Raw genomic sequence first — 63,590 nt, 5'->3', positions numbered from 1 at the left:
GAGGCTTTCCTGAGGCCTGGGGAGGGTGGAGAGTGGACCAGCAGGCCTACAGAAAGTCTGGAAGCTTCATTGAGGCCTGCGCTCCTGCGTGGGAAAACAGTATAAGGGGATTGTGCGCACATGTGTAGGGCAAGAAGGCATTGTATTATGGATTTGGGCACACGCACATGTCCACCTGAGCAAAAAAGGGTCCCCCATCACTGGTTTAGCATGTACAAATTTAGCTAACTCAATAAACTGATTAAACTATGGCTTAGCACAATATATATCCTGGGTACTTCCAAGTGGAAAATTTGTATCAAAAAGCATTCCATAATTATGTTTCTTTTTCCTGATTAGCAGATTTTGTTTTGAAAAAGAAAAAAATGACAACTGTTGTTGGTCTTTAGGACCCACCATGGAATTTAAAATACTGTACAGTAAAAGGAGTCCCTATCTGAACACACTGTATTCATCTCCCATCTAGAACTGGCAAGTTTTATTACATATAGTTCTAAAGATTTGAAATCAGGATCTTTTCTACTTTAATTAATATCTTTTCTACTCTAATTAAAAAGCAGAAATATGTCATAAATTGAATTGGAGCCTGAAATACTTAACATTCATTATTTTTCACTCCGAGGCGTTTTCCTCATTAAGTTTTTTTTCCCAACTGGAAAAACAAGATACCCAGCCTCCAACTCCTTCTTATGAAAAACATCTGAATTTCACTAACAAAACCAAATTTCAATTACTGTAATGGGAAGATTCTCATGAAGTGTAGCTTCTGTCATGACAATTTCTTTCTTTGGAGTATTTTTGAAAAAGTTTATAAACCATATTTTGTGGTGTGAATCTAGTTTAATATGATTTACTTAATAGACCATATTTAGTGCAATATGCAAAGGATACATATTTAATCATATAATCTAAAAACCTGATTTGTAGTCAGAACTCAATAATTTGGCCCAGGAATATCTTTTCTCCATTTTATCTTGGTTTTAGTAAATTAGTAAAGATGATAGGCTTCTTTTTAGCAGTTTTTAGCTTTTGCATTGTTATTTGGGAAGGAGAAACTTCTGACAAGAAAAGCAATTCACCAGGATAACTGCTTGCCTTCAGAAGAGATTTAAGACTTCTGAGGAAATGCAAGGAGAGCTTTTAAACCAGACAATCAACAAAGGAACCGTCTTTTCACGTGTGAGGAATGTTTTTGCGTGGCTGTTTTTGTACGAAACACAATAACGACATATTGCACTGCATGCTTTACCTGCGATTGGGTACGTTTAGCTTCTAAATAAATTTATAAATAAATAAATCTAGCTGGCTTGGCGAATGCCCACCCATGCTATGTGAAAAAACGGAAACATTCATCTTTTGAATCATTAACTACTGAAATATTTCCCGCTCTGAGCATATGGTGGACGAGTCATTGGATAACGACTGCGCCTCTATAGCCCGCTGGTTTCCGTGGGGAAAAGCCAGCGAGTCTTTGTAAAGAGAGGCTAGGCAGGCCCAGATTTTAAAAATTGTGCACTAGTCATTACTTCCGCTTCCGGTTATCACCGGAAGCTCTCGTAAGAGACGGTCGGGAAGATGTCTCCCACCGTGGCGGCAGCCGCGACAGGCCCTGGTTCAACAGTAGAGTTGTTTTTACAGAGGCTGGAGCAGGTGGCAGCCGATGGAGAAGCCGGACTTTGTAGCCTGGAAGCAGCAACAGCGCTTGGCCTGGAACACCAAGTCTTGGTCGGGGCCGTGAAGAGCCTCCAAGCGCTGGGAGAGGTAAGAAGACAGAGCTGCTGCGCCAGACCACGCCCCCCTGAGTGGCGCCACGCAGAGTGGATGAGGGGCCAAACCTCTTGCGGCAGAAAGGGGAGGGTCTATCCGTTGTCAGCCAATGGGCTACGCAAGCTAAAGCTATGCCGACCAATGTCATTGGTTCATAGATTGCATCCATGGGATTGTGCTGCCCAAGACTACTCCAAGAGTTGTAAGGGAGGGGGGACCATCAGATAGCTCCCCTCAGCTGATTCTGACAGCGTTTGCAAACCAGGCGCTGTACCACACAAACTCTTTGCTTTATGCTTTCACGCTTTTGTCGACTCTGGGGGATTGCCAGAACAAGTGCCTGCAATTTTCTTGGCAAAGATTTTATTTAGTGGTTTGCCAATTCTTTCTTCCATGGGCTTTGAATGAGTGACTGGCTCTGGTTTCCTCCAGTAAGACAGAACTAGAATTTGCAGTGTCCTAGTTTCTAGCTTGGTGCCTTAATTATTTTACCAAATTAGTCCACCACTTTGCAGTCTTAACATTTTATGTGAATCAAAGCCTTTGTGGTTATGGTCTGATGTGTCATGGAAACCCCCCAAAATGGCACAATTAAAATGACTGATATAATGCTGTCTTTTAATTCTTTGAATTGATTCTGTGGTGATCTTAGTGGGTGCAGATCTTTCTCTCTTAAGAGGAAGCATCTCATTGCATTATGCATTTGAATGAGCCTAGTGGGCAGTGTCAGACTTAAACTGGAGAACATGTAACCTCTGCAGTATCAGAATGAAATCAAGAATGAATTGTGGGTTTTGTGATTTTTTTTGCATGCCACCAGTTCTTTATAATGTCTTTGCTGTTTGAAAAGATCCTATGCAGCTGTTGATGTAGCATTGGATAATAAATCTGATAAGTGGTAATAACAGCTTTTATGGCATTAACACAGTCCTTATTGATTGAAGTGATAAAGCTATAGCATATGTCTTGAGTGAAGGAAGGGGCCTTGATATGACACACAGGATAAGGGAAGCTAGGATCCTCAGCCTGCCTTACATCTTGCTTTGCTCCTGGTCCTAGTCAAATATGAAAGGAATACTTTTAATTAAAGGTCAACAATCCATGTTTATTGGAGCAGTATTATGTCATGATGGGAGACAAAGTCAGTAAAATAAGGGGTCTCTTGTGGTTATAGAACATGGAATCATGGGGCCTGGAAGGTACCTCGGAAGTCTTCTAGTCAACCTTCTGCCATTCTGGTCAAATGGTTGTCCTGTCTATTTTTGAAAATCTCCAGTAATGGAGCACCCACAACTCCAGGAGGCAAAATTTCCACTAATTAATTGCTCGCAATGTCAGACAAATTCTCCTTACTTCCAGGTTGGGTCTCTAACAGGCTTCTTATGCTTTGGAGAATAAGTCAGTTGCCTCTTCATGTATGGTTATGTTCATAGTTCGTATTATGTCTAGGGAGATTTTCAGTCATCCTGGTCATAGAGCTGGGGTAGTGCAGTGGTTAGAGTTCAGCACTGCAGGCTAGTTGAAGTAGCCTGCAGTGCTGAACTCTAACCACTGCACTACCGTAACTAACTGCTAGTTGTAGTTCAGCAATTCAAATCTCCCTGTCGTCTCAAGGTTAACTCAGCCTCCCATCCTTCAGTGGTGGATAAAATGAGGACCCAGATTGTTGCGGGCAGTATGCTGATTCAGTAAACTGCTTAGAGAGGACTGTAAAAGCACTATGAAGCAGTATATAAGTCTAAATGCTAAATGATTGTTCCAAAGGTGCTTATTCGGGAGGCAACTGGACTTTATTGTTTTTCTTGGAGAAGCTTCTTAGATGGCAAGTGAAACACTTTTTTAAAAAAAGTTCAGTTGCCTTCTGAAAAAGCACCTTTGGAATAGTTCATATTATGATTGAACATGTACACAATGCTAACTAGATTGCTAGAATTTCATCAGATTCTAAATGAATCTGATTTATTTCAGATTCATTTAGAACAGTGTTTCCCAACCTTTCTTGAGCCGCGGCACATTATTCATGTTTTCAAAATTCTGGGGAACACTGAAGGGGGGGCGGGGGGGCTAAAGAAAAGTTTGGACAAAAAAAATATCTCTTCCTCCATTTCACTCTATTTCTCCCTCCCTCTTTCTTTCTCTCTCTTCCTTCCTTCCCTTCTTTCTCTCCATCCCTCTTTCTTCCTTCCTCTCTTTTTGGCTCTCTTTCTCTCTCCCTCCTTCCCTCCCTCTATGTCTTTCCCTCTCCCTCCTTACCCCCTTTCTTTCTCTCTCTCTCTTGCTTTCTTTCTCTCATTCTCTCTCCCCTCCTTTTTCTCTCTCTCTCTTTCTCTCTCGTTCACCACGCCAGCAACAGAGAGAAAAAGAAAGAGTGAGAGAGAGCTGGAGAGAGAGTGGAGTGCGCGGCAGCCATCAGCCTCCTCGCCCTCCCAGACGTCCCCAGCGCCCGGCCTCGCGCCGCCTCCCGTTAGCCCGGCCGAAAGCCACACAGTCCCGGACTCCTGGATCGTTCGCTTCTCCGGCCAGCGCGGCGCTTTCCTGGGCAGATGGCTTTGCTGACCGGAGAAGCGAGTGATCCGGGAGTCCAGGACTGTGTGGCTTTGCGCCATGAAGAGAAAACGGCAGCAGGGAAAAGTCGGCCGTTTTCTCTTCATGGTGCAAAGCCACACAGTCCCGGACTCCCGGATCGCTCGCTTCTCCGGCCAGCGCGGCGCTTTCCTGGGCAGATGGCTTTGCTGACCGGAGAAGCGAGCGATCCGGGAGTCCGGGACTGTGTGGCTTTGCGCCATGAAGAGAAAACGGCAGCAGGGAAAAGTCGGCCTTTTTCTCTTCATGGCGCAAAGCCACACGGTCCCGGACTCCAGGATTGCTCGCCCCAAGGCAGGAGGCGGCGGCGGAGGAGAGTGGGCGGATCGGGCAGGCAATGGGGCAGGGCGGAGAAGCCAGGGGCGCGTTTGGCCGGAGGCACCGTGGGGAGGCAGGGGCAGGGAGGTGCGGCAGTAGGTGCCTCCGGCCAAACGCGCCCCTGGCGTCTCCGCCCTGCCCCATTGCCCGCCCGATCCGCCCACTCTCCTCCGCCGCCTCTCGCCGCGGCACACCTGACGTTGTCTCGCAGCACACTAGTGTGCCGCGGCACACCGGTTGGGAAACGCTGATTTAGAAGAATGAAGGGAAGAAGAAATATAGTACAGGCAGCAGTGGGTTGCACTTACCTGCAAACCAATGCGCTGCACACGTATCCTCTTCATTCAGGCGTGCCTGTGCATGCATCCCACATGCGATTTTGCTTCTGTCACCTACCGCACTGGTAGGAACCCAGGTATAGTCCTCAAGTTATAACAGTTCATTTAGTGACCATTCAAAGTTACAACGGCACAGAAAAAAGTGACCTATGACTGTTTTTCAAACTTGCAGCATCGCCATGGTCATGTGATCAAAATTCAGATGCTTGGCAACTAAGTCGTGTTTATGTTTCTAATGTCCCAGGGTCATGTGATCACCTTTTGTGATAGTCTGACAAGCAAAGTCAGTGGGGAAGCCATACTATTAAGTTAACAACTGTAGTGATTAACATCTGTGGCAAGAAAGGTCATAAAATGCGGCGAAATTCACTTAACATCTGTCCCAATTAAGAACTTAAAATCTGATATACTATACCTTACCCACCAGCAGCTACTAAATCTGAGCTGCCAAAAAACCAAACAATACTAGATACCTGCAAAGTTTTTTTTAAAACCTCTTTCCTTCCATATAATACTCATTAGCAGCCTAGATTTGATAGTTCTAACCTCATCATAAATATTTCCAGTTCCACAATTACATTTGATTAAAACTGATCTTATTATGATTGAAGAGTGATTAGTTCAGAAAAGGAAATTGCAGTGGAAGATTATTCTAAGAATGCTGATAAGAAAACTTAATATTTTAACTTGGCCCTGGTATGTGCATTCAGATTGTCCTTAAATATTCCCACATGTAACTGTTGCCTAATTCTCACTGAGAGGACTTCAATTTACAGGTGGGAATTTCATATGGCAAAATGTGAAGAATTCATATAAATGATAGGAGTAAAACTAAGCAAGAATATTCTAAGTTCATGGATATGCTTTCTTATAAAAATGTTAGCCATTTGGTTTTGTGAAACTTTAGGTACAAATGTTATTTTTCTCACCCACAATCCAAGTAGGTACTGCAAGTCAGCAGAAGTGCCAAAGTACTTTGAAACTTTCTAAGAACTCGACAGACTTATGATTCTTTTATCAAACACAGCCCTCTTGGCTTTTTCCCTATTTTTTTCTTTTTTGCCAAGGAAGATGTTTTTGATGTTCTTTTTAGGTGATCGAGGCTGAGCAACGTACATCCAAAACGTGGGAGTTGACACCTGAGGGCCAAGAGATTATTCACGAAGGGAGCCACGAGGTCCGAGTATTTAATAGCATCCCCTCTGAGGGTCTGCTTCAGAGTGAACTCATGGTAAAAAAAAATCCTCATCTCTTTATACTTACTGTATTAAACTTTACTGAGAAAATATTTGTTTGATGCTATTTGCTGTGGATCCATACTTAGTATGGATCTAAATTTAAGTAACTTCTTTTTTGCTGATTTGATTGTATGTCTTCTGATCTGATGGGATAATGTTTTCCTTGTTTTACTCTAGAAGTTGCCAAGCGGAAAGGTGGGATTCAGTAAAGCAATGTCCAACAAATGGATCCGGCTAGACAAGAGCTCAGAAAATGGCCCTCGGATATTCCAGGCAGTGAGTAATCAAAATTTCTATTTGTCTGGGGTTCCCATTTTTGCAGCATTATATTTTTGCTCCCTCATCCTCCAAACTAGAACAAAAATAGTACATATTTAAGAACAAGCTAAAGTCAGAATTGCCTTTTTACTTTTGAATCCAAGAAAAACAGGATGATAGTGAGAACCTTGCATTTCTATCCAGTTTCTTTTCTCTCTTAGGTGGAATCTGTTCAGGACACTGTAAGGGAAAAGCTGCTTCAAGTTCAGAAGGGAGAAGCTAACTGTTTAGAAGAGAAAGATAAAAATGAACTGAAGAAACGAAAACTCTTAGCAGAAGTGTGAGTTTCAATGCTAATATCTATAATAATAATAATAATAATAATAATAGTAATAATAGTAATAATAGTAATAATTTATTAGATTTGTATGCCGCCCCTCTCCGAAGACTCAATATACCTTTTGTTATGTAAACTCTTCATACCAGTTTCTTAGATTACGTTTCCTAGGTAATTCTGTTTCAGGCTTTGGATAATATTGCAAAGCATTCAAGAAAAGAGATAGTCCCTCTGCAGTTACTTACTTCATTTAGATTCTCACTTTTTCCAACAAGGAGCATGGTCTGGGGGACTGGATGAAAAAATCTTTGACTGTCGGGATTTGAAAATGGATGAATGGATCTGTCTTTCTCATTAATTCCTACTACTTGTGTTGACAATTCATTCCTTCTGGAGTTTTCACCAACATTTTTTTTTTGTTTCACATATGTTTCTTATTGATTTGATTAATTTTAAAGGCAATATACTTTCATGCTCACTACAGAATCGTATGAATAGAATCACACATATGTTCATGTGTGATTTATTAATTTAAGGAATTGTAGTTTGCAAAGCTCTCATGAAATACTCTTTGCAATAGAACTTTGAATGATTCTGCCCTCTTCTCAAGAGATGATGCATCAAATTTGTGTTTCGTTTTAGAACCATAAAGACATATTGGATTAAAAAAGGAAGTGCTTTTAGCACGACTATTGCTAAACAAGAAACAGATCTTACACCGGAGATGATTGCCAAGTAAGTAACTCTGGTGTCTCTTATAGTATGGTCCTGGTTAAGCTTGAATCTGGGCCTACAAATTGTCATTTCTGTCTGGAATTTGCTTTTGATTTCTATATGTGGACCTTGGTTAAAAAAAATGTTTGCTTCACCCAACACAGTCTTACAGCTGACGGGATGCTAAAATGGATTCATAACTTCAAACCCTTCCTAGCAAAATTCTTACCTCTCTGTTTTCAATTGTGTTTATGTTGCCTTTATGTGAAGTTTTAAAAATGAGTGTGTTATTTTAATGAAGATACATTGTTAAAATGGAATCTCTACTCAAAGAAATCACATCCTCTTACTAAATTAATTATATTCCTCATGTTCTTCCTGTCCCCCTTCCCCCTCTCAATCCTCGCAGTGGTTCTTGGAGAGATTTAAAATTCAAGTCGTACAATTTCGAGGCACTGGGCATTATGCCTGAAAGCGGTCACCTCCATCCATTGCTGAAGGTCCGCACTCAGTTTCGGCAGATCTTCCTTGAAATGGGGTAAGTACCAAATAATATATGGGGAGGAGAAGAGTCATCTGAAACATACTCATCTTTAGGATTCAGTAATATTGTATACAAAATAATGGCTGCTAGGAAAATCTAATTAATTTATTTTTGTTAATTGGGTGAATATAATTTCCTCTGAGAAGTAACAGAATACTTTGGCTAGAGCAAGTTCCCTCTGGTGGCTATTGTGGCTACGTGTGATGTTTTTCCCTTGTGCTGATGTCAGAGTATAAGCTAGTCCTGGGCTGGGACCCATTCCCTTAATATTTTGTTTCCCTCTTCAGTTTCACAGAAATGCCCACCAACAATTTCATTGAGAGCTCCTTCTGGAACTTTGATGCCCTCTTTCAACCACAGCAGCATCCAGCCCGGGACCAGCATGACACTTTCTTTATGAAGGGTTGGTTCCATTGTTTGTCTAAAATATAACAACTTTTATCTCTTGTTATATCAGGGTGAAGAATATAAGTTTGGTCTCCTTTTAAGGTTGACTTGGAGCTGTAGATTCCTATGCAGTTGCTACAGAAATCTGATCAGGCACATGTATCTCGGGGTCACTTGGTTCTCAACTAAAATGTGTAGCTGCCATTTTAAATTGTTCTAAGTGTATTTTTACAAATTGAGCAATCAACATTGGAGAATTTTGGATGTTTTCTGCATGCTGTGGAAACGAATCAAACAGCTTCATTTGTGGAACCTGCCAACATAAGGAAGGAGTAAAAATAAAATTAGCTGTATAAGAAAGTAGCTAATGGCAATCCTACAGTGTAGTCTGCTATTAACACTGCAAGCCCGAAGTCAAGATAAACATCCATCAACTTCTCTTTGTCCCTTCCATTCCATAGAATTACCCTTTCTTTGGACAGTAGAAAAAGTCCATTGCTTTCATTTCCCTTCCCACCCCAGTACTCCTTTTTCAATAAATCCAGTATTCACATTTATCCCAGTTTAAATATTCAAAATCTAACTTTTTATCATTTGGTGGATGAGTATGCTCCCTATGACTTTGACTATGACTTTTTGAAAAGTTGTAATGCATATTTTCACATAATTCCAGATCTATTTTTTAATCCAAAAGGTTGGGTTCTATAGAAATTATTCTTTTTAAGATGCTTTCTGTAAATATTCTAGGATGTGGCAACCATTTTTCTGTGGGAAATAATAGTTGCAGTATAGTTTTTATGTTCTTGCCTTGACAGTGATGAAGGCAACAGCTATAAATACTTCTTGCTCTTTCTGACTGCATATGGAGCATTTGCATGTCTGGATACTTTTTTACAAGTTTAATTTATTTCAGAGCCTGCTGAAGCAAATAACTTTCCCATGGATTATTTGAAGAGAGTAAAGCGGGTGCATTCACAAGGAGGGTATGGTTCTCAAGGGTGAGTTCATTAACATGCTTTGTCCTGACATCGTGCAAACCAGGCAGTAGAAAAGAATGAATAATTGTTGTGGAGAGTTCAGTGCAACAGCTGGTATGGAAGGACTTTTTTCTTGTTACTGAGTCTAGAACATGAAGGGAGATAATTTGTTGTGAAAACTGTGTCATTAGAGAAAGAGGGGAGATTTGATGCTGATATATAAATTCAGTAATGGAATCCTAGCGGCTTTTGGAACTGGTTTTGTAAACGTGTTATTATATAGCAATACCATTTAGATTTACATATTGCCCCATAGTTCTTTACACAACTCTCTGGATGATTTACAATGCTGTCATTATTTGCATAATGTTTCCAATAATCTGGGTCCTTATTTTACTCCTTGGAAGGATGAGTCAACCTGGAGCCCCATCAGGATTGAATTCCAGGCTGTGGGCAGAGTTTCCCTGCAAGACTGTTTTTTAACTACTGTGCCACCAAGACATATAACTAGGGGAAAAAGTCCCACATGTCTAATAGAGAATTTTTAAACATTAGGTCTAGTAAATCGACTTGTTTTTTCTTGTTCTGCAGAGAAATCACATTTATGCTGATTCCTCAAGTCATGTAACTCATATGAATTGCTTCCTCCAATTCCTGCATTTTATGTTAATCTATTCCCTTCTTGCTTTCAGTTACAAATATGAATGGAAACTGGAAGAGGCTAGGAAGAATCTTCTTCGGACACACACCACAGCCGTCAGTGCCCGGATGCTCTATCAGCTGGCACAGCAGGTAAATACTAGGGGCTTTTCTTTTGCAGTTTGAAGAATACTTACATCTTTGTTACAAAATATTTGTGGGTTTAAAGCTGATTGAACTTGATAATCATAAAACTGAATATTTGAATCAAATGAAAATATCAAGCTATGATAATTGCTTCTACTACAGGAGAAGTTCACACCAACCAAATACTTCTCCATTGATCGTGTCTTCAGGAATGAGACACTGGATGCTACACATCTGGCAGAGTTCCACCAGATTGAGGGTGTGGTGGCTGATTATGGTTTGACACTAGGGGACCTTATGGGTGTCCTGAAAGAATTCTTCACCAAACTGGGTAAGAGATGGCAGAAGGTCAATGGGCAGCGGTTTAGGCAATGAGCTTTTTAGGTGTTGTTTTTCCTTTTCCCAGAAACCAGCTTCTTCTTTCTCTGTAACAGGAATCACACAACTGCGCTTCAAGCCTGCTTACAATCCTTACACAGAGCCCAGCATGGAGGTTTTCAGCTACCATCAAGGTGATTTAAAAAAAAAAAGATATATAAAACAAAAGAATTGTGTAGTTGAAAGTGTAGTTTTGTCTATGGCAGAACATGAATGCTCTCCCCTCTTCAAATTAAACTCTTTTCACAAACAACTTAGTTGATCTACAGTTTGGCAATAAAGATCAACCGTGCAAAGCACCGGTAATAATTAAAGCAAATATTTTGAGGAAATACCAGTGAGTCTGTTTTCAGCTTACTTTCTTACCTATAGAAAATGTTTGCTTTCACTTCAGTCAAGAAGGCATCAGTTGCCATACCTGTTGTCTTAAGAAAGAATTCCAACTGCTTTCATTTCAGCCATTCAGCCTTTACAACTCACATAATTGCAAAAAATTGAGAATGCACTATAATGGAGGACACATTTCCACTATGTTAATACACTTGGAAAGCAAACTTTGTTGTCATGTTTGTTGGGGTTCCTCTTTGAGGTTCTTGATAGTTAAAAGAAATATATCCCCATAAACAAAAGTTTTTAGAACACAATGATAATGTTTTCAGTCTTTCGGTTTAAATGGATAGCTCATTTAGACCTCATTTCCCCTGCCCCTTATGAAATATAACAAATACCATATTCTCTTTGGCGTATGGCTGTTCAGCTAATAAATAAATAAAAGTGCTTGAAAACCCTAATTCATTTCAAGCTATTTCAGAGGAAGGGGCAGAACGTATAAGAAGCTAAAGAAGGAAGCAAAAATCCTTAATTTTTCTGCACTGGTTAAAATCTCATTTTTTAAGGATTCTTGAATTTCTAAATCCTGAGAGCTTCATAATCGAACATCGTTTTGTTTGCTAGATACTTTGGCAGTCAAAGATACTACAGAACACTCCTAGAATTAGTATCCAAGCAATTTAGGCTTCAGAAGCATACCTTTTATACCATGCTTGTGTTCTATTATCATCATCATCATCATCATTATTATTATTGTCTTATTAACTTTGAAATACAAATACATCAGAAAATTTGGACCCAAACTTTTATTTTGCTTTCCAAAACTGATGTAATTAGTCAAGGCTTAAGAAATCTGTTCTTGATTTAATCTTGAAGAAAATTGAGCAAGAGATGGATATGGCTATCTTGTCCTGTTTTACACCATTTCAGACCATTGTTTGGAATTAGAGACTTTGGCCTGTCAACTATCCCTTCAACCACCAAGCTGACATTCCTTTCTGCCTCTCTTTGTCAAGGAGGGACCTGCATTTCTATATTGCCCAGGATCCCAACAGAAAGTGCTGAATGGATTGTTGTAACCAGGCTTGAGGTCTACTCAGTAACCTGAAATCCTTGGCTTCGTTTACCCCCATTCCCACTTTGTCAGCTTGACTATAAATATTTTCATTTTTTTCAGGATTGAAGAAATGGGTCGAAGTGGGAAATTCAGGAGTCTTCCGCCCAGAAATGCTGCTGCCTATGGGCCTGCCTGATGGGGTGTCTGTCATTGCCTGGGGTCTGTCTCTGGAACGGTGGGTGTCTTGGAGAATCACTTAAGCTGCTTTGTGCTGTCTGGGCCTGCCAGAAGCCTCTCAAGTCCAATATTTGTGAGAGAAACTATGAAGTACCTTCCCATAACCCATATGATCCCTTTCTAGGATAATTAGCAGATGAAACTAATCTATGGGAAGCTTCAATTTTCAATTTTCAATTTAGATTTATTTAAACAATACAAGAACAACTATTAAAGTCCATCTCAGTTAACAAAGACAAATTGTACATTAAGAGAACTAAAGAGTCATTCTGGAAAAAAAAGATAAGAACACAACTGCAGAGCCAGCCAAAGACAGCACTGACCTCAACCAACCCACACTAGCCCCCCAGCAGTTCACCTCCCAATGACCCTCACCTGATGTAACCTACCCATCACTAGACTCTCACTCATGACTCCCACTGACCCATCACAAGACCCTCACATGACATACCCACAACTGAAGCTCTGACAGAAAAACGCTGACATTGACACCCCCCTAAACTGTACTGAAAACGTTACCTAGTCTGGTAATGAAACATTCAGAAACCAAACCACAATCTCAGGGAACAAACCTTCACTCTCAAAGAACACAGTATATTGATACAATATATAAGCATTTGTCTAAATAAAATCCTATTTAAGAAATCATTATATTTGAACCAATTAAATATCTCCAGTATAGGAAGGATGATATCCAACCCTTGTAAAAATTTATCCACTTCCTTTGTACAGATATAATGTTTTAGATCAGACTAGATTAGATCAGTGCCTTGGTCTATAGGATTTCAGTCCAAAGGATGGTCCTTGTAGAGTACGATAGACCCCCAGTGGGTGGGGGGAGACAGATGGACATTATATTGTGAATTCCATTCTAATTGCCCATGTGTTACTTGCCCTTTACCTTGAGTTTCCATTGTGATTCAGTGCATTATTATTGTCTTTTGCAGGGAGGGGGAGTAGTTAGCAATTGCTTCAGATTGTCTGCTGTTTTGAAAGGGTGTCCACTTATAGTTAATTTTTTTCCAACAAATTCTTTGTGAGACTTTTCTCTGTTCTCTTCCAGACCCACCATGATCAAGTATGGCATCAATAACATCCGGGAATTAGTTGGTCACAAAGTCAATCTGCAGATGGTATATGACAGCCCACTTTGTCGCTTGGATGCCTAGGGCTTAGAAACCTGCTGCTCTCTTCAAATCTCCTTATTTATTGCCACTGCTCTTTGCCAGTGAGCAGATTGGACCTTTGTACTCCACGCTGCTTGCTACTGTAGGGAAAGTAATAAGACAGTAAGGAAGGCACCTAGTCTTCATTTAGCAACATCTTGGATCAAGATTGAATGGATTCTCCTAGTTGTAGTCCTATTTATGCGCACATTAAACATGTCTCAACATGAAATTGGAATGTGGTAATTCAAATGAATAAGGGCAGTTTCAGTTACCTGATTTCCTTGCAATGCAACTGGGCCATCATGCCATCAAGGTCTTTGGGATGATTTTTCTTTTTTCTTTTTAATCTCTCACTACCTTCTTTCATTGTTTCAGTAAAGTTCTGGTATTTTTTATTATTTATTTTTAACAGTTACAAGTAAAAGAAAGAATCCTAATGTGCAATGGGAATCTATGAACCAGCAGTGGAGATGGAAAAAAGCAGCAGCTGCTTGACTAAGGATTGGTGACCATTGATTATGAACTAAAATATCCCAATTAATGACCATAAGAAAAGTTTCAGAAGGGTAGTCTCTAGGCTGATGTTAAAAGGTGGAGTCACTACAACAAAGCAGTCCATAGCTTATTCACCTATTTAGCCTGCCTCTTTTTGCTACTTTCCCTTTCAGTTCTGGGAGCCTTGTTTGGCATAACCTTGTTCTGTAAGATTGTTTTGTCTTCATCTTTGTAGTCCCGGTGTCATATGCGGAGATGTTTCTAGGGTTATATGTACTTCCTCAGTCTGGGTTGGGGAACATGTGCAGGTGGGATTTCTGGTCAAAAGTGAAGGCTCTGGTTCATCCTTGTCTGGATCCTCCAGCTGTGGCCCCAACAGGCAGTCTAGAAAGAGAAATAGAAGAGAGCATATTGAGCATCCTCAGAGACCCTGTTTTATCCTAATCTTCATTGAGTAGTAGTAAAGATGACACGCTACAGGTAAATTCCTATAATAAAGGAAAGTTGGTAGATTAATCATAATAAGACAACTTTCTATGACAGCTTCAGACTTTTGTGACTGAAATATTTCTTGCAAATCTCTGTTCTACAGGTTCCATATTTTAGTCATTTCCCATGCTTGGATACAACATGTACATTCATGTAACTGAAAGTTCAGGGGTCACTTTCAATTAATTTTGAGTTAAATTCATAGCTCTTCAGTAGTAAAAAGTTTAATGGTTGTAGTTCATTGGTAGTTATGGGTTTTAGTGTTAATAGCGCTTAACGGAAGAATTCTAGTAGTTTCCTGCTACATTTTTCCAGGTCAGGAAAAAGGCCTGACTTTGGGGAAGGGTGGAATCAGGAATTCAAGCAAATATTGGAAATATTCTGCAAGAGAGGCAACTATCAAAAACCAATTTCCTTCAGTGTTGAAAGGAAAGCAAAATATGAACCAGTGGTTACTTTTTTCAAACAATCTAAAAACCTACAGACCTCAGAAATCCAAAGCCTGTGTGATATCTGTCATGATCACATTAAAATCAAACTCACTGTGAAAACTGTGTCTTCTAGATTTTAGTACTTATGACACTATTTGCAGTAACTATTATTATGGTTCATTACACATCAACTAGATGTTTACACTGGATTTGGTATTTTTATCCATGTATCAAGTCCTTCCCTAAGACGGGATAAGGTTTTTTTATAGTGTTATTTTTATGATTTAGGAATAAATCAGAGAGATGGTTTTCTTATATTCTGGGTCCCATAACTGAGTATGGGATTTGAAGCTAATCTCTTAAGAAATGACATGAACTTGTGTATATCTCATGCACCTCAACTTCTACAAGACGAGAAGAAACCACAATTCTTACATGTCAGTAGTATGAAGTGATAGGTATGCTGGAGATACCTTTTGCTCCACATCTGAAAATGTATTCCTTCGTTTTGGATCTCAGGTTTTGCAATGCAATATCTGGCTTTAAATATTGCTTATATGTTAAATGTATATTTTCCATAAAGGCATATTAAAATATATTTCTTTGAATTTGAAAGTACAAATTAATGCAAACACGGGATAGACAGATTTATAACCATTCAAAACCGACATACATTGAAGAACAGCATAGAATGAACACAATTCCAGAATTACACTAAATATAGTCCCTCACCTATCGCTGGTGTTACGTTCCAGACCTGGCCGCGATAGGTGAAATCCGCGATGGGGAATTTATCGACTGATAGTACTTATTTAAGTATTTATATTGTAATTGTTTGGTAAGTTTTCATTGTTTTAAGTGTTTATAAACCCTTCCACACAGTATTTATTTTAGATACAGTATTTAAATACAGTATTTACAATTTTAGATTTTTTTTTTTAAACCTGCCGATTGAGTTCGGCGGGCTGTTTAAATCTGCCGATCGACTTCCTCAGAAACCCGCGATGAAGTGAAGCCGCAGTAGGTGAAGCGCGGTATAGCGAGGGACTAGTGTATTTACAATCACTACTATAGCTGATTTAGGTGGTGTGAGCATCCATTTAGTTTTGCAGGATTTCTGAATACATATCTACTCCCTGTTCTGATATAATGAAAGGCCTATATTAGGAGAAAAGATGCTCATCCAGGATGTGTTGGGGGTTGGGTTATATAACAATTTATATGTTGAAACATAGTACGTAATCCACAGAATTCTTGGAGAACAAGTCTTAAGAGTGTCTTATAGAATATCTAAAGCATTCTCCAGTTCAGATATTAAATTCCAGTTGAGCATACTGAGAAAAAAATGGTTAGTCTTTGATCTTGTATATAGAGATGGTACAAGGGCAGAGAAAAGGCTATTGAGTACAGTATGCTCCTCACCATTTCAATTCTAAGAGTACATGTCTCTTTAGGCCTATAAATGTGTTCCTGAAATAATAGGTAACATTTACTGAAAGAAAACCAGTAGAGAATTAAGATTTATTATGATTCAGTGGTTGTCTGCTATGCCTGGCATGATATCGCCTTTTCCCATGATAAGCAATCAGTACATTACTCAAAAATAAGACCGATAGTCTTCAACTTACAGCCATTTGTTTGGAAGTTAAGGTGGTGCTGGACAAAGGAACGTATTACCAGTCTCCAAAGTTACAATTGTTGCAGAACTTCTGCAGTCATTTGATCAAAATTCGGGGTGCTTCACAGCCTACCAGCACTTATGAAATACCACAGGATAACTTCAGTTCCCTTGCCTACCTGTTTTCCCACCTCATCGGGTTCCCTGCATTCTAAGACCCCTGCCACCCTTGCCATCTTGCTCCAGCTGATAATCAAAGATGCCAGGTCCTTTATGAGGCAGTTGTTGGCTGCATAAGGCTTTCGTTCCCAAATCGTATGTGGCAGTTTCCTCACAACACCTGGGAAAGGTGGCCTTGCTGGGAGCAAGAAGACAGCAAAAGTCAGATGGGCTATGGAGCACAAAGTGGATCTGAAGTGTAGGGTGAGGCGGGGACCTGCAGTCAGACTGGGTTGGAATGGCTGCAGTTTTGCAGAATGCTGTGGCTCAGAAGCTTCTTGCAACCCCAGAGCTGTAGCACACCAAGAAGCCCCTTGGGTCCTCCTACTGGGGCAGCTAAAGCATCAGGCCTGCAGTTCAGCAGTTTTTTGCAGCCCCACCTCTATGGCATGCCAAGAAGCCCGAGTCATAGCATGGTAAGCAGCCCTAGAAACATGTCGTTCTGGGGGTGCTTGCTGCCCCAAATGGCAGACTTCCAGATAGCCAAAAGGGGAGTTGAAAAGGAAGCTATCTCTTGGAAGAATCTAGGGTCGGGCGGACCAAATCCAAATTAGCTTGGATTGGAAGAGGTCTTTGGCTATCAAAGAAACATAGAAACATAGAAGATTGACGGCAGAAAAAGACCTCATGGCCCATATAGTCTGCCCTTATACTATTTCCTGTATTTTATCTTAGGATGGATCTATGTTTATCCCAGGCATGTTTAAATTCATTTCCTGTGGATTTACCAACCACATCTGCTGGAAGTTTATTTCAAGCACCTACTACTCTTTCAGTAAAATGTTTTCTCACATTGCTTCTGATCTTTCCCCCAACTAACCTAAGATTGTGCCCCTTTGTTCTTGTGTTCACTTTCCTATTAAAAACACTGAACCTTATTTAACCCTTTAACATATTTAAATGTTTAGATCATGTCCATCCTTTCCCTTCTGTCCTCCAGACTATACAGATTGAGTTCATTAAGTCTTTCCTGATAAATTTTATGCTTAAGACCTTCCACCATTTTTCTAGCCTGTCTTTGGACCCGTTCAATTTTGTCAATATCTTTTTGTAGGTGAGGTCTCCACAACTATCAACTCTGGAATGTGGTTAACAACAGCAATGGGAATTGCTACGATCGCCATTGCTAAGTGATGTAATCGCATCCATGTTGCATCTCTTAGTAAACTCTGGTCCCAATTGTAGTTGTAAGTCAAGGATTACCTATAGTTAATATGGTTATAATTAATTTAGCTTTTTGCAATAGAACTTCCATTTAAAACCTGTAATGTACATCTTAAAAGTGGTTGTCTCAGCAGGACTCCCTTACCTGCTAGGTCGTGAGCCAGGTCCTTGATTAAATGACCAACAATAGCATAGGCCACACTCACTATCACCATGAAAGCCATGAACATATAAAGCACAGCCTTAGGCACAGGGATATAATCAAGAGGTGCAGGCTGGTAGTCAGTGTAAAGGGGCTCTGAGGAAGAGGAATACTTGGATAGAAGGGCCATGGTCTCTGTATGATCTGGGATGCTGATGTTTGGTAGCTGAATCTGTGAGGCAAGCTCCATACTCTAGCAACGTTGAGCCCGGCTGCTTGTGAACGGAGACTGCGCAGCCTTGGAGGATCTGAAACACAAGCAAGAAGGAATATGTTTTGCTTAGCATGGTTATTATTAGCTTGGAAAAAACATGGATTTGTCAAATCGTTTTCCTTTATCAGAAATTTGGGGCTGATGAGCTCATTTGGATTTCTAACCATGTATTAAGGATATTTTCATTAAAAAGTTGTTTTGGAATGCCATTATGATATCATCCCTAGTCCTTCTTTTTGTTAGACCATTCGTCATATGGTTTAGCCTCCAGATTCCTTATAATCTTTGTTGCTCTTCTCTGCACTTTTTCTAGGATCTCAATATATTTTTTGTATTATGGTGACCAGAAATGGATGCAGTATCCCAGTGCAAAATCCTGCTACAAGGCAAATTTATTGCTTCATGCTATATATCTCTACCCCAAATGCTCTATATGCCATCAATATTTAGCAAAGTATCTGGCATCATCTATATTTTTATGTCTTTAGATTCAAACAGGATCTATAGGCAGTCTTTTAAGTTACAAAAATAAATACTGTAGTAGTTATAGCTTGCTGCTTTTCTTCATATGACAATCTGTAAGAACTAATAAAGAATTAACACAACCATTCAGTGCTAATCAATCTCAAACTCACTAATTCTCTTGAATATTCTAATATTTGAGGTATATTTCTGTACCCTTTAATAGAGCAATTTCAAGTATGTGGCAGGAAAACTAAGTGGTGGAGTACCCACCAGTTATTTATCATGTTCACACCAAAAGGAAGATGCAAATTTAATAAAATCTCTTGTATTAATCTGGTTAGTCTTCAACGTCAGTTTTGTCAGTGATTTGCAAATGTGATGGTCATCTAAGGTGTTCTGTAAATTTATTTGAGATGATTTATGATTTGCTGAACAGTATTTGGCACACTTGAAAATTGGATTGAATTGATTTGGTTAACAATTAATGACAGCCATTATAAATATTTAAAGTGTTCTATGCACTCGTGTAATCTGAATTTCCTAATCTAGTGTTCTCCATATAAGTATTGCAATTATTAATAAGGTTGGCTCCCCAAAACTAATATGTTTAAATGAAATTTATTTCAATTTTGGGCTACCAAATGCCTGATTTTTGATTACCATAGAAAGCACAGCTCTTCTCCTACAGGAATATAACAATGAGACTTTATGGGATTACTCAGGGTTACCTACTGTCTGTCTTCCATCCCCAGTGAAATGCCTCCTGAACCTGAAGTTAAAGTGGAGAATAACATGGTTTCCTACAGCAATCTGTCTCAACCCACTTGGCCTCCTGAAATGAAGTACTTTAGCTCTTATACTCTGACAGCCAGAATAGCTGTTTTGATGAGAATTAAGGGAGTTTAAAGATCAGCACACAAGTTCTCAGGAATCTAGTCAAAGTTCCCATTTCAGAAAATTGTGTTACTTTTGCCTTTTCTGAGCAATTTACATCTATACATAAGATAATACCCCCCCCCCCTTATGCTTAATACAATCAATTATTTGCTTTCCTTAGGCATCTGCAAAAATTATATCCAAATCTTTTCACTCTGGTATAATTAACTGCCAAGCCCTATTGCACTTTTTAAAACAACAAGCATATTATATGCTTCCATTAACTTGTGTCCATCTCATTACATTTATCCTACCATTTGAATTTGTTATTTATATAACAGCCTACTGTTAATGAACAAGTAATTATCTTATACTCTAGTCAGTCTAACTGAGCCTGACCAGTTATTTATACACTTAATTCTCTAAAGTGTTATCACTTTTGGATCTTAATTCTCGCTTAGTTATCGCTTTTATCCATCTGCAAATATCCTGACATGGAAGCCATTTTCCTTAATCCCCAATATTTATGAATTCTATAAAATAATTTAATAATGAGGAAAATGCTCTGCTTATAACCTTTTATGATATTGAGACAGAGTTAATTTATTTGATTTTTTAAATGCCGCCCTTCTCCTTAGACTCAGGGGGGTTTACAACATGTTTGCAATAGCACTTTTTAGCAGAGCCAGCATATTGCCCCCACAATCCGCCAGTGATTGCGCCTGCCACTTCTGGTTAAGTTGAATTTTGTAGGCTTTGCCAAGAATTAAGGTCTATTCCAAAACAATTGTATTTTGCAGGTTGTTGCCATTGTCTAACAAGAATGTTTATTTCCCCTTAATATGGGGGCAAGGTGGTGGGTTTGATTCTATAGATTATGGAAAGCACCACAAAAATATTTGGTGAGTGATCTAATGCTAAAAAGTTTGTGTCCTTATGTTATCTATATATCTGCAGCTCTTGAAGTGATGTGTTTTGCTCCTTTTTTATTACAAATATTACATTGCTCTGTGTGATTCAGTGCTATTTATGAATTTTAAGCAGTATTTTATGGCTTTAAAAATGCTCACAAGGTGCCTATTTATTGAAAACACCCAGATTTTCATTTGCTGAAAAAATATTATCCTAGCTGTCTTAGTTAATGTCAGTAAGATCGCTGAGCAAAGAGCAAGAACTTTTTGGAATCACATTCATTTTCTCATAAGCCTCCAAGAATATCAAGATTTACAAATCTTAAAATAGCTGCCCTTTTCTCTGGTTGTTTCAGTCCTTACGCAGTTAGGGTTTAAACAGGCCAGCACAACTGTTGTTCCAGATCTGACCCCTCTAAATGAATAATCCTGAGTGATCAGCTTTGGTTTATCTCTCTCCGTACACGGGCAGAAAAAGCTTCGTTCAAAAGAGATCCAAGAAGCTCTTCGCAAACATTCACCCAGCCAGAGCAGCCAATGGGTTCCCCTGGTCCTGGGGGCCCGTTCCCGTCAACGAGCCGATGCAAAGCAGATCCTCTCCCAGTAAATAGTTGCGCGCAAATTGAAGGCAGGTCGGAAAAATCTGAACACCCCACCATAATTCTTACTTGATGCCCAGAGTGCTAGGTTTGAATTCACAGGATGGGCGGTTATGAAATGTCTCTCCCCACTCGCTCCCCTTCCCAAATCTCACCCGGGTGGCTGGATTTCCCCACCTGGAAGGCGCTCGAGAGGTCTTCCTCCAAGTTTTGCAGCTGCAGCTGTTAGAAAGCGGCAAAGCGCTTGTCGCCCGATAGAAGTCAGGCCAACGCAGCGCGAGAGATTCAGAAGCAATTGGCTTGGCTCTCCTTTCTCCATCTGAAAATCTGGCAGAAGACGCGCCGGGGAAACCTGGAGGAAAGGCTCCACCTACTTTGTGATGTCACCGAAGAGTTCCCTACTCGAAGGATCTAGTTTAGCTCTCGGAAACAACCCTTTAGTACAGCATTAGATGATAAATCATAGCCCTTGGCTCGCTCGAGCTGTTAAACTAAAAGAGAAGGACGGTCCGATGGATGTCAGCAGCCCCCCCCCCGCCAAAAAAAACCATTCTGAGGATTTCCCCAAACTTCGTCTCCAAGAAGCGCCTGGATCTTCATATGTTGGATCTGCCGCACACTATAAAATTCCTTATCTTTTTGGAAACTTAGTAGTTTCTGCTACCACCACCTGTCTTTCTTTTCTTTTCTTTTTTCATTTATTTTGTCAAGTATGAAATAAACGCACCGGAGACTGACTCTGGAACTCAAGACGTTTATTCTGCAGAGTATCGGCTAGTTACTAATCAGTAATGCTCAAAGCAAACGGGCGCGAAAGTCTGAGGAAAGCGCGGATGTCTGTAACTATTTACTGTATAGTATTTATTACTGAAGGAGTAGTAGATGCTTGGAACAAACTTCCAGCAGACGTGGTTGGTAAATCCACAGTAACTGAATCTAAACATGTCTAGGATAAACATATATCCATCTTAAGATAAAATACAAAAAATAGTATAAGGGTAGACTAGATGGATCATGAGGTCTTTTTCTGTCTGCCGTCAGTCTTCTATGTTTCTATGTTTCTACTTTCTCCCCCAGCAACAGGCGCGGTTTGATAGTTGTTACTTTTTCCCGCTTTGAACAGGGTGACCAATCAGCGGCTTTCATGCAAACGTAAACTTTAGGCAACCCTTGTACATTAGCCTCTTTACATATTTAACAAAGTACGTATGCTGTGAGCCGCCCCGAGTCTGCGGAGAGGGGCGGCATACAAATCTAAATAAATAAATAAATAGATAGATAGATAGATAGATAGATAGATAGATAGATAGATAGATAGATAGATAGATAGATAGATAGATAAATAAATACAAAGATATAACAATGTTTATATACATGATTCTAGTAAGAGAGAAACATAAGGACAGGGACAGTAGGCATGCTGGTGGAATTTATGCCCCCCCCTTACTGATCTCTTAGGAATCGGGTTAGGTCAACAGTAGATAATAGCAACAACAACAACAACAACAACAACAATAATTTATTAGATTTGTATGTCACCCCTCTCTGAAGATTCGGGGCAGCTCACAACACAATACACAATGTACAAATCCAATATTAAAAACAGATTAAAACCCTTATCATAAAAAATTCATCACACAACTCAAACAAACCATACATGTCTAAGGGTAAAGTTTTGGGGGTTAGGTGATGATACTAGAGTCAGGTAGTGAGTTCCATGCTAATGTCATATTTCCTGCAGTTCAGTTTGGAGCAGTTTACTTTGTATCTGTTGTGTGCTCCTGTGTTGTTGTGGTTGAAGCTGAAGTAGTCGTTGACAGGAAGGACATTGTAGCAGATGATTTTATGGGTTATGATTAGATCGTCTTTAAGGCGACGTAGTTCTAAACTTTCTAAACCTAGGATTGTAAATCTAGTTGCATAGGGCATTCTGTTGCAAGTGGAGGGCTCTTCTAGTATGGTATCTCTGGACATTTTCCAAAGTGTTTTTGTCTGAAATGTGGTGTGGACTCCAGACAGATGAGCTGTAGTCAAGGATTGGTCTAACGAAAGTTTTGTATGCTCTGGTTAGTAGTGTGAGAGTAGTGTGTGATTACCAGAGCAGAAACTACATAGGATTAGATTAACAACTCTTGAAGCCTTTTTGACAATGTTGTTACAGTGGGCTTTGGCAGTTCACTCATTTGATATGAGTATTCCAAGGTCTTTTACAGAATGAGTGTTTTCTGTAAGGTCTTATTTATTCAGTCTGTATTTGGTGTTCTGATTCTTTTTGCCAATGCATAGGACAGAGCAATTTCAGATTCTATTTGTTTTTTTCAAAATAGGATTACCTGTTTAATATTTTATAAAAAGGAAAAGCCAAATGTTTGACCATTCAGACACAAAGGCATTCATCCTGTTATATCATTTGCTCCACTAACTGCACTTCCAATTTGGAAAATGTTTTTGCAAAAATTAGCTCAGTATAGTGGTTAAGGCAACAGACTAATATAAACATATCTGCAATGCACAATTCATGTTTCTAATCAAAATTGATGTTCTTATGCACTAGGAAAAAACCTTCCAGGAATGTCTAGTTGGACCAATGAAGGAACTTTAGTCCTCCTAGGAACCTGCCCCCAAACTAGTAAAAATTATATTAAAAAGTACAGGCTAAGATTTTATTGTACTTTGCTGTTTGCTGAGTTGTGTCAAAACAATGGTAGAGTAGCAAGATGCTATCTGCATAAGATAAGGCCAGAGCCAAGAAATCATTATGAGTCATTCCTTTTATTGGTCAAAGCAATAGGCATACATTTGTCAAGACTTATCAGCTATTCCTTTAAGCTTTTCCTAATAAAGGAGTCTGGTAAATCAATTATATGGTTTTTATTTGGAGATGACAGAATTGGATGAAATACTCACAGGACTAGAAGATCGAATGATTCAAAAATTGTGCAGTTATTTACTTAGCATTAAATTAGAAGAAGAGCAAGCAAAATAAATAATTATAGCATGGGCAAAAAATTTTGGATACACGATAGAGTTAGATAAATGGCAGCAACTATGGGAAATAAATTATAAATTAATAATGGCAACAGCATACAAAGAGAATCTGTTTTGTAGATGGCATATGTCACCAGAAAGTCTGGCAAAAATGTTTAAAGATAAAAATCAACTAAATGTTGGAAAAGCCACCAGATGCCGGGATTGTATTATCATATTTGGTGAACATGTGCAGAAGTGAGAAATTATTAGGCACAAATTCGAATGTGGTTAGAAAAGATGATACAGCAACATATTGATTTAAAGTTGGAGCTGTTTTAGTTGGGTATTTTGTCAGAGAAATATAGAAAAGAGAATGTATGTTGTTTTTAAATGTAAATAAATCTAATAAAATTTTATTCTTTAAAAAATATATAGGAGTGTTTTTATCACTGGACAGAGAATGAATATAGATAAAAAGTGATATGAAATTAATTTAAGCGAGAAGGAAAATGTTTTGATAGAAGATAAATTAAATTGAAATGTAAAAGTAGATTGTATACCGGTATATACTAAGAAAATAATAGTAAATGTAAAATATGTTGACACAAAAATTTTGTACCTGGATCACACACTGATTAATGATGCAATGTTTGTAAAAACAAAATAAAAAAGAGTAAATGTGAGATAGCACAATATAGCAAACTAAAATTTAAAAATATAATATAAATTATTGGCTAGATGTTTTCTATTTCTAGAGAAATAGGCATTTTGGGGGGAACAAAACTTCCTGCTTCTTTGGAAGTCTTTGGAATTTCAAGTATTAATCAGAGCACTAATGAGAAATAGAAGCCTACTCTTTATCAGCTGTTATGTGAACCTTGGTGCTCCCTGACTTTGGTTGCTTTCTTGCAGATGTTTCATTACCAAACTAGGTGCATAGAGAGCATCAAGGACCCTACAGTTCAATCCTAAACTACAATATTCTGTTCTAGGGGTCTTCTAGTCAGCATATGTTCCTGTGCCTTGAAAAAGACAACTGCCTGGGGTAGTCCCTGCAGGATATTTTTACAAGATTTTTCAAAAATGGTTTATGTTAAATATGTCAATATTATAATGTAAATAGTTCACCCAAAGTTTGCATCTGCATGAAGGTTACTGATTGGCTATTGTGTTCAAGCGGGAAAATGTAACAAGTGAGAAAGTATAAATAGTTGCAAGTCTTCTTCTTTCCAGGGCTAAAAGAAACTGCCCCAAGGTCACCCACCTAGTTTCATGTTTCAAGCATAACCAGAATTCGGTCTCCTGGGTTCTAGCCTGGGGTCATGCTGGTAGCAAGTAATCTGGCAGCTCCTTTTCCAGCTACTGTAATACGTTTTATTAAAAGGCAGATACTTTTACAATTCAATTAGATCTGATAAAGTGAATTTAGCTTACAAAAATGTATGCCTGTCACTAAAACTGAAAAATGTATGCCTGTCACTAATAGCTGGAAAAGGAGCTTTCAGCTATCAGCTTTCCCTGAGGTTCATAACCTGCAAGAGGTATTGGATTCAAACACCTATCTTCACACAGAAGTGCTGGCTGGGGAACATAGGAGTTGGAGACTAAGGTGTCTGAGGGACTTGAGGTTGAGGGAGGCTGATGGGCACACCAAAAGGCTCAGCTTAAGTCACTAAGCTTGAAGAAGGCTAATGGAGGCATCCTTCTTAGACAATGCCCCAGGTGTTTGATTCTTTAAACTCATAGGCCCCTCCCACATTTGCAACTATTGTGAGGGGAGAGGACGAAGGGAATCATTTCTCCTCAGGGCAGAATCTGTTTGACATTGTTCAAAACAGGCCAGAAAGTCAAAGGAGGTAAACTACAATTTTTCCTCCTACATAAATCTATGGATGTGCTTGTGTGTGTAGAGGTTGTACAAGATCATGTTTCTGAGGAATTCTGTCCTCTTCAGAGACTATCTGAATGTTACTTTTTTATTTTATATGCTGCCCCGAGTCCTCGGAGAGGGGCAGCATATAAATCCAATTAATAATAAATAAATTTACTTTAATTTTAACTCTTATGGTAAAACTGTTCATTAAAGCCATTCTGGTGTGGTGGTTGAAGGCATCAGGCTAGTATCAGGAGGCCCTGAGTTCTAGTCCTGCTTGAGACATAAAATCAACTGGCTGACCTTGGGCCAGTCACTCTCTCTCAGCCCTAAGAAAGAGGCAACGGTTTGCCCTTTGTGAAAAATCTTGCCAAGAAAACTGCAGTGACAACTCCAGGCAATTGCTATGAATTGTCAGTCTCAGAAAGCACTCACAAATACACACAGACACACACACACAGCTGTTTATACAACATATTCTTCTGAATTTAAAGGGAGTTCTCATTTAGTGATTACAGTTAGAGGTAGCAATACAATAATTAAGCAAAGAAGTTGCCAAATGAAACTGTCACAGAGCTTATAATTTTACTTCAGCTTTCCTTTGCTTTACAAACCTATAAAGTTCATAAATCATAAACGCAAGTGTTGGTGTAAAGATATTTTTCATCATTGCCATAATTGTGAATGGTTATTAAACAAGGCAGTCACTAAATGAGGTCTACCTGCATTATCAGTACTCTAAGTACAAAATAGTGTGTGATTTTTTTTTAAAGACATGATATCCTTAAGAAAATTGAGAGCAGTATTTAATATTGCTTAATGGTTAGGAAAGTTAGTGGTTGCCTAGCTTGATGACTGAGAAAGTGTTTAAATAGATATTTCCTATGCATTTGAGTTTTAAGATCTATCAATTCCATCCAACTAGTTATTCACTAGGATACTTTGTGTTGTTATTTTCAAGTTTTGAAGAAGAAAATCTGGGGGTTACCACTTGCCTGTCTCAGCATAACGTTCCCTTACATTGGCATCCATTCACATACCTCTGTTTTGTTTCTTATTACAACGTGGAGTATGCAGGGTCTGATGTCTTTAAAAAAAACGATGGAGACTGACTGCTACAAATTACTCATTGGAAATCAGTTTGAAAATTCATAATCTTAACTGCCCATTTCCTCAACTTCAGAAATTCCAAGAGCAACCCTTTGTGGATGGGTGAATGGATTTTGGCAAGTGCACCTGTGGAAATCTTGTCATAGAAATAAAGATAACTGCTGTCAAAATATTGAAGCAAATTCTCAGAGTAAAGGAAATAATCACAATTATAGAAAATCCTTTGATATGAAATGGTTTTGCTATCATATAAAGCTCAACATGTCCAGAAACAAATTGTGTTCAACATATTTGAAATCAGGTTATAATTAAACTACATTAAAAGAATATAAAATTTTATCAGTTATTTTTGGCTTTTGCAGAAAACTGATACAATAGCATGATTAAGAAAAATGTAGATTAACTGCCTTCTGATGACATCTCTTTTCCTTAAAGGCTATTATGTCTACTCAAGAATTTCAGTTCCAAGAGCCAGAGCAAAAACAAGATAATTCAAACAATCTATTCTTCACTGATTTAGAAAGAGGTGAATTAAGTGATAATCCATTAAGGTATGATTTTAAAAAGTATTGTGAGATTTTAAACTCTTCAAGTGTCAAATTGAATCCAAAATAGGTATACCCATACTATCTATGAACAGATTTCCCCCCACAAAAGGTTGATTTTTAGCATAACATTTACCAAAACCTACAATCTTGCACCTATGAGGAAATATGTAACAGTAATAGTAGCTACAACCACATAAAATATTATTGATGGTGCAGGTTTGTGCCCAATGCAACTCAACTAAAATGACATTTTAGAGATGATGTGCTTTCTGTCTTATTTTGATCTTGTTCATATGTATTAGTGTGTTGTTTGAATAACAATCTAAACCATAGTCTGGTTTACAATTTGCAATGGTTAGTTTCGCATAACAAATTTATGCTACAAACAGACTATATTAAACATTGATATATGAATGCAGTTGGAATAACTATTCTTGTGCAATTTTGTCTATTTGGGCAATAGCATTTTATAACAGAGACAGATGTTTTTCCAAATTCTCCTGACAATTTAAAAAAATGAAGTTGTGCTGCAGTTTACCCACAATTTGCTATACAAATAAAAATAAGATAAGGACTAAATACTATCCTGAATAAAAGAGTAGACATAGGGCACAAACAAGTTATTGCCACAAATGAAAGTAGCATTCTAGAAAGAAAAGTTAAGGTTTATAAAATTATGGATTGAGAGAATTGGTCATTTTTCTTTTTGTATCATAAGGATAAGAAGGTCTTTAAAATGTTTTCCTCTTTTAATGGGATATGACCATGTAAATCTACTGGACAGTATAAAATCAAATGTAAAAATGCAAGTAGAAAAATAAGGGCCATCTTTGGTGGGAAAGTAACTGTTCCATGCATCTTCGGTGTTTAGTTGTGCTGGCCACGTAACCAGGGAGATATCTTTGGACAGCACCGGCACTTTGACTTTGAAATGGAGATGAGTATGTTCCCTAGGGCCAAGAATGACTAGCACATACAGTATTTGTGCGGGGAACCTTTACCTATACGCCTGATGGAATGTAGCTCTACTTAATTCAACGGAAACATACTGCATGAGGTAGAGCTCTGGAAAAACAAATGAAAGTAAACAAAATTGATAATGGAAAGAAATCATTTATGATATTTTAAAATTGATTTAATTATTGTATTGGGACACTATTGACATTTTGTTAATAAAAAAACTGAAGACGTAACATTAAAATTATATGAAATACTATTCTCTGCAATCCATTGGCTTCCATTGTTTTGAATATGGTGATGTGAGATGGCAGTCAAACCAAATTTTCTTGGACTAGATCTGGTATGTGAATTGTGTATTCAAGAAACTCCATAATTATTGTAATTTGTACACTTCATTATGAAAATATTTTTACTTGTGATATAATCAGTTCTACCATATCCCTATGCACAGAAACTATTAATTTTATACCATGACATTTCATTTTTTCCCCTTGAATATATAGGAAAGATTCTCCAAAAACACTTCTTCCCAATGCAAATGTAAGCGAAGAAAGGCCAGATAGCAAAGCCTCAAATTACTTTATAGCCCTAGATTCAACTATTGAAAGTCTTCAGGAAAGAACACAGCAACTAATTGATAAGATTAATGAGAATAGGAAGAAAGATCATGTACTCATGAACAACTTCAGGGAAAGTCTTATGATGAAGGTAAAACAGGAACAAATCTGGTGGTGAAAATATTCAAAAGGTTTGAGAAATAGCAAATAATTATTAAATTTAATTTTCCAAATTATTCCAAAGAATTAACCCCTAAAAGTCTGGTTTTTCAAATACTCTGAAAAACGTAACTAAATTCACTGTGAATGTATCCTGTACTTTCCACTTCTTTCCTAATCTTTGTTTGTAACTCATTTCATTATCTTTCTGCTTTTAATCAAAATGATGGCTGCATCTTGACAACATGGCTTAACTTGAAAAAAAATAAGCATGATCTAATCTAGTTAGAACATGAAGAAATTCTCATTAGGAAATTCTCTGACTGTTTTAAAAAAAATCATAAACATTTTCATGAAGAATGGCCTCCCAGTGAGAACAATTAATCAGTAGACTGGCTTGCCTTCAGAAGTTCTGGGTCCTCCATCACTGAAGGTTTTCAAGAGTAAAATAGGGGATTGGACTAGAAGAACCCCAAGAATCCTTCCAGCCCTGTTATTTTATCTTATGTTTTTCTCTATTAAAGTACAGCTCAACATTCCATATTAGCTGCAAAAACACATTGCAATAGTGGTAAAGGCAGGAGAGCTGCAAGTGCAGTTATATGCTAACTACAATATCAATCTTGATTTTAATAACGATTAGAGCTATGCACACATCACAAAGGAATCAGAAAATGACACTTCATCTTTGACCTGAGCAAGTTCACCTCTCCCTGGACAGCCTGGCTTCCCAGTGATCACCATATTGATGCTGAACTTAGTGTAAATATATGATTGTCATATTATACTAAAGCCTACAGCTTTCAAGTCAAACAATCAACCAATATGTGAAGCATGCACAACCCAGTTGTTCCTGTTTGTTATACTCTCTTATTATTTCACCAGATTTTAATTACCGTACTTTATTGTAAGTGGACATATTTATTACTATTTAAAATCAAAGTAGGCAAAGAACTGTGCCCAAGTTCAATTTAACTGTTTCTTTTATTTCAAAGGTTTCAAGCTTGGCAGAAAAATTGGAGGAAAGTGTATTTCCTGTTTATGACCATAATAACAAGCTTATTCATGATAAGTTGCAAGAGCTTTCTGAGATCATGGAGAAAATCAGACAGATTGAAAACGAACTCAAGCAAGTTTGTCATACTGTGGAGATGATGTATAAAGACCTGTGTGGTCAACCTGAAGTGTAATCTCATGGGGGGGGGAAGGATGGGGATAGAATATAAAGAAAAAATAAATACATAAATTAATAGATCTGTGTGCATGTATGTAGTAATTTGGCTTATTTGAATTGCAAAATGGCATCCAAATCTATTCTGTTCATAGTCATTTATTTTCAGGCACTCTTTTGGTTCTTTATTGCTCCTTTGTAATTAAGTCACTTTCTAGTTCATAATCTGAATAAAATTAATTACATTAATATACAGTAATTTACTTTTTCAAAACATTTGAACTATTGTCAGTACTTATTGTGGAGATACAAAATCAATAAATGTCTAGCAAATGTAGTCAGTGTATACTGGTTTTGGGTTTTTTTTGTTCCAAGGGAGCCAAAAAGCATTAGGGCTTATTTTCCTGGAAATATGGTATATGGTATATTCCTGGAAATATAGTGATGGAGAGGGACCAGGCCTTGCTGCCCTGCTCCCCTAGGACATGCACAAGAGGTGGCGAGAGTGCGGAGGTAACAGTGTCCAGCAGCAGCTGCAGCCTGCTTGGCCTTGGCTGGCACAGTCTTTGACTGCACAGATCACGCAGTGCACGTAAGTCCAAGCGGTGCGACTGCTAGGCCAGCCCTCCATGCAGTAGGCAAAGGCAGAGGCACTGGGGAAGGCCCACAACCTAGCCTGTCGGACACGCTGCACAGCCAACTGCCCTGTCACAAGCTGTGGGCAAGACAGATGTTGGGACGGAGTGGTGGGCAGCTATGTGACGCATCCAGTGGGCCAGATTGCATGCCCTCCCCCACACCTGCCTGCTGCTTGGAGGACTGACCTGGCAATCACAGCACTTTATTTACTTATTCAAATTTATATGCTGCCCAACTCCCAAAGGACTCTGGTGGCTCACAACTGAAAGATAAAATACACAATGTAATATTAAGACCTCATTAAAAACAATTTAAAACGAACAAAAACAACAGTTAAAAAAACCATGCATATCGTTAATGACCAGATCCCGATGGTATACCATCAGATCAATGGTCTCAGGCCTGCGGGAAAAGTCAGGTCTTTTTGGCTTTACGGCAGGCCAGAAGGGTGGGGGTAGTCTGAATCTCAGGAGGCAGCTGGTTCCAAAGAGTCAGAGCAACCACAGAGCAACACCCCCACCCCACCCCCGCAGGCCCGCTAGTCAACACTGTTTAGCTGACAGGAGAAGTTTAACTCTGGAGTTAGAGTCTAACCTGGAGAAGTCTAACTCTGTGGGTCCCTATCGGTCACTGGGACTCACCTGTGCTGCCTGAATGTGCCAAGGGGCCAGCGGACGTCAGTGCTGTTTGATATCATTGGACTCTGTGTGTTTGCCGCCTTCTGAGATGGCCATGCCCCTTGAGGGCTGATGTACTTAACTGGGGCTTATTTTTTGGATAGGGCTTATCACGAGCATCTTGAAAAATCATGCATGGGTCTTATTTTCAGGAAACACGGTACAAACATGATACAGTACTTCTTTTCCCCTTTTCCTTTCTCATTCCATAAAAAGGGCATTTTCAGCAAGGCAAATTCTTGTTTGGTTGAGTTCTTTTAGTCCAGTGATGGCGAACCTTTTTTCTTCAGGTGCCAAGAGTGTGCACGCTCATTATTGCGCATGCGCAAGTGCCCACACCCATAATTCAATGTCTGGGGAGGGCAAAAACAGCTTCCCCCACTCTCCGGAGGCCCTCTCGAGGCCAGAAACAGCCTGTTTTCCAATTTCTGGTGGGTCTAGTAGGCTTGGGTTTCGCGTTCTCCAGGCTCTAAAAGCTTTCCTGCAGCCAGGGGAGGGTAAAAATGTTCTCCCCCATGCCCCAAAGGCTCTCTGGAAGCCAAAAATGCCCTCCTAGAGCCTCTATGCAAGCCAAAAATCAGCTTGCGGGCCCACACATGCATGTTGGAGTTGAGCTAGGGCAACGGCTCGCATGCCAGCAGATATGGCTCCGCGTGCCACCTGTGGCACCTGTGCCATGGGTTTGCCATCACTGTTTTAGTCTGTTGACTCTAATTAAGCTGAATATGTTGCTATTGTGCAATCTCTTGAAAGTCATCACATCAAGAACAGGAAGTGCTATAAGGGCAGTTTAAGTCTGTCATCACTGACTAAATAAATATCTATAGGTATTCAGCTGAAAGTCTCAGATTTATAGTTTGAAAGTACAAGAAAAAAAATCAATTATCTGTAAAAGATAATTGCTTAGGACAAGGATGATATGCAGTGTTCTAAGAAATGAGCAAGTTATAGTTATAAATATTATTTTACTGAAAGAGTAGTAGATGCTTGGAACAAACTTCCAGCAGACGCGGTTGGTAAATCCACAGTAAATGAATTTAAATATATCTGGGATAAATATATAACCATCCTAAGAAAAAATACAGGACATAGTATAAGGGCAGACTAGATGGACCATGAGGTCTTTTTTTGCCGTCAACTTCTATGTTTCTATTTAAAACTTGGTAAACATTCCTACTTTAAACATAAATGTTCACAATCACATCATAAACTTCAGAAATATAAATAATTTGTTGGTATTTCTTTTTATTATTGTCGGTCCCAGTCAGCCATTTGTTTATACTGGATTTGGCATTTTTATCCACTGATCAAGTCCTTTCAAAGACCTGAGATAGGCAGATATTGTTTGGTGATGTTAGAGGTATCGCCACAAATTATAAGCTGTTTGAGTAAAGCTGCCTTTTACAGTTGACTGATGGTGAACTTGTTAATACCAATGGTATTCAAGTGGTACTCTACTTTCTTTGGTCACTAATATTAGCATATCAGGTTTCAACTAATTATCCTGCACAAACTAGTGTTGGAAATTCATCACATTAAATTTATTTTTGAAAGCACAAAGGCCTTATTCAAAGGGGCAAGTATCTGAGCTGAAATAGCTTAACACAGCATAAAAAATGTGTTCTAATATTTTAAAAAATCAGTCTTTATTTAACACTGTCAATGAAGGCACTTAAAAACAGCAGCTAGTTATGTCACATGGCAGGAAGAGCACAGAGTTAAGTAGTAAATTCTGATTTTCATCTTCTGTGTTTGCAAGTATTACAATTTCCTCTTACACAAAAAGAAGAATCTTACCTGGATTTTTTTAAAACTATAAATTGGAGATTACCCACTCTGGTATAGACCTCAAGGCTCTGACTGGACCCTGGAAAGGCAGTCAGCTACCAACAGTTAATACCAGAATAGTTTGTTTCAAAAATAATTAGACAATTCCAAAACATTTCCTACCTAGACCACAGTATTATCGTTCTACCAATTAGAAAAAGTTTTTTTCTTTTAGCATAATGCAGCACTTTTAATTTCTTTCTGAAAAGCAGAGAATTTTCAAATGCCTGATTTCTTTCAGCTTACAAATATTTGAGTTGAACTGAATAATTTGATCACAAACTGGTGAGCAGAAGCAGGCATGCTCATCTTATGAAGATATTCCAGCATCATAAACCATCTTGAGTGATGTTCCCAACTGGAATCACGTAGAGGAAAGCAAAAGTCTAGGGAAATGTGTTTATTTCCCAGCTGTGAATGCTTGAAGTCCAGTGATAGCTCTACCAAGGATGAGAGCATGGATATCGTGAGTCCCTGAAGGCAAAAAGGGAAAAATGTTGTTAGAATTGTCTCTTTAAAAAACTGAATATATAAATGAAGCAAAATAATAGGACATGTTTCTAAATAATATGTTTGCTGGACACAATTACAATCCTTTTTTACCTTCATATGTGTTAACTGCCTCCAAATTCATAACATGCCTGATAACATGATATTCATCTGCAATTCCATTGCCCCCAAGCATGTCACGAGCTTGCCGGGCAATCTCCAGGGCTTTCCCACAGGAATTCCGTTTCAGCATAGATATCATCTCAGGAGTTGCCCTGGAAACATAGGACAAATGCTGAAATCAAGCAATGACAGAAAGGGCTTAGGTCCCTAGGCTTTCATACAAAATTGAAAACAAGTCAGATGTGACAGAAATCACACTTAGTATAGAATCTTTTTTTAAAAAAATGGATGCACGGACCAAGGTACATAAGAGGTGAGAACCCCCCCCCCCAGTCATGAATCTCTCTCTCTTTCCCTCCCCTCTCCATTAATTCTAGAAAGGAAGTTCAGTGGCACTAATGAATAGCAATAGCATTTAGACTTACAGTATAGACAGTGGTACCTCTACCTACAAACGCCTCTACTTACAAACTTTTCTAGATAAGAACTGGGTGTTCAAGATTTTTTTGCCTCTTCTCAAGAATCATTTTCCACATACAAACCTGACCCTCCAAAACTGTAACCTAAAAAGGCAGGGAGAAGCCTCCGTGGGGCCTCTCTAGGAATCTCCTGCGAGGAAACAGGGCCTCCACCCTCCCTGTGGTTTCCCCAATCACACACATTATTGCTTTTACATTGATTCCTATGGGAAAAATTGCTTCTTCTTACAAACTTTCCTACTTAAGAACCAGGTCACAGAATGAATTAAGTTCGTAAGTAGAGGTACCACTTTATAGTGCTTTGTAGCAGAGGTCCCAACCTTTCCAGCTCTGCAGATTGGCAGTGAAGAGCCGGGGGGGGGGGTAGTCTTGCACACACGCACAACACTTTCACAAATGCAGCTTCACACGCTTGCCAACCACTTGCACTGCCCAGTTCCCAAAGGGAGAGGCTTTGCAGAATCAGCATATTGCCCTCAACAATCTTGCTTGCCATTTTATTGGCCTCAGATGCTTCCTTTCTGCAGTTATCACCACAGCCAGAGTTTCATTGGGATTATGATGAAAAAGAAAAGAATGGCAACAACTAATCACATCTTGCCATCATGCAACTTTTTTTCTTCTTGCTATTAATTGCTTTTAAAAGCACAGGCTTGAGCACTGTCATAGTGTCAGGCTTTCTCTCTCAGTTGGCTCAAGCTTGATTGCAGTTTCCCAGGCACTTAACACAGCCTATTTAAGAGATTAGTCTTCTGAGAAATGAATTATAGTTCTGTTTTATATTCTCTTAAGCTTAAGCTTAAACTTAGTTCTTTGTTCTCCCTTTTTTCCTGTAGCTTAATAGAGACCTTGCTTTTTCTCATGCCTAGTATAAAATGGTAATCGGTTACTATATTTAGAGTATAATTTCTAATTTCTGCCTTCTGCACTGTGATAGTCCTAGATGTGTGATAGTTGCAGCAAAGTGAATAAAAGTTTTGTTGTACACTGCAATGCTGGGAGAAATTGAAAAAAAAATGCAATTTGTGGGTTAAGAAAAGGAGAACAATTTGATCCTCCCTTTTATCTCTGATTCTCTCCAGCAGAGGTACTGATCTTTTAAAATATTTCCCAAGATACAAAATGAAGTAGTGTGATAGATTTTATCTTTCATTTGACTAAATCTCCCTTTGAAAAAAAAGGCTGCTAGTCACAATTCTGCCATCAATGACATATAGAAATATACCTACTTGTCTTCATCTTTCAAGCGCCCCAATTGCAGACAACCCTGTAAGCCAATAGTGATCTCTGTGAGCATGTCAGCCAACTTCTTCTGGATCAATTGGTTTCTTGCCAAGGGGGCTCTGAACTGAATTCTAAGATGAATGGATTAAATAATTCAGCTAAAACATTGCACAGGTATAATGGGGGGAAAAGTTGATAAAATACTGGAAACATCTAGAGAAGCACCATGTAGAAGGTGATTCTATCATATTAGAAGCTTTTAAGCCCATCAAGTTAATTTTAAAGAAGAATTCAGATATAACAGGTATAACAAAGAATAGATGAAATAGCTTAAGATAATTTATGTATCCTATGAGATAAAACTTGGAAAAAGTGGAGACTCAGAAAACTCAGTGGAGAGAATAGCATGCAAATAAAGTAGATATATGAGAAGCAACAGAATACGGTAATTTACAGAATAATTTACGGAATAATTTCTGGCTACCAAGTCCAGCCAAGTGTTATTTAGGACTGGAGATACAGTTTAAATAATATAACGAAAATTATAAAAAATTACAGAGACATCTAAATCTGAAAATGCAGCTGCTTCTATTATACAGTGATCCTAAATATGTGTCCTATAACAAATGGCCATGGAACTGTACAAATGGAAATCATCAATGAATAATCTTGAATAGTTCTCTGGAGACCTGTTAAGAATCCATGAAATATAAGTAAAATGTATACTGCTCAAAATAATAATTGGAACACTCTAACACATCCTAGATCTGAATGAATGAAATATTCTCATTGAATATTTTATTTGCACAACTATTCCATTTGCACAACAGCATGTGAAATTGATTGTCAATCAGTGTTGCTTCCTAAGTGGGCAGTTGATTTCACAGAAGTTTGATTTACTTGAAGTTATATTTTGTTCCCTTTATTTTTTTGAGCAATGTATAACTTCAGGGATCTTCTTTCATCCAATATATCCTTAGCAAAACTGACATTACTGGGTATCTTTTTTTCAAATCTGACTTCAGTCAAGGATGCTCAGCATGGTCTTGATACAAAGCACACAACATCTTCCGTATAACTGACATGCTGGGATCCTATCACAAGCACAGTGTTTGTGGAGATGAGATATTAAGGATACCTACATATTAGTATGTAAGCATTATTGTAACCACATGCCCAGTTCTTGTAGAACATCTCTCCAGAAATATCAAACCTTTACCTATCCAAAGTATATTGCCTGGCTGTATGCATACAGAACTCAGCAGCACCCAGTGCTCCCCAGGAGATGCCATACCGTGCATTATTCAGGCAGCCAAAAGGTCCCTGTGGGAAGAGAAAGACATTATGATTGGGAGAAGTAATTTATTAATATTCCTTGTTCCAAAAAGATATTGACTTCCAAGGATCATCCACATGATTCACACCTACCATTTGCCTACCAGCTGTCTGTGGAAGCTTACAAAGGAGAGAGAGTGCCCCAAACTTTATTTTATATATTAAGTCCCATTTAAAATAATGTCATAAATCATTCTGCCTATGAAATTAGCATTTGATATGGCTAAGTTCTTTTGAAGGCGGGTGTTCAAAGACAGGACATAAACGAACATGGAATATTGGATTAACATTTGTTTCTTAGTTGTACAGTTACTACTTATTGTTGCACTGCAATTTATACATTCATAATGAAATGAACCCAAACCTTTTAGCTAAATCATCTAGAAATACTTTTAAGCTTGAATTAAAATTTATTTTCAATCTTTCTCAACATCCCCTGGTAATAAACTTGGGGTAGCACCTCTTGTAGCATTCCTGGTTAGTGCACCATTCACATACAGTAGTCCTATTGCACATGCCAATGAGTATTGCATGGATTGTGGAGAGATCTTACTGCAAGTCCAGACACTTTGGGTAGTAGGTTCTCTTCAGGCACTTCTACATCTTCCATAATAATCATTCCAGTAAGAGAAGCGCGTAGTGAAAATTTGCCCTCAATCTTTGGCGTAGAAAGACCTTTCATTCCTCGTTCCAATAGGAAACCCCGTATTTTGCCATCATCACATACAGCCCACACTACACATAGGTCAGCCATTGGGGAATTAGTGATCCTAAAAGAACAGCAAGCATACTGTCAATGTTTGCTATGGCACTCAACACAGTCCTTATAAAAATCAAGTTAAAATTCAAGTAGCTAAAAAGGGGAAATGAAAAACTACTATAAACAGAGCAAATCTTTCAGAAACAAAATTCAGTCCTCTTCCCTCAAATCTATCACTATAATTATCAGGGTCTTAAAGTTCTACCATTATTTTAAACTAATCCTAGTGGCCTAGGCTACTTCCCTGTCCTGATCCGCATACATAAAGACAAGTGCAAACCTCACCAAGTCTTGGAACCATTGAGTGTATAAGTCTTCCTGGAAGAGTTATACTGGGCCCGAGTCTCCATGCTACCAGGGTCACTTCCATGGTTAGGTTCTGTAAGCCCAAAACAGCCCAGCAACTCTCCTTTAGCTATGGTGAAAAAAAAAATCAAAGGATGAGTATAGCAACTCCTAAATTATCCTTCTCACTTCTTTACAAGTCCTGTTGTTATTGAAACAACTTCACAGGGATAAATCTACAGTGGTACCTTGATTCTCAACTGCTCTGAAACTCATCAAATTTGGTACACAACACATTTTGATGTGAAAATTTTGTCCTGGTACTCATCCTTTGTTTGGTGTTTGATGCATAAGCTAGAACTTAATTTCAATTTCAATTCCGACTAGAGTTGTAAGGATCAAACTTGTCAGTGTTGGCTGCTTATGATTCACTGTATTATTCCTTAGGGGAAAAATCTGTTTGATATTAATCATTTTTGGCACTTATTGTGCCTCCCCCAGCAACTAACTAGCTGCTAACGATCTTCCCAGCTCTTACCTTGCAGGCTCTTTCATTGTTTCTCTCTGTGAAGCATGTTTTCCAAGCCCTAAGTCTTCACAGGATTTTTTCCATTACTCTAACTTGCTACAAAGAAGTTTCTTTCCAGTCCTAACCAGGTGCTAACAATGTTCCCAGCTCTTCATTAATACTCTCCCAGAAGAAAAATGTTTTCCAAACCCTGTCTTTCTAGGGTTTTTTTTCATTGCTTTACTTGCTCCAGATGTTTCTTTCCAGCCCTAACCAGGTACTATTAATATTCCCAAGCCAATTCGTTGTTTACTCTCTGTGAGGAATGTTTTCCAAGCCCTAAATCTTTGCAGGATTTTTTTTACCATTGGTCTAACTTGCTCGACTGTTTCTTTCCAGGTGCTAATGACGTTCCCAGCTCTTATTGGCTTGGAAGCTCTTTCATTGTTACTGTCTCAGAATAAAGTTTTTTTAAGCCCGTAACCAGGGGAGAAAATAATGTGCTGAAGCTGATCAGACTAAGGATGCTAGCCAGATGAATACCTGGTAAGCAGATTCTTTTCCCTATTTTCCTCCTCCAAAACTAAGGTGCGTCTTATTTTCTGGTGTGTCTTATACTCTGAAAAATATGGTAACTCTCCTGAGTTAAGGAGAGTCACCCAAGATACTCCAATACAACAAAGGCCTGCAAGTAGCTTCAAGTGTTGTGCTTTGAAGCAGCTTGTGTGCAATTGTTGTTAAAGAAGTAGCCATTTTGGAATTTATTTTTCAAATAGACAGTAAATTGTGCCTACTAATTTTTATTAAGCTAAAAGAGGCTCTCTCAAACTATAGCCTATTATTCCTTTTTGAAGATCTGCAATGTCTTCTTGTTAAACAAGAAAGAAGGGACTAAAATAAGAACTTTAAAAAAAAAAGGAGAAATATAAGGGAAGAAAATTTATTATTTTTAGTAATTTGTAGCTTGGTTTGCTTTGCTGTGGGTGGCTAAAACTGATTTTTATGATTTCTGACTGGTCAGCAATTCTTAAGTGACTTATAAAAAAGCTACTGTTTAACTAAAGAGAAGATGGAGGAGCAAATTATTAGATATGTATTTGAAAAATCTTTAAATAAAATCCATCAGTTCACAGAACAGCTATGTTCCAAGGATGTTAAAAATACTACTCAAACTACTTCAAAGATGCAAATATGAGTAGAAAGTTACTGAACCACAGAGGCAATTTCACAAGTAATTGACAATGCAGAGGAGTCAACTATAATTTTGAAATATAAACCTGTCACTATATACATATATACTGTACTGTATATATATATATGAATGAATGAATAAATAAATAAATAAATAAATAAATATGGAATATAAACCTGTCACAATATATACCTATGTACAGTATATATATTGTGACAGGTTTATATTCTCTCTCTCTCTCTCTCTCTCTCTATTTATATATATATATATAAAGGATAATTCTCTGCCTTACAAGGCAAAGGTTGCAGGTTCAAGTCCCAGTAGGTATGGCTAGCTGATGAGGCCAAAATAAGGCCGAAATAGATCTATCCTAGTCTCCCTTAATTTTCAAATTCAGCTTAAACATGTGACATATATATATATATATATATATATATATATATATATATATATATATATATATATGTCACATGTTTAAGCTGAATTTGAAAATTAAGGGAGACTAGGATATATATATATATATATATATATATATATGTAGATTGTTCTGAGTTCGGGTTTTGCCCTGTGTAATGTTTTGCATGTCTATGCGACGTTTCGGCGAAATCACATTCACCATCTTCAGGCTGTAGTTCCAATCTTTGTGTTGTTTTAAATTTAAAACAACACAAAGATTGGAACTACAGCCTGAAGATGGTGAATGTGATTTCGCCGAAACGTCGCATAGACATGCAAAACATTACACAGGGCAAAACCCGAACTCAGAACAATCTACATACATATACCCGTGAAAATTTACGAAAACAAATATATATATATATATATATATATATATATATATATATATATATATATATAATTAATATATATTCATTCATTCATTCATTCATTCATTCATTCATTCATTCATTCATTCACATTTATATGCTGCCCAACTACCAAGGACTCTGGGAGGCTCACAACAAAGAGAACAATATCTTTTAAAAAATTAAAAAAACAAGACCCATAACTAAATTATGCATATCTTTTGGGGCTGGATATAGATGATGTACAATTTAATCAATGGCCCCAGGTCTGCTAGCAAATCAGGTCTTCACAGCTTTCCAGAAGGCCAGTAGGGTGGGGGCAGTACAGATCTCAGGAGGTAGCTGGTTCCAGAGAACCGAAGCTGCCACAGAGAAAGCTCTCCTCCGTGAGCTAAACTGACACTGTTTAGCTGACAGGGCCCGGAGAACGCCAACCCTATGGGCCCTTATTGGTCGCTGGGAGCTATGCGGTAGAAGGCGGTCCTGAAGTCAGTCTGGCCGTAAGTCATGTAAGGCTTTATAGGTGATACCTATAACACCATGAATTGCATCTGGAGACTGATTGGAAGCTAGTGCAGCTCGCAGAGAGTTGGTGTGATGTGGGTGTACCTAGGTGCACCCACAACAGCTCATGCATAGGGTCACAACTGGTGCACCAGGTGAACCTATGCAAAGGTTCCCCTAGCTACAGCTGAAAAATGTTGATCCAATCTCAGCTGAATATACATGGTACATATGCATGTATGTGCAAAAATAATAAACAAGAGATAAAAACAAACCAGTGTTGGTATATAGAGTGATCATTCAGCATATAGAGCATTCAGTCTTCTAAACTATTAACTCACCGAGGGCTGGCAGATATTTCTGTTTCTGCTTTTCTGTCCCATATGCATAAATGGGATGCATCACTAAAGATGACTGAACACTCATGACTGACCGATAGCCACTGTCCACTCTCTCAATCTCCCTGGCCAGCAGTCCATATGCAACATAAGTGGTCCCTGCACAGCCATAACCTAAGGCAAAAGAATGGAGAATTAATCATATGTGTTAAGAAATCAGCTGTAACTTCATAGTTAAAGATCCTACTTGCCAAATATTTAGAAAGAAACAAATAAATAAAGGGAATAATTTATTAATAATTTAATTAAGCCTTAATAGTCCAATGTTTCATGTCTCATGTTTTATAATATATGTATTACAAATGTATATGTATATGTATGTACCGTGTTCGCTTTTAAGCCTATGACAATAAGGCCAAGTATTTATTTCAGGGTTCAAAAAAATATAAGACAGTCTTATTTTCGAGGAAACATGGTATGTATGTATGTATTATAGATACAAAGTAATTGTTACATCTTCTACAGTCCTTAATATAAAATCAAGTTTTACTAAGTCTCTAAAATCAGTAGTAATCCTAGTATTTCAAATATGATAAATGATTGGCAATTTCTAAATCTGGATTTTAAATGTTGTATCCTACTTTATCTTAAGATATTATCTTATCTTAAGAAGCTCTTTCAAGCATTTCACAATTCATAACAGAACATTTAAAAAAATCTAATGTTTAATTCTGGAAAAAAAAGTCATAGCCAGTTATTATCTGAACTCGCTGACTGAGTACAAATGCAAACCAGCAGAAACAGAGAACTGCTCAGTCAAATAAAAGAAGTATACTAATACCTATCATAGAAGGATGATGGCAATGATTTATCAAATACTTAAACTATAGCTGAAATTATTATTGTTATTATTTATTAGATTTGAATGTCGCCCTTCTCCAAAAACTCGGGGCGGCTCACAGAATATAGAAACAAAGCATACAAAACAAATCTAATACACTAAAAACTATAGTTAAAAACCCTATATATTACTCAATCAGACAATCCAATCACACTATGCATCATATTTATTGGTCAGGGGGGCAAGATCTAATTGCCCCAGGCCTGGCGACAAAAAGTCTTAAGACTTTTGCGGAAGGCAAGGAGGGTGGGGGCAGTAAGAATCTCTGGGGGAAACTGATTCCAGAGGGCCGGGCCCCCCACAGAGAAGGCTCTTCCCCTAGGCCCCACCAAATGACAGTGTTTGGTGGGACCTGGAGAAGGCCAATTCTATGGGACCTAACCGGCCACTGGGATTTATGCTGCGGAAGGCAGTCTCGTAAGTGGGGACATAATATATTCTGAACTTCTCCTCCCAAGAAACATGAAAAAGTTATGAAAAATCCTCCCTTCTGCTACAGATATAATGGGCTCACTCAATATCATGAAAATATTTAACAATACCTTTGATGGTTGGGCCCAAGACACCAAGGGTCCCCATCTCTGACACAATTTCCCGATGAAAGACTAGAATGAAAATAGGACAGAATAAAACAATGTACTTTATAACACTGTAAGCATAACTTTTTGTAAGAAATGTGCATTAAAATATCTATATTTATTAATTAATTAACTTCTATGCTGCTTTTCTCAACTGACTCAGAAGCCTGGTATGCAACATAGAGGCTTGTTATAATACTGATAAATAACTTTGATAATTACTAGAGCCCCAGTCACAATGACTGAATTTACATGAAAATCAGTATTCCATGTTAATAGCAATAGTACTTAGAGTTATATACCACTTTATAATGTTTTACAGAACACTCTAAGCTTTTTATGGAGTCAGCATATTGCCACCAACAATCTGGATTGTCATTTTACCAACCTAGGCAACCATGCTGGAGGATTGCAGGCTAACTCTGCCCACAGCCTGGAGTTCAATTCTCACTGACTCAAGATTGACTCAGCCTTCCATCCTTCATTCACAGTGGTTCAGAAGTTAAAACACTGGACTTGTCAGCTGAAAGCTGGCAGCTCAGGTTCAAGATCTGAGCATAGTGTGAAGAGGTGAACTCCTGTCCTTGCCCTAGCTCTTGTTAACCTAGCAATATGAAAGCATGCAAAGAACTCCTGGTGTCCTTCATCACTACACCAAACTGGCTCTCATTGGTTTATACATTTCTGACACCTAGATAGGTGTCATTATCACTTCTGAGAACTTGAGTATCTGAAAGGAAATTAAAGTATGCTTAACTCAAGGAAAGTTGAGTTTTTTAAAACTGATCCAAAACAATTTACTAATTCTTCCACTGTCTCTCATGCTGCTCCCATAGGGCTGCTGAATAAGTAACTCAATTCCTGTCAGCCTCTACCCAACCAGCAGTTCCAAGGGATTGTAAAAGCTGTAGCTTCAAATTATGAAGGACACCACATTGTTAATACAAAGTTACCTTCATTTCGATTGGCCATGAGGATCCTGGGCATCAACTTTTCTTGGCAATAGGCACGAAATGAGTCCCGCATCATTATTTCCTCTGGAGTCAGGAGCCTTTCCAATTGTAGGGCATCACGCCAGTCAAACTGAACTGAAAGAAGAAAGCTAGAGCTAGTCTAAAGAACAAATAGTCCAATAGTTCTCCATATGGACAATAACATGAATGCCACTGAAAAGTTCTGTAATTGGCAAGTGCGAACCTGTAAAAATCTTTGCCTGGCATCACAGGTTATTCTCACACAAACACCATAAGATTATTGTCCACTTTAGTGTAAACAGGCAAACTGCAGAACTGCAATGATACCATTCATTTTTCTTGAAATTATGTTTTGTATTTGGAGTCTTTGCTTTTTTTTCTTAAAGGATAGTATGCATGATTCAAAGAGAAAAATATACTGAGGAAATCCCATATAAGGAACAGGCTATTTTTATACATATTCATAGGTTTTTCAAGGGTTGACTCATGGCCTTAATTATTCTACTTCACCTATCTGGTTTCATCTTGGAATATTTGAAAAGTGTGCTGGGTTGACAGACAGCAGCTTGCCTAAAGTTATCCATTCAATTTCCCTGGCGAGTGGAATGCAAATTCATGTGTTTCTAATCAAAATTCACACCTTAACCATTATACTATATGGCTCTGAAATATACATGTGAAAGTTATATTCTATATAATTAGTTATTTATACACTGAGGTTGCTAGCTTGGTGGGTCTTATTTCTGGGAACACACATATACAACAGTTTTATAAAATAATCAATTTTGATAGTGGCAGTAACTGTATCTTATAGAACAGAATACCTGGAACCAATTTTTGAGGGAATAAAATCTTAGTTATCTAATCAAAATCAAATCTTTGTCTATAGATGCATAGATCCCTGGAAACTCACATCCTCCATCAGACCCACCAAATTAATGACAAGGGATTAATAGTGATTGTATATCTTATACAAGAGAGCAAAGAGATTTTTAATTTTTCCCAATGGAAGGATCTATGAAGTAGGAGGAACGCTGTTTGAAGAGTGACTAGTGATTATGAGCTCAGACAAGCAGCTCTAAATCACAATTGACAAGAAAGAATCTTTTTACCTTTTGATCCGTTCACCAAAGGCTTCCCTTCTTTTTCTGTAACACAAGTAACAAAGTAAGCCCATTTGTCATTCCAATTGTCTTTTGTGCTGCTTCCCCATAAAATCCAAGAATCCTAAATAGATTTATCTATCTCTTAGCCCTGGCACTACTATCTTTACCCACACATGATAACAAAAAGGAGTCACTGACCTTCTGGTACAGGTGCACTAATGCTCTGTGCTCGAGTATCACATAAGTTTGTTACACTGCCTCTGCACTGCAGAAAAAGCCTGATAGGTAACCTTAGCGCCATGGTGGATAAATTCTGGAAAGGGTCAAATGGAAAAAAACTGTAAGTCATGAAAATCATTGAAGTGTTCAATTGAGTGCAATCGTCCTCCAGCAAAATGCTGGAATAGAAGAAGGATGATACCCATAACTCAGTTCAGTCCTGTTTATAATATAGATACAAGAATTAATCCAAAGCACCACATATTAAACAAAGTGGGAATAGTTCCTAGGGTTAAAGAAACAGCCAAATAAAAATTATTTAGTTATTAGAGTTGGAAGGGACCTTGTAGGCCATCTAGTCCAATCCCCTGCCGAAGCAGGAGATGAGGGGAAAGAAGTGGGTAAATGGTTCAAGCATTACACCGGGGAGACCTGTAAATTGGGAAAGCAGAGTATCCACATGCGAGGCCCACTTCCAGGAATTGCGAGGAACAATGAGGCCTAGCGCTTTGCAGAGCAGTAAACACAACTGGTGGGTTTTTCTTCTGGGGGAAGCGGCTATTACAGGCGCCTTATTCCCCATCCGGGGCGAAAGAGAAGGGACTCACTCGGTCGGGGACTCCCCTTCTCCTACCGACCAGTGCTGGGAACGCCACTGATTTCAGTGTCAGCAACATTTCGACCCGCAGTTGAAAAGAATACTGACCGAGATTGGGGCTGATGGTTGAAGGCGTTGCTTCTGGACGGCTTGCTCCCAGCTTTTTCGCGGAAGATTGACAGGCCGGCAGGTGAAGTGACGTCTCCTCCCGGGTTCACCGCGGCCCCTCCTTCAGGCCAATGGACTTCGCCTGCCCTTCCTTCCTAGCTGCGCGAGGCGGCGCCCTCCTCTCCCATTGGCTAGGCAGAGGAGGCGTGTAGCCCCGCCGCAGGCGGCGGCGAGGGTGAACTCGGCGTCTGGGAAAAGGAGGGGAGGGTGGGAGCGAAGGTGTCCCGAAGCGGCCAAGTGCTTGGTCCCTGTTGATTTTGACCCGTTCCTTGACAGTCCCCCCTCCCCCCACTCAGTCTTGTATTGCTGCTGATTATTTTGCCTTACTTAAACACGCATATAACACTTTTCAAAAGTTTCAAAAATTGCACCTTTTTCTCGCTGTGCATCAATCCTGGTATAACAGCTATGCAGCTTTAAAGGAGTGTTTCTTTGCATAGTGTGGAGGTTCACAGACCTCCAAACGATGGCTTTATGAGTCATTGTTGACTTTGGCAACAGCCTGGATTAGTCGCTGCGGTTTTCTTGGGAAAACCGACTTCTTTTACTGTTCTGTATTTATTTTTACTTTACTTATATCGTTGTTGTAAGCTGCCCTTGTGATTGGGCGGCATAGAAATCAAATAAATAAGTAAGTAAATAAGTAGGTAAGTAAGTAAGTAAGTAAGTAAGTAAGTAAGTAAGTAAGTAAGTAAGTAAGTAAGTAAATAAATAACAAACCTTGGAAGTTAATAATAACAACAGAGTTGGAAAGGGACCTTGGAGGTCTTCTAGTCCAACCTGCTGCTTGGCCAGGAAACCCTACACTACTTCAGGCAGAGGGTTATCCAACATCTTCTTTAAAACTTCCAGTGTTGGAGCATTCACAACTTCTGGAGGCAAGCTGTTCCACTGATCAATTCTTCTGCCAGGAAATTTCTCCTTAGTTCTAAGTTGCTTCTTTTCCTGATTAGTTTCCCCCCATTGGTTCTTGTTCTACCCTCAGGTACTTTGGAGAATAGGTTGACTCCTTCTTTGTGGCAACCCCTGAAATATTGGAACCCTGCTATCATGTCTCTCCTGGTCCTTCTTTTCATTAAACTAGAGATACCCAATTCCTGCAACTGCTCTTCATATGTTTTAGCCTGCAGTCCCCTAATTATCTTTGTTGCTCTTCTCTGCACTCTTTCTAGAGTCTCAACATCCTTTTTACATTGTGGTGACAAAACTGAATGCAGTACTATTCCAAGTATGGCCTTACTTATCAGTTGTTTGCCCTTGGCTACTTTCCAGGTCTTAAAGAAAATAACTGCCCAAAAATCAAGCTGGCTTTGTGCCTCAACCAACTCTGGGTCTCTCAGATTCTAACCTGATGCTTTAACTATTACACCAAATTGGTTCTCTCGCTTTTTTCTTTAATGTGATCTAATTAGAGCCTAGTTTACAAAATATTTGTAATATTTTGAGGATTTCACTAACTTCATTCATCCATGACTTTCTCAATTTATTTATTCTTCATATATTTGTTTGCAATTTGATCTTTATTCTGTCTAGAATCTAGATGACCAAGCTAGACCATATTCCTTTTATGCTGATATAATACATGTTTGTACTCAGTCCACATCCTTTCTTTACCCATTGTTTTCAGTATGTTTTTTTATCATAAGTTAGACCCATCAGCCAGGCAGTGTACTATAAACAAGGCCTTTAAGTAGCATGAAGATTCCTTAAATATTAACTCGTGATAATAAGAGCAACAAACTGTAATTACTTTTCTACACTTATGTCTGGAGATTGGTTGCTCTTCAAGGTGACCTAGTCCCTCTTGGAAAGAAGGAGAGTAGGCAAATGCTTGTGGTGGGTCAGTATGAAGAATCTATTGATTAAAATCACTAAGGTCTCCTCTGAATTCCCCTGGCTGTCAACTTTTAGTGGAATTGAATGATACCTGTTAATCTGTAATGAGTTTAAGCCTTGTATGTATGGATTGATTGATTGATTGATTGATTGGATTTGTATGCCGCCCCTCTCCGCAGACTCAGGGCGGCTAACAACAATGGTAAAACAACATGTAACAATCCAATTTAATAAAACAACTAAAAACCCTTATTATAAAAAACACAAACATACCATGCATAACTTGTAATGGCCTAGGGCAGGGGTCCCTAAACGTTTTACACAGGGGGCCAGTTCACTGTCCCTTGGAGTGTTGGAGGGCCGGACTATTAAAAAAAACTATGAACAAATCCCTATGCACACTGCACATACCTTATTTTAAAGTAAAAAACAAAATGGGAATGTACTATTTAGAGGGGGGGGGGAAGAAGTCTGAAATTCATATATATGTTTATGTTTTGTTTTTAATTTTCTTTTGTTAACATCTGATTGTAGGTTTTCTTGGCTTATAGAAAAATGTATAAAGAAAGAAGGAAGCACTTTGGCATAATGGTTAATAAGTTAGAAATATAATTGGTGTACTTTTTGAAGGGACATTAAGGAGGGAATTTAATTAAAAGAAAATGAATGTAACTGGATGACAAAATTAGAAAAAAAAACTTTTGCAACTTTTTTGATGATTGTTATTAGTTACTAACAAAATGCTGCATTTTATTCATAGAAAATTAGATGGAACGCTGTGTTGTGTCACTCACCCGTGGACTGGATAAATGGCCTCAGCGGGCCGCATAGTTTGGGGACTGCTGGCCTAGGGGAAGGAATATCTTAACTCCCCCATGCCTGGCGACAAAGGTGGGTCTTGAGTAATTTGGGAAAGACAAGGAGGGTGGGGGCCGTTCTAATCTCTGGAGGGGAGTTGATTCCAGAGGGCTGGGGCATTGTTTGGTCGACGGGTGCTGGGATTCGTGCGGTAGAAGGCGGTTCCAGATGTATTCTGGCCCAATGCCATGCCTTGGTCTTGAGGAAATGGACAGGATCTCTGTGGCTGTTACTTCAGTGACTTATTTAGATCTATGTCCTTTTTGGCTGGTTAGGACATTCTGGGAGACAACATGCAGTTGGGTCTAAGCAGTGGTGAATGTAGAGGTAGTCCCACCTGCATGTACATAGATGATAGCTTGCCTGTATTTCAGGGGGCTCCTCAGGAAATCATCTTTGGACCTTATAGTATTAGACAATTTTTGTCCAACTTCCAACTTCCCCTTCTTTGGGAAGGTTGTTGAGAAACTGGTTGGGATGAAGATTCTGAAGGCCATGGAGGAAAGGATACATTTGGATTCTCTTCAGTCAGGTCTCAGACCTGATTATAGTGTTAGAATATAATTGGTCATGCTTGTTGAGGACTATAAAAAAGCAGCTTTTGCCATGCATAGTTAAACATATGGAATTTGCAACCTTAAGTATTGATAATGGCCCTAGTTGTTATTGTTTAAAAGGGGGATTATGCAGATATGTGGAGATGAGGACTTCTGAGAGAGTCTACAAACTTTACAAGTTGCCAAATTGGAAAAATGCTGATCTAGCATAATGCTGCATAAATCTATTTTGGGACTTCTTTTGATCTAGGACCATACAGCAGCACTCAATTAAAGGAATAAATTTGCTTTGGTTTGAATGCAGATAACTCTTTAAAGGCCTGTGATAAGGGACTTGAAAATCCACCCAGTGAATTATAGCAAACAATGCAGGACAGTCTCTGTTGAGCTGTCATTTATTCTCATTATAAAGGTTATCCATGACTCCAGACAAGGTAATTAGTGCAATGTGACCATGGCTTTTTTCAAAGTATTTGCCATAATAGTTTTTTGAAAAGTCCCAGCAGAGCACAAGCTATCACAGTTACCATGACATTCAGTTCTGAACTATTCTGTGGCCAAAGCAGGAAGGAGAGAGAGGAAACAAAAAAAAATGATCTATCAAAATATTATTTTACTGAATTTCTCCTGTATAAAAAGAAACTAATTAAAACATGCAGCAGCCTTGAAGAGCCTGGCCCCAGAATGTTTGAGTTTTTCTTATCCATGATTGATTCTGAGACGCTTCACAGGAGAATTTCAGAAACAGTCTTTACAACAAGACCTGCTGAGGTCTATAATTGCAATCTATGTCTATGCTATGTAGGAGAAAAAAGACTACCAGGATAGCCATCTAAGTCCTCTGGATGAAATCTGGCTACAACTACCAGAATTTTCAGCCTGCACACAATAGCCATGTTGGTTACAAATTCTGGTACTTATAGTCCTAACAAAACCATGAAATCTAGATGAGAGCAGGCTGTTTTAGATACTTGCTGGAAGAAACGTTATTAGCTTAACTTTCATTTTTTGTTTGATTCCATTTCAATAAGAAACTTAAATTAACTATAGGTAGTCCTTGACTTCAACCAACCAACCAACCAACCAACCAACCAACCAACCAACCAACCAACCAACCAACCAACCAACCAACCAATCAGTAAATCAGAATAAAGCTGGAAGAGATCTTGGACGTCTTCTAGTCCAACCCCCTGCTCAAGCAGGAGATCCTATACCAGGGTCCCCCAACCATTTGGACTTCAGGGACCACTAAATTAATAATTTAAAATCCTGCGGACTACTAATATGATCTGCCTAATGATTGGCTGAGTGGGCGTGGCTAGATAGTCATGTAACTGGGCAGGTGTGGTGGCCAACTTAGTGTCACTCATGTCCAGCAGTGTCTTGCCAGCCTCCTCTTGCCCTTCCCCTCCCAGCCACTCCTCACCTGCCTAACCAGGCCTCTCAGGGTCCCAACAGGAAGCAGTTGTTGGAACTAAGCAGCCACCACCAAAAAGAGTTGGCAAAACAACTGGCTCAGTTCAAAATGGATCTGACCGGGATGGACGCTTAGCAGAAGCACCTCACTGAGGACTACAAGCATAGGCTTTCCAAGCAGAGGAAAGACCTGAGGGAATGCAAGACCAGGTACCAGCACATGGAGGCTCAGCGGGCTGAGATGGTCAGTCAGTTCCAGGCCATGATGTAGTCCAACTGGAACAAGGCCCTCCGGCTCTTCGCTGTCCAGTCTCTTAAAACCTCCAGTGATGAAGCACCCACAACTTCTGAAGGCAAGCTGTCCCACTGGTTAATTGTCTTCACTTTTAGGAAGTTTCTCCTTAATTCTCCTTGATTAGTTTCCATCCATTGTTTCTTGTCTGGCCCTGATGCTTTGGAAAATAAGTTGACCCTCCTCCTCTTTGTGACAACCTCTGAAATACTGGAATAGTGCTATCATGTCCCCCCCAGATCTTCTTTTCTCTTGACTAGCCAAACCCAAATCCTGCAACTTTTCTTAATATGTTTTTGTCTCAAGGCCTTTAATCATCTTTGTACTTTTTCCAAAGTCTCAACATCTTTTTTGTAATGAGATGACCAACACTGGAGGCAGTATTTCAAATGTGGGCTTACTAAGGCTTTATAAAAGTAATAATATTTCATGTGATTTTGATTCTATGCCTCTGTTTATACAACTAAGGATGGTATTAGCTTTTTGGCTGCTGCTGCAGCACAGTGGTAGCTCATATTTCAGTAATTGTAGACTAGGATTTCAAGGTCCCTCTCACCATTAGTGTCATCTATAAATTTAATGAGTTCCCTTTTTATTCCCTCATCCAAGTCACTTTATGAAGATATTGAAAGGTACTGGGCCTAAGACAGAACCTTGTGGTACCCTGCGACTTATTTTCATCAGTGTGGATGTAGTACCATTAAGGAGTACAGTACTTGTTGACTATGGTTTGTCAGCAGGGATGGGCCCTACCCGGAATGGTGGGAAACACCGTTCCTGTGGCGGAAATGGAGTGCAAGCTTAGCTCCATTGCCCAATTCTGGTGTGATTCCGGTAAAAATTACCAGGTTTTTTTGCTTCTGTGCATGCAATTTTTGCCCAAATTTCGCTGCCAGAAGGACATCCGCATGAGATTTTGGCAGTGTCTAGAGTGGCGCCGGGAGTGGGGGCCCATCACTGTTTGTCAGCCAGTTACAAATATGGTGATGTTGTCTACCTCACATTGTTCTAGTTTACCAAGAATTGAGCACAAAATTTATCTTGCTAAGCAAGATAGTTATTGAGTTTTGCTGCATTTTATGACCTTTCTTTCCACAATTGTTAAGTGAATCCCTGTAGTTGTTAAATGGTTGTTAAATGAATCTGGCTTCCCCATTGACTTGTCAGAAGGTCACAAAAGATGATTACATGACAGTGGGACATGGCAACCATCATAAATAAGAGTCAGTTGCCAAGCATCTGAATTTTGATCATGTGGCCAATGGTCATGTGAAAATAAGTCACTTTTTTCAGTGCTGTTGTAATTTTGAATGGTCACTAAATTAACCGTTGTGTTGTAAGTTGAAGACTACCTGTATTAAGTAAAGCTGATTCTAACTGATGGCCTATTTCTGTCCAACCCAACAATTCTTTTATAACAAATTAAACAGGGAAGGTATTTTCCAAATAGTCTCAATTCTTTATTAGTAACTCTGAGGTTACAGAATCGTATTTTCTCCTTCAAATCCTTCAAATGAGAGCATGATAAGCAAAAGGAAAACAGGGTATCATGCAGATATTTTTAGAGATAGGCATGGTTCCTACTATACATAAAATAATATTTACAGATGCTCTGTTCTAGGTCTCGTCATACTAAAGAGTATAAGCACATTTCATTTTTTATTTTTCTCTAGGGTAGAAATATTTTTGTGCAATGATCATTTTGGGCCAAATCCAGACTTATATTTGATCCATCCTTAATGACATATTTTTCAGGTAATGATTTTTAAAATCAAAATTTCTTTCTCACAGTCTGTCAAGTCAACAAATCCAAAGAAGGAAAGTATCAATGAATGAATATGTGTTCCAGGATAATAATACACTCTGCTGCAGAGATGCTTCCTGAGGATGGGCTCCAGCATGAGTCCAAAAGCTCGGAAGTCTAATCTTCTGGTCCTGGTGACCAACCCAGATTGGATTCTTCAAAAGTACCAGTGTTATGCATTCACCTTGTATAAAATAAACACTTCTTGTCTTCATCTTCAATTTGAGCTTTTAATATCATGGCAGACCATATTTTAGCAGCTGCAGCTTATCTCTTTAAAAGGAACAGCAGTTGGATTCTGCATGTTACCTATTCATTTGTTTTATCCCTTAAAAATAATTAAAGGCGCAGGATCCAACCCAAATGTGCATGTTTGAAGTTAGGAACTTTTCTCCATCCTCATATATTTGCTGTGTTTAGAGTTTACTTATCCTTGCTTAACCATAGTTTACTCAATTCCTGCATGTTTCTGCACTCGTATTAAATCCTAAATGAATCCCATTAGTTTGCTAGTCTAAGAAAACCGCCTCTATGTTGGTTGAGGCAGGCAGGATTCCCTTGAGTACCATTTGTTGGGGCATCAGGGGAAAGGGAGGGTCTTGCCTCCTCTTTCTGCTCAAGATCCCCATGGACAATTGGTGGGCCACTGTGTGACACAGAATGCTGGACTCAACAGGCTTTGGCCTGATTCAGCATGGTTATTCTTTCTTATGTTATGTTCTTAAAACCCCTGCTTTAAGACTTTTATTCCTATCCATGATTGATTTTCCCTTCAATTCAATCTCATTAGCAAGGGCCAATGCAACCCTCTTTTCAAAGTGTCTTGCCTCTCAATGGCAAGACAGTATTAGCCTTCAGACCTGTATCAGAACTGAGCCTCCTGCCAGACCCCCTGAAACCTCCTGATACAAACCCAAGTCAAGCTGTTAATCTTATTTACGCTTTTCCCGTCTCAAAGCTGCCCACTCTTTTGGCTGTCCTGTCCTTGCACAGGAGAGTTGCAGTCCAAAACATCAGCTGGAGGCTGGTCTGGCTGAGGGAGGCAAGATGAGGGTGGAGTCCACAGTCTAACTCCTCCACACACTTCTGGAGGACTCCTCCATTTGCTTCTGGCATCATTAGAGTCATTAGCCATATCAGAAGAATTGAGGGCTTCTTCCAAGTGGGTGCTTAGTCATGAAGCTATTATCTTTCAGTTTCCATTCCCCATATGCAAGATCATATATCTTTTCACAAGGAGAGCAATTCTCAGGATAAGAAATCAACTCTTTTTAAAAGACTTAACAACATATGTAAAGTAGTAAAGCACTTTGTGGGCTTCAAAGAGAAATAGTGGAAAATAACTCAGTCAGCTTCAGGGAAATTTATTTTCAAAACACAGTAAGCCAGACTGCTATAAATTTGCATAAGTAAAACTAGTGATTCACTTATTCCCTGTTAGATCTGTAGATATTTTTCTTAGAGACATCCCAAAGCTCTCACTTTATTTACCAAGACCTTTTAAAAACTAAATTAGTGAGGCATTTTTAAAAAAATTATTAGAGTTGGAAGGGATCTTGTAGGTCATCTAGTCCACCCCCCCTGCTCAGGCAAGAGTCCCTATACCATTTAGAACAAATGGCAGTCCAATCACCCCTTGAAAGCCTCTTGTGTTGGAGCACTCACAACCTCAGCAGGCAAGCTGTTCCATTGGTTGGTTGCTCTCATCCTCAGAAAGTTCCTCATTTCCAGGTTGAATCTCTCTTTGGTCAGCTTCCATCCATTACTGTATTTCTTGTCTGGCCTTCTGATGCTTTGGAAAATAGTCTGACCCCTCTTCTCTGTGGTAGTCCCTCATGGATGGGAAGGCTGCTATCTTCCAATACCTGAGGAAATCTAGGTTTATATTTAAAAATTGCATTATGTATTGCACACAGTCTTAAAGGGCTTTCAGAGACAATCATATAATCTTTATTGAAATATTATTTATTTATTTATTGATTGATTTTGTCCAACAAAATTTAATACAATTTACTTCTGACTAGATACATATGATTGCAGGCTCCGTGATAGGTTTTAAATTGCAGTTTTGGGGTACTAAACAATCTTCTCTTCCCCCCACAAAATGGCTATGAAAATATTTTAATAATCTTAAATGCTGAAAGCATCTAGAAAACTGCAAATTATGCCTTCCTTTAGTTCTTATATTTGTAGCATGCATAACAATATAACATATTATAATTATATTTCTTTTACTTCAACAGCCCAGATTAGAACTGTTTGGTCCACATTATTCCTTTCAGAGGGTAATATATTTTATTTGTAAGTAATTCAATTTTCTAAATGAATTGAATACTTATAAATAACACACATACATTATATGTATATATACACACATATACATACAAAAAATGATCACTGACTGAATTCATCCTTATCTCTCTCATTTAAAGGAAATAACTACTAAAGGAGCTGCAAACAAGTTGATTATGTTTAGGTAATTTAATCCATCTGCAGCTTGTTCCTTTACTAGCCACACCCCCTTCTTTTGATTGGTTTAGGTAGCTTCATTTAGTTTTCTGTCTTGTTCAAAGTGAGGAAGGAGAGAATTAAAAGAAGAGAAATATTGATGGTGACACCTAAATAGAAAAGTTTGCTCTTAAAGACAGAAAGGAAGGGGTAGGTTTTTTTTGGTGGGAATGATGTTTATATGAGAGAATTTCAGCATATGTTTAGACCTAAGAAGTAATATCTAGGAGTAAGCAAAGATTGGAGAGGTGTGATGTTATCTTATTCATTTTTCCTTCTTTTCTTTCAGGGATATAGCTTTTTAATAAGCCATGGCTTTTGTGGAGGCTGCGTTACCCACAGCTGGCACCCTGGGGGGATTTAACAACTTCCAAGATACACAATCTGAAAGTTTCCAGGTGAGAAGTTGTGGGGGATACTGGCTGGAAGGCTGAAGGTGTCCTCTGGTAAGAATTAAAAATGTCTGAAGGGAGGGAAGGTGGTAATAAGCATAGGCTCTTAGCTGGACCCAGTCTTTTTCTTACAAAATCAAGGTTTCTTTCCAGAACAGATGTGGCAAGGTATTGTAAATCTTTGCATGTTAGGAGCTCCTCTAGCCAGATGGGGGAAAGAATAGGAGGCAATAATTGGTCTTACTCCATTATAAAGAAAGTAGTAGAACAGAAAATTTGGGACACCAGGTTTTCCTTTTGAAGGGAAGACGGGATATAATGCTAATTAAATAGATAAATAAATAGAATTTGATGGTTTTGGAGTGCTTGTGCTTGTTTAAGCTTAAGTGCAAAAATGTGTAGACTGTTTGCATGTTTGGAACATATTTCATGATGATAGTAAGTCTGTCAGGGAGAGATAATGTCATGTAGTTTTAGAGTGTTTTCCCCACCTTCAATTAAAAGAGGTGTCTGCGCAGATCTGGTAGATAAAACCCACACAAGTAGCCAGAACTAATCAGTGGGTCAAATCAGTGATATTAAGGTTCTGGGAAGAACTTTCCTGAAATCTTCTGGAACTCTTGATATAATCCTGTAATCAAAATGGTCTTCCTCACATTCCCTATATTTGTTTGTAAAACAAATTTCATCATGATTAAATCATGTTTTAACTAAATAAAACACTGGCTGAACCACAAACTAATAGGAGCTGAATTCACACTTCATGTTAGCTTATAATTCATGCACCGCTTTATTGATCTTACATTGATTATGCATCATAGTTTATTTTTAAAGTCAGTTTCTCCAAGTTTTTATTTAATTAGAACAAAGTTCTAGAATAGGAGATTGCCTAAAATGGTTGAACTGAATTATGACTTGTCCTTTAAAGCTTAGGATGGGGTTAAGGTTTTAATAGGGAGGGAAGAGATCTAGTTGCACTAGGAAAGAAGTAGTTTGAAGGAAAAAACATACTGTAGTTTAAAATGGCCAAATTCCAAGCAGAAGCCATTGTATTGCAGTTTTTATACCTTGTTGAAATGTTGTATTGTAAAGTTCACACATGTGGTTCTGTTTTTGTAAGAAAAATATCACATACTTACAAAATAATAGTTGAGTGATAAATATATCTTAAGCCCAGTAAAACGTGGCATGTAATGTGCAGAGTTCATCTTTGTGCAGATATGTTATTTTTTTAAAAAAATAAGAAAACAAGAAATTCAAAAAATAGGATCGGGATCTATCCCTCTGACCTGGAGAAGCCTAAACTGTAGCTCACACATTTCTTGAATTTTTTCTATAGCATCTTGCACCCTATTCCTGTACTTTTACTTATTAATAGCAGTATAAATGGTTGTGAACATTTTGATTTTCTGCTTAATGTAGAGGAACTCTAATATCCCTGGAGGAGCCGCCCCGAGTCCTCGGAGAGGGGCAGCATACAAATCTAATAAATTATTATTATTATTATTATTATTATTATTATTATTATTATTATTATTATTAATTGCAGATTTTGTTTTGGTTGCCATTGCTTCACACAGGAAAATAATATTACTAATACTATTAATATTACTATTACTAATAAATTATATATGTGTGTGTGCAGTAATATTATTGCTGATAATGAAAAGGATATATATATATATATATCTCCTTAATAGGTTATATATATGTATGTACACAGTTTGGTATTACTTCATAATATTTAGTATGTAAAGACTTTTTATCCACCAAATAGTTTTATAACCTTGTTGATTAGTTTTTAATTAGTTTCATAATGTTATCTGTATTTATAACATAGTGTCTCTGCTTTTAATTTCTCCTTTGTAGCATCTCATATTTACAAAATGGTGGTCAAGGGTCATAATAAATTTTATCATACATTTTATAGTTGCAGGTCAGAACCTGAGTAGAAGCAATGGGGAGACTGTATTTATGGTAACAGAGCCAATTTTGGGAAGAAATAAAATAAATTGCTGCTTCTCTATTGATTATTCTGCTATAATAATACAGAGATGACAAGCAGTTTTATTGTACCTTATTTATTCAATCCTTCTTAGAATCATGTAGTCCTTGAAAGTCTAGAGTAGAATAGCCATAGGATACTGTCCAAGCCTGAAAAAGCCTGTGGAGTAGTGAATGTTTCTGTTGCCTGTTTCTACAGGGAGGTGAGATAACTAGCATTCAGCCTCTCCCAACTGTAAGGCAGAAACTTATGCAGCCTTGTGATAGTAGGCTTCTTATCTCCACCTTAATGGCAGGCTCCAGCCTGTGCCTGTCCTGGCTTCCGAAGCTCATTCATTACAACTTTTGTGACCCGCTTCTGTCTTTCAATTAGTGAAAGGTACTTACTATAACAAGCCTACCAAGAATCTACATCTCTCCCCCCCCCGCCCCCCAGCTTCTACCTGCAACCCAATTTTCATACCTGGAACACAATTTATTTCATGAGCTATTTACTTGCTTTCTAGTGGTGGAAGACAGAAGACTGCCCTGAAACTCCATCTCTGGAGTTCTTGGAGCTGAACCAACCTGAGGGGATCCAGCAGGTGAAGCAGGAGCAAGAGGAAGCCTATTGGGATCTTGATTTTCTCATAAGAAATTTTTCTACCTCTGGACCAAATGCTGGTCTTTCTCAAGTTGACCAAGAGGACCAGATCTCGACGTCTGCTGTCTGTCAGACAGGGTCAGTTGAGGAGGAAGTCGGAGAAAAGCTCCCAGGAAGCCTCAAGGTTCCAGAAGTTCCTGGTCCCTCAAGTTCGGAAGTCCAGTTCTTGCCAAAAGAGAACTCTGTGAACTGTACCCCAGTTCTACCAGATTATTTCCAGGGTATAAGAGAGCCCAATAAGGGACTAGTATTTTCCAATAATCAGTTGCCACACTTTGCCCAGGGAGGTTCTATGGCTCTTGCAGGGCAACAACAGCCCAGGCAGCCCAGAGCAAGATCTCTTGGGCAATATTATCATGTAACCTGTGAAGCCCATGTGCAGCCAAGTCCTCATATGCTAGGCAAACATGCTTCTTACAATCAGCTTCCACTAGCTTCAGTGGCTTCCCAGATGCCACACTGCAGTCTGCTGAATGGTTACCATCCTTTCTCCCATAGTCCATATCAAGCCCGGGTTCAAATGTACCAGGCAGATTCTGTTCTCCATGCTCTGCCACTCCTTGGCTTCAGGAAACCACCATCACCTATTAGAGAAGCCATAGCCAAGCCAAAGAAAGGACACAAACAATGGCCCCACAAGCGGCCTGCTAGTCACATCTGCAGTCATCCCAGTTGTGGGAAGACCTATACCAAGAGCTCCCACCTGAAGGCTCATCTTCGCACACATACAGGTAAGGAAGAATGATATAGAGGCCGGGGGCAGTTGGGTGTTAGATCGTGGGGCATTTTTTCTTCTGCTCTGAGGCCTTAGAAATGGCTCACCTGTTGAGCAGTTCTGCTAAAGTTCAGATGATGCACTGTGTGGTGGTCCTCTTATCCTGAGACTTGGGGAGGGAGGATGTGGGACATCCTGTAATTTGGGCTGCTTATTTTATTTTATTTTATTTTATTATTTTATTTTATTTTATTTTATTATTTTTTATTTTATTTTATTATTTTTTATTTTATTTTATTTGGATTTATTTATTTATTTGGATTTATTTATTTATTTGGATTTATTTATTTAATTGGATTTATATGCCACCCTTCTCCGAGGACTCGGGGCGGCATATTCTGTGCATGAATATTAATTCTGTTAACTTAAAATAATGATCCTCCTCGGGTCCAGTGGTAGCACAAGGACCCTAGTACAGTAGTACTATCTGTTTTACAGGAGAGAAACCATATCACTGCACTTGGGAAGGATGTGATTGGAAATTTGCCCGTTCAGATGAGCTGACTCGCCATTATCGTAAACACACAGGACAGCGTCCATTCAAGTGTCACGTCTGTCAGCGTGCTTTCTCCCGTTCGGATCACCTCTCTCTGCATTTGAAGAGACATGTGTGACAAATATAAACATTTTGGACTATGATGGATATTCTAACTCACAAGGGAGCCTCATGGTGGATAGTAACTATGGGGTGAGGGGTGTATCTCTGCATGTTTCTATTTCCTACACAGAAGGCATAGCTGCCTCTCTAATACTGGTAGCATTAGCCAAGAGAATGTAATGGAGACTAGTTACCCAGTTGGACTCCCAGACTGAAGGATTTTGGAATCTCAGCTCTGTTATTCTATCGCTACTGGAAACTCAATCATATTTTGAAACCTAAATTGGGCATTTTCGTGTCTTTTTCTTCCTACTGAATAGCATTCCAGACCACAAAGCTATTGTCACCTAGGACGTGTGTTTCAACCAGTGTGCCGTGGCACACTAGTGTGCTGTGAGACATGGTCAGGTGTGCCGTGAGGAAATTAAACATGGGTCCCCAAACTACGGCGTGCATGCCAGATATGGCCCGTGAAGGCCATTTATCCGGCCTGCCGCCAGCCGCCTCCATCCGAACATAAAACATTCCCCTCACAATCCCTCCAGCTATCAGCAACAGGAAGAGTGGAAGCACAGGGAACGCTCACTGACCTTCTAGGATTCATCCCGACCACTAGCGATGAACCAATAGTAGGCCGCCTCTCATCCACACCCAGGAACGCCCCCACTCGGGCTGCCGCTCACTTGTCATTGTGTGGCCGTGGCGAGTAGTTGAAGCTGCTACTCCTCCCCATGGTCCCGATTTCTAATCCTGGTCAGGACTGGAGATAAATGTTATTTTGATTGGTGGTGTGTCCCAGGATTTTGTAAATGTAAAAAATGTGCCATGGCTCAAAAAAGGTTGAAAATCACTTATCTAGGATACAGAAGAACCTTTTGTATTTCATTGTCCTTGCAGCAACAAGAAAACATATTTTCCATAGTATAAAACATTCCTGTAGGTATAATCTCCTTCAGTTTAATGCCATATGAGGAAGGGATCTAAGGCAGCAGTGGAGCCGAAACAGTTCGTCTATCACATTCTTGGATATATTTTCTGAATAAATGAAATTGGGATAAGGGCTATAGTCTATAGCAAGCAGTGTCATGACGAATGCATTGAAGTTTCCATCATCTGCAGATCCTGGACATGAGCGTTATCTTTTATTGAAGAAGCTGATGGAGTAGTCCTTTCCTCTCTGGGCTAAAAAATAAGGGTACAGAGGAGTTCCTTTACTATATCTGGCATAGTTTCATAAGTGAAAAATGAGCACATATCAAATTGTTACTCCTTTTTATGTTTTTATATCTATTGAGTGAACAACTATGATGCAAAAGAAAACACAGCTCACTTTTAACAGTTGTGTGCTGAAGAGTGTAATGCAAATTAGACCAGCTGAAAGGCCTGCATCTTAAAGGGCCACCACTCAATGTCAAATGAGCCTTGGTTTTGCTTCTTTAATTGTGGGTTCAAAATGCTAAGTCAAAATATGAGTTGCATATTTCTGGCCTAATGATATATAATGCAACCCAGTAGGTGTGGCTTAGTATATTATGTATAGTTTATTTAATAAACCATGCATACTAAACCATTTTTATGGGCTCAAGGTTGACTCAGCTTTCCATCCTTTTGAGGTTGGTAAAGTGAGGACCTGGATTGTTGGGGGCAATATGCTTAAAGAGGGCCGTAAAAGCACTAAATACTATTGTCTGTTGTATTACATGAATTCAGCCAATGTGTAGTTAGTTGCTCCTTCTGTTCAACTGATAAGGTGTGGGAAGCAAGACACATTTGGGCAATTGCTATGCAAAAGGTTTCAGCTGTTATCTGAATGCTTAGATGTAGCTCCAAGACAACTGATTATCATATGTAAACCTGGCATTTTGAGAAGGAACAAAACTTACTAGCTGTTCTGAGCTGCCACAGGTCTACAGCAACATAGTCTGGTTCTTCATTCTTCAAAAGAAAAGCTGCATCCTATTTTTTTTTCTTTTAAAGGAACAGGAGTTTGAAGAAGCTGCAGCTGAGCCAATACTTCAGAGTCATTGGTTTCCTCAACAACAATCACTGAAAGATTACTTTTGGATACCTCCAAATACTGGCTCATCTTGCCTCTCTTATCCTCCTCCACAGTGGTTATGAACATTGGTATTCTGAGAGGACCAAGAAGGGATGATACTCTTGGTCAGTGAGATAGGGACGCAGACATTTTAGCTAGCACTCTGCCATTTGTTTTTGCAATGGGAGAATGCAGGATAAAATAAGGGGGCTCAACTAATCTATTTCTTCCCTCCTAAAGAGAGATTTGATGGTGTCAACACACATGGGGGCCAGGTTTTGAGGTGGGGTGAGAATAAATACCCGGAGTCCCTTGGAATTCACTTCAATGTGAAATGGCTTATCCCACAGTTCAGGAAGAAATGTCATAAAGCTGTTGCTGCAATTCCAGATGTCCCTCCAAGATAATAGGTGAAAAAACCCTAAGGATTTTTCCTGCCATAAGAGTCCTGGGCTAAAAGGGGAATGTCCACTGAAGCAATGAAAAATGATTTTAAATACCCTCACTTGTAATCTGCTGGATGTGAGGTGGAGGCAATTTTGGGAGTGGGGATGGGGATGAAAAAGCTATTGCCAGGATGGATTGGTTCTGGGATTTTGGCATGTGAGGAACTGGCCCTATGTTTGACATACATTGCAGGGTAGAATGGTCATGGTTGCCAGTTGGTTGCCAAGCAACCTATTCCAATGTGATGGCAACTAGCCTAGGTGGAAGGTATATTTCATTGGCTGGCTTGGTCGTCACTAACGGATGTCCTGATGAATCTGTCCCTGAGTCACAGGTACCAGGTAAAGGCCTCAGTTTCACACAACACACACAAACATGCAAGTTCGCCATATGAAAATATGACATGCACCTTGCCAATTCTTCCAAACAGCTTTTGTTATTTTTGTAACATGTCTGCATGCATTGGATCACATGCGCAGCAATTTTGGGGTATTTTCTAAAGTAGCGGTTCCGTATTTCTCAATGCTTGAATAGTTTGATCTTTTCTTTTTCAGGGTCTCTAATCCATGCTTGCAAATGTATTGATTTGCCCAACTAAGGCATTGTGAAACATGAATATGGCACTGAGTCGAAGCAGCAAACTCAAGCAAAGAAGTCCTGGGTGTGTTTTAACAAACTCTCTTTGCAGCCTGATTGTGAGAAAGAGCTAGTTGTGAATGTTGTGGGATCTGGTCAGGCCGTGGGAAATATATTACAGAAAAAATATCTTTAGTAATTAGTTTACTGAATACAGAGCGGTGGGGATCAAACTAGATATTTACACATGTCTCAAGACTTCAGAATTTTTTCTCCTTTAACATACTGTAAGCTGTACAATGGAACCCTCTGGGGGCTTTTCATACAGGTAGAGGAAAGAAATTCAGCTTTTAGGAAGTACAGTGGATATAAAAAGAACCCCCCTCTATTAAAATGCTAAGATCTTTGAGATATAAAAATTAAACCAAGATAAATCCTTTCAGATTTTTTCCTCCTTTAACATACTGCAAGCTGTACAATGGAACATCTGGGGCTTTTCATATAGGTAGAAGGGTCTAGATCAGGGATCGGTTGCTCCTGGTGTGGTAGGAGACTGTGCATTGGTAGCAGCTGCCAGATTGCGCAATTTGCACGTGACCGCTTTGATGCCAGTCCTAGGGGCACCGCCATCTTTTTTCTTTAATTTTTTGTATTTTGTGCTTTGTGC

General features: G+C 38.8%; 3 protein-coding genes and 1 long non-coding RNA gene across 8 annotated transcripts; 3 read left to right on the top strand and 1 right to left on the bottom strand.

The window, feature by feature from the left end:
- Positions 1 to 1,398: 1,398 nt before the first annotated feature.
- Positions 1,399 to 13,647, top strand: FARSA (phenylalanyl-tRNA synthetase subunit alpha). Its single transcript, XM_070741615.1, has 13 exons — positions 1,399 to 1,761; positions 6,100 to 6,237; positions 6,422 to 6,520; positions 6,724 to 6,842; positions 7,482 to 7,574; positions 7,963 to 8,091; positions 8,385 to 8,500; positions 9,398 to 9,482; positions 10,154 to 10,253; positions 10,410 to 10,578; positions 10,682 to 10,759; positions 12,133 to 12,247; positions 13,313 to 13,647. The coding sequence occupies exons 1-13, from the start codon at positions 1,576 to 1,578 to the stop codon at positions 13,416 to 13,418; spliced, it is 1,533 nt and encodes a 510-aa protein (XP_070597716.1). The 5' UTR covers positions 1,399 to 1,575; the 3' UTR covers positions 13,419 to 13,647.
- Positions 13,648 to 25,845: 12,198 nt separating this feature from the next.
- LOC139161895 (uncharacterized) lies at positions 25,846 to 30,358 on the top strand. Its single transcript, XR_011558166.1, has 3 exons — positions 25,846 to 25,927; positions 27,490 to 27,605; positions 30,274 to 30,358. It is a non-coding gene; the product is annotated as an uncharacterized lncRNA (long non-coding RNA).
- A 3,036-nt stretch (positions 30,359 to 33,394) lies between these two features.
- On the bottom strand, positions 33,395 to 46,597 carry GCDH (glutaryl-CoA dehydrogenase). 2 transcript variants are annotated; one of them, XM_070741610.1, is made up of 12 exons: positions 46,120 to 46,597; positions 45,393 to 45,507; positions 45,201 to 45,236; positions 44,068 to 44,202; positions 43,079 to 43,141; positions 41,639 to 41,809; positions 38,288 to 38,417; positions 37,796 to 38,012; positions 37,127 to 37,230; positions 35,913 to 36,038; positions 34,196 to 34,356; positions 33,395 to 34,066 (listed from the first exon to the last, which is right to left on the bottom strand). In XM_070741610.1, the coding sequence occupies exons 2-12, from the start codon at positions 45,493 to 45,495 to the stop codon at positions 33,993 to 33,995; spliced, it is 1,320 nt and encodes a 439-aa protein (XP_070597711.1). In that variant the 5' UTR covers positions 45,496 to 45,507; positions 46,120 to 46,597; the 3' UTR covers positions 33,395 to 33,992. The 2 variants fall into 2 exon arrangements, with proteins under 2 accessions (XP_070597711.1, XP_070597710.1); XM_070741609.1 differs by having other exon boundaries at positions 46,022 to 46,290.
- Positions 46,353 to 60,145, top strand: KLF1 (KLF transcription factor 1). Of its 4 annotated transcripts, XM_070741613.1 has the most exons (5): positions 46,353 to 46,810; positions 48,776 to 48,906; positions 55,740 to 55,848; positions 58,353 to 59,220; positions 59,703 to 60,145. In XM_070741613.1, the coding sequence occupies exons 3-5, from the start codon at positions 55,762 to 55,764 to the stop codon at positions 59,876 to 59,878; spliced, it is 1,131 nt and encodes a 376-aa protein (XP_070597714.1). In that variant the 5' UTR covers positions 46,353 to 46,810; positions 48,776 to 48,906; positions 55,740 to 55,761; the 3' UTR covers positions 59,879 to 60,145. The 4 variants fall into 4 exon arrangements, with proteins under 4 accessions (XP_070597714.1, XP_070597715.1, XP_070597712.1 ...); XM_070741614.1 differs by lacking the exon at positions 48,776 to 48,906; XM_070741611.1 differs by lacking the exons at positions 46,353 to 46,810; positions 48,776 to 48,906 and adding an exon at positions 55,486 to 55,600.
- The last annotated feature ends 3,445 nt before the right edge of the window (positions 60,146 to 63,590 follow it).

The sequence above is a fragment of the Erythrolamprus reginae genome, chromosome 2, assembly GCF_031021105.1.
Source record: "Erythrolamprus reginae isolate rEryReg1 chromosome 2, rEryReg1.hap1, whole genome shotgun sequence".
NCBI lineage: Eukaryota > Metazoa > Chordata > Lepidosauria > Squamata > Dipsadidae > Erythrolamprus > Erythrolamprus reginae.
Note: the sequence above shows the minus strand (reverse complement) of the source record. Positions and strands in the feature narration are given on the sequence as shown.

Coding starts and splice junctions, on each gene's coding strand:
- GCDH (XM_070741609.1), bottom strand. CDS start 46,090: ATGTTGCTGACACTGAAATCAGTGGCGTTCCCAGCACTGGTCGGTAGG. Junction 45,237..45,392: donor TAGTGCACCTGTACCAGAAG/GTCAGTGACTCC, acceptor CTTGTGTTACAG/AAAAAGAAGGGAAGCCTTTG. Junction 41,810..43,078: donor CTTGGGCCCAACCATCAAAG/GTATTGTTAAAT, acceptor CTTTTGCCTTAG/GTTATGGCTGTGCAGGGACC.
- KLF1 (XM_070741614.1), top strand. CDS start 55,762: ATGGCTTTTGTGGAGGCTGCGTTACCCACAGCTGGCACCCTGGGGGGA. Junction 55,849..58,352: donor CACAATCTGAAAGTTTCCAG/GTGAGAAGTTGT, acceptor CTTGCTTTCTAG/TGGTGGAAGACAGAAGACTG. Junction 59,221..59,702: donor TCATCTTCGCACACATACAG/GTAAGGAAGAAT, acceptor TCTGTTTTACAG/GAGAGAAACCATATCACTGC.
- FARSA (XM_070741615.1), top strand. CDS start 1,576: ATGTCTCCCACCGTGGCGGCAGCCGCGACAGGCCCTGGTTCAACAGTA. Junction 6,238..6,421: donor TGCTTCAGAGTGAACTCATG/GTAAAAAAAAAT, acceptor GTTTTACTCTAG/AAGTTGCCAAGCGGAAAGGT. Junction 6,843..7,481: donor CGAAAACTCTTAGCAGAAGT/GTGAGTTTCAAT, acceptor GTTTCGTTTTAG/AACCATAAAGACATATTGGA.